Here is a 72,089-nt window from a genome sequence, read left to right as displayed (position 1 = left end):
CTCAGAAAATTTAAAAAAATGCTTATTGTGTTCAGCAGCACTTCACCAGTACTACCACTGTTTCCTAAGTCCTGGGGCATAATTTATACAATTTAATTTATGTCAGGCCTTGGACAAATCTGTTCATTTTGGGCTACACTCATTCCTTCCTATTAAATATTTTATTTATAATCTTTTATAATCACTAACTTGCTTTTTTCTAGCTCCCTGAACCTTTACAGTTTTCCCATCCCAGGATCAGTATTTTATTACTGTCTATTTAAAAATACTTTTAATTCTAGTTTGTCTTCTGTTCAGTTTTTAGTTTGTTTTGTACTTAACTACTTACAGTTTAAGTCAATCAACTATTTCTTCACTATGTTGTGGTTTGTAGTCTAGCAGTCCAGTGGGCTTTATTTTACAATGATTTCCAATGATTATACTCACTTTTAATATGAAGCAACAATGTATGCTCAGAGGTATAATTGTTTTTTCCATTGCAAGTTAGATTGTACAGATCAACTACCTATAATTTCAAAAATCTAGGCATACTTAAGAAGCAAAAAGCTGGGTATGGCCATCACCCTCACCGGGGGGGGGGTGTCTCTAAGGCTGGAACCATGGCCTATAACAGTTTGTTGCAGTACTTTTGGGGTGAATCATCACACCCACACAGGCCCATTTTTGGCTTTATGTGAAAAACTCATAGGTCTCATATTCAATCTCAGAGAGCAATCTTATGCCAGGTCTGTTCAAAACATGATTGTTATTTTATCAGATATGTGTTGAGTTTAGACCTGGTGTTTTTCAGAAGAAAACTGGATAGATGAAAACCAGAAATAATATTGTGTGAATTGTAAATATGCATTTCTGTCATAATTGTTGCTACATCTTTTAATTGCTACTCTACACTTTTCTAATATATTATTTTCTGTTCTATTTTGCTATGTAGAGCTTACTGACTATCTGTTCTCTCTTTTTTTCTTTTTTTTTCTTCTTTGTGAATTATTTCATCCAGGGCAGTACCTGCAAATGTTCAGTTATGATTAGTCTACCACCCCAATAAACAAATGTAAAATAAAACAAATGTTGACTTTGGCTCTGTTCTTGTGACCTTGGTACCCCTGGGTTTTCACTGATTCGGTGCCTGATGCTGAACCAGCTGAAGGGTGGAGTTTCAATTACTTACCATTCGATCGTTGAACTGAAGAAGATCAATGTTGGATTTACAAACTCTGAGTTTGTGATGGGTACAGGAGAAACTATTGGTACCTCCTTATCTATCTAAGCATGCGAGGATATACTTTTAAGGGTTCTGTAACTTTCTTGTTTCCTTCCTACTTACACCCCAGAGATGGCTAATCCTGGGGGACTGAGATATGATGAGAGGTTGGTGACTTTCGTTAAATATTTCCTTTCCATAATGGAGGCAACAGCGTTTGCTCAGGTGGTTTCCTCTGCTATCTTCAGATTCAGGCACACATTGGACATGGTCTTCCAACTTGATTTTACAACTACTGATCCGATGGTGAGATTGATCACTTAGTCTGATCAGTCAATCACTTAATTCATGGCTGACCAAACCAAGATGATACTCCTGGACTTGGATTTTGTGTAATGCAGGAAACTTTATTTGATCTCTTTGGTATTCTTAACCTTGCCTTGCTATGCCAGCTTTAAATTTACATTGCCACAAGCCCAGTTGAACTGATAAGAACTTATACCTCAGAACTGAACCGTCAAAGTGCTAAAGGTGGATAACTGACAGAAATACCAAAAATAACAAAAGCTCCAAAGTGAAGTAATCCACCGCAAAGGGCTGCCAACTCTGGAAAGGAAACCAGATCATGAACACCAAGTAGTAAAATGCAGAGAATTTATTTAAGCTTAAAATACAAATAATAGCTTTTTGTCCGATAAAGAAACAGGACTTCTTCAGAATCACCTCCAGTACGAACTATTACATTTTATATAGTCTAAAACAAGATGTAATTAAGTAACTGACCGATAAAATTCCCCAACCAATTACTATAACTAATTGAAATTAGATATTAGTTAATTAATTAGATTAAATGAAAACCACATCTAATTATGCCACCTTAAAACATCAGTAAAACCTATTGTGTACTTTTGTGTGTGTTTTTATAAGTGTTTTGGTGACAGACATAAGGTTAAAACATAAGATAAAAGATTTGATATATGTTTTCAAGTGTATAAATATATTAATATATGAATGAGGCAATACCATTCATGTTAAACTACATACTTTGCTGAAGTATTCTATACATCTTTTTTATAACTTCCACGCTTTTTGTTTTAACACAGGAGTTAAAGAAAAGATGTCACCTTCTGAGATGATGACTTTTACGTAAATGGCCAGGCACTTTTGTGTTTGCATTACTCTGTTATTACCAGACTTAAATGACAAACAGCAGGGAAGGAATCAGCTTGCCAACAAGCTGTGTGAAGATGTTGCATCTATTCAACAGCTGGGAATGTTCTAGAAGAATTTGGTCATAAAGCTATTCATTCTTCAAACCCTACACCTAATACTATACACAAATAGTAAAGCATAATGAGGAATGTGAAGAGCTCCAAAATTCCATAATAAGATGTCCATCTTTGGATTCCCATTTGGATCCAATCATTGTACTTCTCCTGATCCCACGTCACTGGTGATCAACAAGATTCAAAATAACAGACTCAAGAAGAGGCCTGATATTCTGAGAATGTACAGTCACGTTTCTCAACAAACATATCTAAATCTGTCAGAAAGTATCCAGGTTTATACCATTTTTATGTCAACTGACAGTGAGGGTATGGGTGATATATGAAGAATAGGGTAAAGCAAAAGGTCACAAAAGCCTGCAATATAGCTGGATTGCAAAGGGTGAAGTATAAGAGAACACTGGATGAAAACATGACCTTGGGTGGTATGCAGGTGTATAAGAGATGAAGGACTAGTGTATGGCCAACAGGTACTGCACAGATGGTGTATTACATCAATAAAATCTAAATGTAAATGCAAAAAGAAGGTGAAATGTGAATGTTGCAAGTATGATAGAAAGAGGTAGATTGCATGCGTATATGGAGTAAAGGTATAGAGATTAGAGGACTGCAGAGTAAACTGGAGAAAGCCTACAACAAGAAGGTAGGCAAGACACTGGAATTTTACCTTTCTGGGATAGATAGTAACAAGGAAAGGTAGTTGAGAGAGAACTTTAAAGGACGAATGTCTATGGCTGGATGGTTAAGGGAGAACACCCATGAAATGGAAGGGGTATGGCCAGAAGTGAATGTAGAATCGGAAATTGGGAAATGGTACAGAAATATAAAAAAGGCACTGGAGCTTAAGTTCTGGCAGGAGCGAGAGGTTGTTGGACTCAGGAAAGCAATGACATGAGCAGAATGGAAAAAGATATGTGAGGCAAAGAGGAGGAGACACTGACATTATAATAAACTTTCTGTCATAGACAGAGAGACAGACAGACAGATAGTATGACATAGGTGAATTGTGACTGTAATGTATGATGACATTTCCGAGTCTTATTTCAGCATCATTTTTCTTTTCTTTTATGATAAAGGCGGAGTATGTATTCCAGATGTGGTACTCAATGTAAAATTAAGAAAAATGTTTACAAAAAAATTACATCACTAAGCTCTTCTTACAAATGATAAAAGTGAAAACCAAATCAAGACTAGTCCATAAAAATGCCCGGCTGGAAGTACTTTGTCATCTCATCTGCTATCGCCACTACACAATATTTTGAAAGAAAAACAATGACACATTTCCTCACTAATAAGTATGATGTACAGGACACATGAGCATCTGGTGGTAACTTGGTCTTCGCTGGTCACCTCCTGTATCCTTAATATTGACCTTGAGTGAACTCCTTTATGTTTGAAATACTTTATGTTAGATGTAAACTACTTTCAAATGGATTTGCACAGTTATGATGAGTACCATACAAAGTGATTTCTCATTGAAATCATTCTGAATCCTCAAGACTCGTGAGTGACTAGTCAATGTACCTTCTTGAAAAAGGCTCAATAAATTCATTCAAACCTCTGTTTTCCCTCAGTCCTTGACTATGAGATTGTAAAGTACTTTGACATTGAGATAGACATAGAAAGAAGATACTCTTTGGATAATATTAATGTGGTCTGCTCAAGGGATGCCAGACCTTGCATGTGGCCTCATTGCCAAAAGGTTTGGACAGCACTACTACAGTGTAGACAAGTGGCAGTTTCTGTCTGTGTGTGATGTGGAGGTAATTAGTGATGACTAGCTGATGCTGAAGAACCAGATCTCATCAGATGTCAAATTCTCAGGAATGTCCTCCTTTCCAAGCACATTATTCCATCTTCGGATCCCACTATTGAGGTACATATCCTAGTATGCTACTGTTTGGACTGAACCTAGAGCTTGACATTTTGTGGTTTATTCAAACTTCTTCAGCCTGCTTACTTACTGGGGTATCACCATATTATGCTAATTCTGCAGTGAATGAATTTGGCTACCCTTCAGGCAATCCATCTTCTAAAAAAACTTCCTCTTATTTATATTTTACTGTGAACCCCAAAGCAGAGAGCATGCTCTGTCTTTCTGTGAACATATATCCCCACCTGGCAAGTAAAACCTTTACTACAGGTTGCAGTAGTCCTTGAAAAGACTGTAGTTTGCTTTTATAGCTCATTTCTCTTGATATAGGTCTTGCTTTTCCTGTAAGATAAAATGCAACTGACTGCATGTGGTCACTGCCTACAATTACTTTGTTCTACTTACACATATTCTGTTGTTGACAGTCACTGTTAGTACACAAGAAAATGTTTGTTGACAGTCACTGTTAGTACACAAAAAAAATGCTTTTACTCACCTACTTTTTTCTGCAATGTTTCCAAGTATATCGGCCACTGTGCGCATGTACACAGTGATTGGCTGTTGCCAGACTACTGATTTTGTCCCTCCCCTAATTCCACACCCAGCACCACTAACTTAAACCATGTGGTCTCCTTCTCCATTAAGGCCTGCTTTCTAGACCCCTTAAAGCCATATGCCTTGATAACATACTCCTCACTCTCCAACAATCTGCTTACTATCCTCTCATGCTGTACTAGCATCTAAAGCAGCAACTTCTATACTCCAGAGCAAGCAAACACTAGCCATTCGCATCTCACCCTTCCCTCCAGTTATAGCAGCAAGCCACAGCAAACTACCTCCTGCCGTTTAAACCATCCTCTTTTATTATTAAACAAAACAACTCTAACTTTCACAACCATCTTTATCTCCCTCTACCCTTGCTTATCTCGCTCATACAAAATGAAAACCTATGCACTACTCTTTTGTCTTTGCCTTTCACAATCTTACCCTTAAGAGCACATCAGACACACACATCACACACTACCATTTCATAGCAATGCAGGCACTCCTCTATGCTTTTCAGATCCTACTACATTTACTATTATCTCTCACACTTTTACTCCGCATCACTAACAGCCCTCCTCCACCCTCACCTCCCACTAATAACACACTGTGCCCAGCTGTATCCATCATTTCTCCTCCACACAAAACAAAACAATCTTCAATCTTCATTATGAAAATAAAACCAAATATTCTCATACTTCACCATTCACTTCTCCCTCTAGTTACACACTGCTCCTTGTAACTACACTGGCTCTAACCCCAAACCACCTACATCCATCCCTCATGCTAAAAATACCTGCAGATATGCAACATAGCCCCCATTTAGAGGAGCCATACTAAATGCATAGAGTTCAAAAAATAATCTAGAACATCTCAGTGCTTTTCTCCCAAACAATGACCCTGCATTTGTACCTATCACTGAATCATGAATTAAAATGACACACCAAACCTCAGCCATCAGTTCCTAGGCTATAGCTACATATTCAGTGTTGCCCACAAACAGTGAACATGAACAGTGTTGTTCAGTTACTCAAGAACTAACAAAATCAAACCTTCACGCATCTCTTAAGCATAATGTACCTTCATCCACAGATACTGATCCAAACTGGTTAGTTCTAAAAATATCCATATCCAAACTCCAATCATTTACCATAGCCCTAGCCTGTGCTCACCACTAAATACCATGCAAAAGCTCAAACGTCTTCTAGACAATCTCCTTTTCAAAATTAAATCAGCATGTAATATAATTATTTTAGGTGACTTTAACATAAACGTCCTTGGTCACATGAAAACAGAAGCATTAGATTGCCTTAAAAAACTCAGTCTCATAAAACTTAACAAAAGGACTAACAAGACTTAACTTTTTTTCAGGGAACCACTCCTTAATACATCATATAACCACCAATGCCCCTAATTTCTTCTCATTAAATGTACTTCCATCTTTTCCTAGTGACCACTGCATTTTAACCTTTCCTACCCACATCTCCTTTTTCCTTAAATCAGAAAATAATATATAGTCTTTTTTTACAAAAACCTAATACTACCTGGTCCATTATTACCACCACTGCATATCCTGTCACCACTGTCACTCTAACCTACCTACTCTTACACTACTAAATCAAACCCTTACCTAGAATCACCAGAATCTTCAACGCCACCCATAACCAATGGCCCACCAAAGAACTCAGTGACCTTTTCAAACTAAGTGACAAAGAATAGTAAACCTGGGGAAAAGAACCCATCCTCAAAAACAGATAGAAATTCACCCAACTCTGCAACATAGCCAAGAAACCAAGAAGAAGCTGCAATGCCATGTATTTTCAATCCTATAAGAAAATATCTTGAAATAGGGTTGAGCAGTTTTGAAAACTAGTGAACAAAATCACTGGTCGGATCCCTGCTAAACCAGCAACATAACCCAAACACATCATGGGCCTGCTGTAGAAGCATAACATGAGCAGACTTTCTCAAGGCTTTCTTCCCTCTACCCCATTCATCCACCCCCCACAGAATCCCAACTCTCATTCTTATAACATCAGCTTTTACTTTAAAGCTATGTCACCAAGTAAATACAATTCTTTAACTTCTACAACCATCTGCCTTCATGACAGCACAGTTGGCTCAGATGGCATCCATCCCTGGTTTCTCCATTTTTTTTAAAGAACATCTCATCCAACCCCTGAAAATTCTCTAATAATTGCTTATCAACACAATGTCATACCTACTACTTGGAAATATGGAATGACAAAACACATTCCCAAATTTCCCAAGTCAGCCTCCGCAAATGACTTTCACCTCATACATATTCTCCCAGTTCTAGGCAAACTATCTGCAAAATTAATTTACATTCAACTCTGTGAATATATGCACTCTCAAAACACCATCTCCCCAAAGCAACATGGCTTCTGGACAAATAGGACTATACAGACAGCTATATTTACACTATCAGGTAACATTCTAATAAACCTGGATAACACTACTCCAGCTTCAACAAAGCATATGACCTGGTTGGCCACTCCTTCCTATTTGACACCCTCACCTTTGCTGAAATAAGTAACAAAGCCCTCCCATTGGTTCAAAAGCTTTGTAACAGACACAAAAGCTATTAGACCAGTTTTATAAACTTTAACATCACCACAGGAATAGGGGGACACCAGTTTCAGAACAGATGAGAAAGCAGCAAACAAAGTCAGCAAATATATCAAATAATTCAGTTAGGCAAAAAAAGTAAGAATGCAGAACTCTGAAAATTTAAAGTGCCAAGAAATATACTTAACAGATTATCTGAGAAGCAGGGCGGCCATGGTGGTGCAGTGGTTAGCATTGTCACCTCACAGCAAGAGGTTCTCCGGTTCGATCCTCGGCTGGGGTGTCTTCTGTGTGGAGTCTGCATGTCCTCCCTGTGGCCGCGTGGGTTTTCTCCAGGTGCTTCGATTTCCTCCCACATCCCAAAGACATGCTGTAGGTGGATTGGACACTCCAAATTGGCCCTAGGTGTGAATGTGTTTGTGTATGTGCCTTCCGTTGAAGGTTGGGCACCGGGCTGGCAACTTGACACTGTAAAACTCCATTGCCAATCATGAGTGGACAGGTGATCTGCTGTGGTGACCCCTAACCGGGAAAAGCCGAAAGAAGAAGAAGATTGTCTGAGAAGCACTCCAGTCAGAACACAAGGAGATTCTAACAGTGTATGCAGGAATTTACAAATAGGGACTATTTTTAAATCAGCAAGCCTTGAAACAATCAGATAACACAAAAACTGTTAGACCAGTTTTATAAACTTTAACACCACTACAGGAATGGTGGGGGGGGGGCAGTTTCAGAACAGATGAGAAAACAGCAAACAATGTCAGCAAATATATAAAATAATTCAGTCAGGCAAAAAATTAAAACAATGCAGAACTCTGAAAAGTTAAAGTGCCAAGGAATATACTTATCAGATTGTTTGAGAAGCACTCCAGTCAGAACACAAGGAGATTCTAACAGTGTAAACTCCATCAGAAAACAACTATAAACAACTTTATCCAACTTGCAGATTGCTTTACCCCACCCCCCAAAAGAAAACTTTAAACACCAAAAAAACCCAAAGCTATCTAATTTGGCATGAAACTCAAACCATGTACAACCCCCCACCCCCTTGACTGGCAGATAGCCTTCAATAATCCAATAATCTAATCCTTCTAGAAACAATGTTACACTTCAAGTACCTTAGTATCTTGTTCAGCAAGTAACTTAACTTTTGACACCACGTTGAACTAACCATATCTAAAATCAAATCTCAGCTATTTTTGGAAAAAAATCCCCATTTCTCTCCCATGAAGGCAGAACTGGCAAAAAAATGTTTCTCTCACTATATGAATACTGTTTTCCACACATAGCCTTAGCCCTCAAGACCAATCTGACCTTACTGCAAACCACAGCTAATATGTGCAGATTCGTCACACTTTCCCCCAGGTCAGAACACCATTGTAAATTGCTCACAAAAGCTCAGTAGCTTCCAGTATCGCATAAATAAACCTTCTACTTGACTCTCTGCTTTTCAGGCTAATTAATCTTGAGTTCTTCCCTTTTTTTGCCAGTAATCCGTTTCTCTACAGCTCCAACTACCACGCTAGATTTCTAATAGCTACTATAAGCATACCTCTCAAATGTACGTCGTTTGTAACTGATATCCATGGTAAATAGAGCTGAATCATATTAATTCATTGAAATAACCTTTCATAAGTAAAAATAGCATACTTTAACCATTATATGAGCTTCCTCGTTGAAGTTGTTAGCAAGTGGTCTATATTTTTCCTATTTGTTCCACATTATGAGAGATAGTGTTCCTCATTTTGGAGATAGAAGGTTGAGAGCTATGACTATAAGAACCATACTGGTTGCAAAAATCAAACTATAATGTACTGACTACAGATTCTCCATCCTAGTCCCACAATTTTAGGAATCCCTTCCTGCCTATCTTAAAGACAATTCTTCCTCCAAAGCCTTTAGACATGATCTTAATCAATTCATATGCAAAGATGCCACTTTTTAATTTGTAATGCTGGTACAATCACTTGACTCATTTACCTACCAGTACTTTACTTCTCCCACCATCCCCCCCCCACACACACATACACAGGCACCAGAAGCCCCAGTTGCTCAAGTTACTTGCATATACTTTACATACCTTTGTTTATAACTATCCTTTCTATCTCCACCCCTCCGGTCCTACTACACTATTCTGGCTTCTCCCTTCTTTTTCATTTCTTTCCACCCTCATTTTCATTCCCTCTATTCTAAAATCACATGATACGTGGCTGCACCTTGTGATTATGTGTTTTAACTTTAATGGGTTACTTGTACTTCTACTATGTTGTATTTCTACTACTAGTATTTCATTGTATTTTATGTGATTTGTTTACATTTTTATATTTTTTTAAACCTGGGCTGAGCCTGAAAATAGTCCACTGTGGCCGGTACTGTACCCTTGTTAAAAAATAAAATAACATTAAATTAAACAAAATAAAATAAAACTCCTATGCAGTTTGGGTTCCCTGATTGCAGAACCTGTTGAGCTGGTAATGGATGACCAGATTCCTCCATTCTGCCTCCCAAAAGGTACCAACAGTTCTAGTTGTGGGGTTTAAATTCTCTGGGGTTTGAGCACCTGCACATTCAGGTCCATGTCTTTAAAATTTACTACCTGGTTGGCTGAGAGGGTCTCAAATGTTGGGTGTCTTCAAGTACTGTTTGAAGACTTACTTAGATGGCTTAGCAAACCTGCTCTGTCTGGTTTTATTGTCGGTGGTAAATCAACATTCTGTTTTGTTTATTTGTTTAGTTATGTTCTTTTATATCATTTTATGTTTAGTATTATTTTCTACTACGATGTCTGAATTATTGTATCAATGTTTGCTGTTTTATTTTCCTTTGTACAATGCTTGAGTTCAAGCACTTGCATAAAAAAGTTCTAGTTGCAGGCACTTTGCACAGACACCCAATCTTCAGAGGAGTTACCCATTTAGGCTTATGTTTACACCCCTGATCTCATGTCAGTATTCAGTGCAGTGCATTTGCTCTTATTTCTATCACCCAAGCCAAGAATTTCATTGACAGACAATGAAACACAACTAAATAACATCAGTAAAACCCACAAAACAAAGGCTGCACTGTTACAAAACATATTTTGCCATTTACCTTTCTTGTATTCTCTGACTTGAGTACAGCCTGTACTGATGTTACCTGTAAGAAATCTCTACAACAGCAATCTAATGATTTAGCTGCAGGGGTCACTATAGGAATGAAGCTTGCTCCTGAGCCCACATACATGCTACCATAAAGTGGCCAATTCATGGTACCAGCCTTTTCAGCATTGACATCATCACCTTTTCCCAATTTTGTACATGGGGTCAGGTGTGTCATAAAACCCAAATTATCTCAAAACATCAGTAATCTGGGTTGCAGAGTAATGTACTGTTGCTAGGCCTTCTGGGAGATTTAATGTACATCAGTACTCCAAACATTCAACATTTGCAAAAGAAGAATCTTTTAAAAATGGAGATGTGAATGCAACCTGATAACGCTGTGACAACTGGGGAGATATGGGTGAAGGCTGCCAGCCTAGTCAAAGAGAATTTAATATATAATTCTATCAACTGTATAAATAAATGTAAAATGCAGGCTTGTGTTTTTAAATGTAAGAAAACACTGTGAAATGTGGAACTGCAAAATATGTGACAACATTGCACTCTACTGGCCTAGTGAAGCATGTTGTATCCTTTCATGTTAGAATTTGGCCCGAGGGCAGCTGGATGAAGATTTCATGCCCATTGTTTTAAGGCTAAAGTTTATGACCATAATTTAGAAGTGGAAGGTGCTTTTATTGCTTTAGTTTCTGTTAGCATATACATGTGAAATGTCTTATATCTTGTAAGTTTCTGAGGAGGTGTTAGATTGCTAAATAATGCAGTTTGTGGCCTGAGAACTCAGACCAGGTGGTAAGATAATGCAATATGAATACTGGGAAAACCTAAGTGTCAAAAATGATGTAATTTTGGGAGGGCCTTAGAGACATGTTTGTTAGTAATGTTTGAATATTATTTCTCACAAGAGACCTGAAGCATTTTGATCTTGGACATCTAACTTATCAGCACTCTGCTTATGCTCACATGTAAGTTTTTAGACTGTGATATCTTGTAGGAATAGTTAAAGTTAGTAAAGATTAATTAGGTATTTTTCTTTGAAACCAGACCTGTCCTACTGTATTATTTTAAGTTTCTGTGTGATCTGTGAACTCTTAGATATCTCTGTGGTGTAGTAGTTTTGTCTTGTGTTTTAATTATTTATTATTAAATATTTTTAAAACCTTCTACCTGTGGCTGCTTTGTGTAGAGATGAAGTATGCTTTAGAGTACATTATATATTTATAGAGTTTACTGTCTAAGCCCTTCCTATAAGCCTTAGAATGTATAGTCACATTGCCATTGGATATTAATATTGCACAGTAATAACTGGACACCCTTTTAAGAGCCTTTTAGTAGCTGATATTATTAACTGGGTGGTGGCAGTAATTACTACCATAAAGTCTGGGTAAAGGGCACAGCTGGAGAATCTGTGTCAGCCTTTCCCAGGAGTATCTGTGAAGTTGTATAAATACTTATCACAAAGTATGTGTGTGTTGTGTTAGCTACTTAGGCAGGGACACGAAGCACTGGTTGGACAGAGAGGGTATTGGAGGTTCTAGCTTGCCCAGTTAGGCTGAGACCTGGACCCTATAGCTCTGCCAGTGGACAGTCTTACTGGGGACCTGGTGAGCAAGGGAGCAGCCAGCCCCAGACTGACTGTGATCTCTGTGTGCACATAAGGGAAATTGTACTTTACTGTGTGTATTAGTTATCCTTTCCTCTTCTAGGAGATGACCTCCCTGGTGTTAGTGGTGAGGATTGAGGCTCCTTGATTGCTGGGCCAGGCCACGGTCATCACAAGTGGTGTCAGTGGTGGGATCTACTTCATATACTAATTGGCTTGTAGTGGTGTGGGTAGAGCGAATTCCTGTAGCTTATGTACAGTGATCTCTAAAAGTGTTTTGTGCTCTAAAACAGCCATGCAGTGTATACCAAGAGTTCAGGTCGCAATTGTTTATTTCTTTTGTTAGCTTAGTGTTAGTCAGGGTGAGCAGACAGCATGTCAGCAGAAGAGTGTGGAAAGCTGACAAGGAGCCAGCTGGCAGAGATGTGCAAGGCTAGGGGGCTGGTGCATGGAAACCTGACTAAGGCAGACCTGATTGCAGCCTTGGTTACAGCTGCATCAGAAAACAGCAGCCTGGAGGATAATCAGACTGACAGTGGAGATACAATATTCTCAGAGAATGGACAGCTCAAACTTTATGCAGTGGACTTAAAAATCCAGCTGGAGCTAAAGAGACTTGAGTTGGAGGCCAGGCATATGGAACTAGAAGCAGCCAAGAAAATGAGGAGTCTACAAGCTGAGGAAAATCAATGGCAGAGGAAGCATGAGAGGGAAATGCTGACTTTTCCAGAGTCATGGAGGTAATGGGGAAGGGAGTAACCGGTCCCCAGAAGCACAAAAGGTCAGTAAATTTCTTCCACAGTTTAAAGAGGGGGATAATTTTGATAGCTTCATTCATATGTTTGAGCGGGTATGTAAACAGTATGAAGTTGATCAAGGGCTCTGGGTACAGTTCCTGACCCCCTTACTCCATGGTAAAGCTGTAACTTCTTTAGTAAAAATGCATGACACTGACTGATGTTCCCTTGGACAGGGTAACTGCAAAGGAAGAGGTGTGTAGTAGTACCCAGGCTGACAGTGAGGCACTGCTGTCAGAGGATGCCAGACTTCCAGTGGAAGGGGAGCTGGGAAGGGTTACAAGGAGAGACTTGAGACAGGCTCAGCTCTCAGACCCTACATTGCAAGGCCTGAGGCAGGTAGCTAGGGAGGCACCTGATTCTCAAGGGAAGGGGGAATCTGTATACTGGAACAAAGGGTTACTGTACAGAGAGTGGACCCCTGAGGGAGGGCTAGAAGGTGAGAGAGTACAGCAGTTGGTAGTGCCTAGAGCTTACCATCTGGTGCTTCTAGCCATAGCCCATAATGTTCCCTTTGCAGGTCATATGGGCATAAATGTAGAAAGAGGTGTATTATGCAAAACCTTTATTGGCCTGGAATTTCCAGAGATGTAACAGGGTACTGCAGGACCTGTGAGCAGTGCCAAAAGGTAGGCAAGGCAGGAGACAAGGTGAGAGCTCCTTTGATGCATTTGCCTGTAATTGAGGAGCCATTTCAGAGGGTAGCTATGGATATTGTGGGTCCTCTGAGTACCCCAAGTTCCACAGGAAAAAAGTATATCCTAGTGATTGTAGATTATGCTACACAATACCCTGAGGCAGTGGTTTTGTCCTCCATTGAGGCCGAGAAGGTGGCAAATGCTTTGCTAGAGATTTTCAGCAGAAAAAGGTGTGGTATGACAGGAATGCTCAAGCTAGAGAGTATGCTGTAGGGCAGCAGGTGATGGTTCTCATTCCTGTCAGACACAACAAGCTGCAAGCTGCAAGCAGCTTGGGAGGGACTCTACAAGGGGGTAAGAAAGGTAAGTGCTGTTAACTACATGGTGGAAGTGCTAGGCAGATTGCAGGGGCACAAATTGTACCATGTTAACATGATGAAACCTTACCATGATAGGGAGGTCCTTGTGCTGAGCATTTGCAGTGGATTGCAGGAGGAGTCTGAGGGAGATCCTAGGACTGATCTCCTCAGTGAGGCTCAGGCTGACACCTTGGTGGAAGGGGTAGCAATGTCCCAGAAGCTATCTCCTACCCAGGTTCAAGAAATCCGAGCAGTGCTGCAGGGGTTTGGGCGCATGTTCACCGGAAAACCAGGGAGCACCTACCAGCACCAGGTGGATACAGGACCCCAAAGGCCTATCAGGCAGGCCCCTTATAGGGTGCCTGAGAGAGTCAAACAGACTCTGAAGGAGGAGGCACAGGAGATGTTGGAAATAGGGGTGATTCAAGAGTCCAACTGTCTCTGGGCCTCGCCAGTGGTGTTGGTGACAAAGAAGGACGGCAGCACCAGGTTCTGTGTGGATTACAGGAAATCAAATAGTCACACAGAGTCAGATGCGTACCCCATGCCTAAGACAGCTGAGGCCATAGAGCAGCTGGGTGGAGCTATGTATCTTACAACCATTGATCTTACCAAGGGTTACTGGCAGGTGCCCTTGACTCCCAGTGCCAGAGAGAAGTCAGCCTTTGTGACTCCTTTCGGCTTGTATGAGTTCAAAAAGATGCCCTTTGGGATGAAGAATGCCCCAGCAACTTTCCAGAGACTGTTAGATCATATCTTAGCAGGAGCTGGAGGGTTTGCCCTTGCTTTCTTGGATGATATTGCTATCTACAGCCATTCCTGGCAAGAGCACCTTCAGCATGTTATGGAAGTGCTGGGCAGACTATAGAGGGCAGGGTTGACCATTAAGCCGAGCAAATGTCAGGTGGGAATGGCAGAGGTCTCCTACCTAGGACATAGAGTGGGGAGTGGTAAGATAAGGCCAGAACCTGCCAAAGTGGAAGCTATTCAGGCATGGTCTGCTCCTGTTACAAAAAAGCAGGTGAGGGCATTCTTAGGGACAGCAGGGTACTACAGAAAGTTTGTTCCCAATTATAGTACCATAGCTGCTCCCCTCACAGACCTGACAAGGAAGAACAGGCCAGATAAGATAGTGTGGACCCCAGCATGTGGACAGGCATTTCAGAAGCTTAAGGAAGGTTTGGAGGACCCCCTGTGTTAGCCAGTCCAGACAATAGCAAATACTTTGTTGTGCAGGTGGATGCTTCAAACAATGGGGTGGGAGCTGTACTTAGCCAGATTTCTTCAGAGGGAGAAGAGCACCGAGTGGCTTATCTCAGTCGTAGCCTCCAACCTAGAGAGGAATACTATACAGTGGAAGAAATCTCACTGTGATGACAGATCACAACCCTCTAACATGGTTAAACAGAGCCAGTCAGAAAAATGCCAAGTTGGTAAGATGGAGTCTGGGGTTGCAAGCATATCATATATCAGTGCAGCACTGCAGTGGGAGTAGCAATACCAATGCAGATGGGCTCTCAAGGCAGGGAATGGGGTGAGGTGCACTCAGATAGACATGACACTCTCAAGCGACGTTTCTCAAGGGGCACTTGAAAAACTTGCTTGAGTTCCCCAAGGGGGGGGGGGAGATGTGACAACTGGGGAGATATGGGCAAAGGCTGCCAACCTAATCAAAGAGAATTTAATATATAATACTTTCAACTGTATAAATAAATGTAAAATACAGGCTTGTGTTTTTAAATGTAAGAAAACACTGTGAAATGTGGAACTGCAAAATATGTGACAGCATTGCACTCTACTGGCCTAGTGAAGCATGTTGCATCATTTCATGTTAGAATTTGGCCTGAGGGCAGCTGGATGAAGATTTCATGCCCATTGTTTTAAGGCTAACGTTTATGACCAGAATTTAGATGTGAAAGGTGCTTTTATTGCTTTAGTTTCTGTTAGCATATACATGTGAAATGTCTTGTATCGTTGTAAGTTTCTGAGGAGGTGTTAGATTGCTAAATAAGGCAGTTTGTGGCCTGAGAACTCAGACCAGGTGTTAGGATGATGCAATATGAATACTGGGAAAACCTAAGTGTCAAAAATGATGTAATTTTGGGAGGGCCTTAGAGACATGTTTGTTAGTAATGTTTAAATACTATTTCTCACAAGAGACCCGAAGCATTTTGATCTTGGACATCTAACTTATCAGCACTCTGCTTATGCTCACATGTAAGTTTTTAGCACTGTGATATCTTGTAGGAATAGTTAAAGCTAGTAAAGATTAATTAGGTATTTTTCTTTGAAACCAGACCTGTCCTACTGTATTATTTTAAGTTTCTGTGTGATCTGTGAACTCTTAGATATCTCTGTGGTGTAGTAGTTTTGTCTTGTGTTTTAATTATTTATTATTAAATATTTTTAAAACCTTCTACCTGTGACTGCTTTGTGTAGAGATGAAGTATGCTTTAGAGTACATTATATATTTAGAGTTTACTGTCTAATCCCTTCCAATAAGCCTTAGACTGTATAGTCACATTACCATTGGATATTAATATTGCACAGTAATAATTGGACACCCTTTTAAGGGCCTTTTAGTAGCTGATATTATTAACTGGGTGGTGGCAGTAATTACTACCGTATAGTCTGGGTAAAGGGGCACAGCTGGAGAATCTGTGTCAGCCTTTCCCAGAAGTGTCTGTGAAGTTGTATAAATACTTATCTCAAAGCGTATGTGTGTTGTGTCAGCTACTTGGGCAGGGACATGAAGCGCTGGTTGGACAGAGAGGGTACTGGAGGTTCTAGCTTGCCCAGTTAGGTTGAGACCTGGACCCTGTAGCTGTGCCAGTGGGGAGTCTTATTGTGGACCTGGTGAGCAAGGGAGCAGCCAGCCCCAGACTGATTGTGATCTCTGTGTGCACTTAAGGGAAATTGTACTTTGCTGTGTGTATTAGTTATCCTTTCCTCCTCTAGGAGATGACCTCCCTGGTGTTAGTGGTGAAGACTGAGGCTCCTTGATTGCTGGGCCAGGGCATGGTCATCACAAATACATTCAAAATCTCCTGGACAGTCTTCAATAAATAAATCCTACCATGTACCTGTACTTAATGTTAGGACTTAAATAAGTAAACCACAAGGTACAGTATACAAACATGTCTGAATATGAAGTCAGTGCAGTGAAACTGGGCCTTAAAACAGTACAATTTCATCTGCATCCTATATAAGTATAAAAATGCCGTTTCCTTCATTCTAAGTCAAAGCAATTGATATTAAACACAGATGAAAAATAAATCAAATCGAAGTATCATAAGTATGACAAAGCTACTACCTGTTGGAGCTGTAAACAATACAAGCTAATAGAATCAGATAGCTTTTACTTTTAAGTGACATTCAAAAGTCCTTTGCAAGAAAACTGATACAAGGATCAGAAAAAAAAATCTCCCACAACTCAATTCTCTGAACTTTTTTTGGTTGTTCCTAAACCACTTGAGCAACATTTCCAGTCTATATCTGAGAATATTTTGCAAGGAATTCATAAAACAATTTAGTCAAACTATGGAGGTATTTCCTGTAGGCTAATATTTGAATAAGTTATTCATCCACCCACACCAAAGCTGTCAGAAATCATCACATAATGCAAATTTTATCAATTTCTCTTTCATGTTCTTTGTCATGCTGTGAAATTCTACAGCTTTTCAGTTTTTGTTCGCATACACACATGTACATTATCTGTCTGTCTCTTGAGAGACAAGGAAGGAGGAAGGTGAGATGCACTGCATTTACTTCATCACATTTGAGACATTAAGTCTGTCTGGAATGCTGTTTGCATTTAACATCTTGCCAACCCTTCATCTGTTATACATCGGAAAGGGCCCCCATTCTCCCTTTGTCCCATAACTTCCTGAATGCCAATATCTCTCCACCACTCATTCTACTAGTCCATTCCATGGATCTACAACCCTCTCTGAGGAAAAAAAGAACATTTGAATGTCCATAGTAGTTAGTCCTTACAATCTACTGCATCTGCCTCCTTCTTCCCCCCCTGGATATTCTGTTGAGAATGAGACCATCACATCTTCCTGACATTATGTTGTGCACCAATATCTAACCACGGAGAAAAGAGAAAGGCCCACCCAGTGAATCACTGACAGCACACAAACAGAAACTGTACCAGTAGGTATTACATATACAGGACAGTGATTATCATGTGAAAAATCAACCCAAATGAAACTTTTTCATATACGTCTACGTATTTGGCTGTTACAGAACTATGTGTAACTATGCCACATTTAATTAAATGTACTTTCAACCAACATACCATTCAACTGTTTTACTATACTTCTTTGAATTCAGAATAAATGTCCATTCACCCAGCTATCACAATACCCTTAATGTACATAAGCTATGAAGTGCTATACCTTGTTAGAGTTATAAGCCACAGAAACCTACTACTACAACCAAACTCTGTAACATCACCAATTTGGTGACACCACATGAACAAATACTTGGTTTGGCCCAAGAAACCTATACATCCACATCCCCTTATACTGTACCAGTCTCTTGGACCAGTTCCACTGGATGCTGCTTTCTTACAAGACCTTAGCATCTGTATGAGTGGCTACTGACTGTTTAATCACATTTGTTTTATAAAATGTACTAAGTGCTTTATCTAATGTTTCACTTGCTGCACAATTACTGTTGCATGTTAGCATTCAATGTTTGCTCTTATTGACTAAATGATTATTAAACTATTTTATCTATTTCTTTTAGTATGTTATGTAACCCTGAGAGTATCCTTCCTTGGACATCAAAAATCAAATGAATAAATAACTGATCAGAATACATATGGATTCCATACTCTGTACTGGTAAATTAGGGGACTGAAATTTGGTTTACCAAAAAAATAGTGCACTGGCTTAGCAACCTCCAGACATCACTGACTATTAACCTAATCTACCCAAGATGCTGTTACCACTATAAGGGTTTACATATGAGGCTCTTCTACTAGGGGTGAAGTGTGACGTGGACAGTGTTACAACTCTTCAATCTTATCTGATTGGTTTGTAGTACACTGTGAGCTTAATAGTTTGATCCAAAAAAATGAAGAAACCTTTTCTAGGTTAGAAAAATCTCCCCTACCTTTCCCATCCTATATGAACAGAGATAGGAAAGTAACCATCTTCTCACAGTTGGAAATCGACTTCTTCTAATAGTTGCAGCTTATTGCAAATGCATAACTTCCCCTCAATCACTTTCCAACAAATGATGTCAGTTCATAACAAACTTTGCCAGGTCTGAGTACCACTGTAATACCATTTGAAAAGCCAACTGCCCTACAGTCAAACAAAGAGCTCATCTACTATTAGACATACTTCTTCACAGACTTCTGCACCTTGACACATGTACACCTTTTGTAGAACTGGTCATGGCCGCACCTGCCTACACTTTCAACCTGAAGAAGCCACAGCTTCTACCTCTTAGTTCCCAGACTTTGGCAATCTCTGCCTAACTACTTGAAAGATCTTAGTAACTACTTTAACTTCAAGCCACCATTGAAAACTTTTCTCAGCAGGCAAACCGAGCGTAAATGCTTCAGTTCTGATGACATCACCACTTTCTTGCACTTAGGCTGTAGTTCCACAAAGTATATCACCAGCTGCTCTTCTCTTCTAAAGAATTCAGGATCTTGTATGCATTATAAATATTTTTCCCTATGATGTTAGCATCTTCTGTTTACTGAATAACAGATTGCCTTTGTATTTTTCTCACTAGTGTTCATTGCTTCCGTGTTGTATCCTCTGCCTTTGTGATTGTATTATTTTTTGTTGACTTTTGTAAAATTTCTGTTCCACCAGACTGTGCTTGAAAATGGTCCAATAAGGTCAGTGACCTACCCTAGTAAACAAACAAATGATTAAAGAAACAAACAAACAAAAGCAAACCACCTTCGGGGGAAATGTGCATTTTTCCTGAAGGAAAGCCTAATCTTCTGAAACATCACATAAGGTTCACTGCACATAAGAGGCAGAAACACCAAGACCCTATGACTGGATAAGCTGTCTACAAGGAAAAGCATTTTCAAAGGAATGAACTTCAACACAGTTAAGTAGTAAGCTCATATGTCAGATGTGAAAGCCTATCATGCATGAAGTTCAAGTGCGATGGAAGGGTGAGATTCTACAAAGGAAGCTGGAATTGCCTGACCCGTCTGTCCTGTATTCACAATCCTGCATTACTCAAGGTCATGATGAGCAGTGATAGCTGGCCAATTCATCATGACCATGGAATAATGGAGGTGCAAATCATATAGTATGTCTTGGGTGTGTCAAGATCAACTCTAAGCTGACTAACCTGGATAGTATGGTGTAACATTCCACCCAAGGTCAGAAAGGTATCGAGATGGTAGCATAAGCCTGCCAAGTGGGGTATTTTTGGGCAGCCTCCATCACTTCTGATATCCTCGCCATCAAATCCAGTGTAATAAGGGGGTCTACATCATGTGCTAAGCTCTGACATACAGCTGGGTACACCCAGTCTTGAACTCAACTTAGATGAGGATTAAGTATTTTCTTGTACAACAAGGGAGATTCCATATCCTTTATGGCCCCCATAATGCAACAAGACACAGTTATGTTCATTCTTCCCTTTCTTGTTATGAGTTGTGGAATCAGTGGGAAAGTATACAGGAACATATTATGCCACAGAAGAGAGAACATTACTATCTCCCTTTTGCGCTCAGCATAAGAGGGGGGCACCACAATCACCTAAGTTGCAAAGACATCAGTTTCTCGAGTGCCACATAACTGTGATGTTTCAGGAGAAGACTAGAGATGTGTTCCCAAACATCTGACAATTCGTTTACCTCCCAGGGATGTGTTCTGCTAAGGGACAAATGTCCCAGTTCATGGCCCACTGATAGATGAGCACTGCATCCTTGCACATGGGCTATAAACTTGTGACCCCCCCCCCTACTTGTTTGATGCCATACAACAGACAAGCTGACTGATTACAGAAAAAGAGGCCCTAGAACTGGCTGTTCCTACAGAACCAAAAGTACTGTTATGGGCTCCATCTGCTTGATATAGATTCTAAACTTCAAGGAGAAACATATTCCTTACACTATGTAGGAGACTAAATGGGCTCCCACAGCCCACTGGCAAAAGTATCCAACATCAGGATCTGTGGAAGGATCTGATACAGAAAAAGAAAACTACTAGAAGATTAGTTATTGGGGAATGTCCACCAGACCAGGGCCCAGAGACCAGGGTTCAGCACCAACAGCAGGTCAATGAGCAGGTAATGACTTTGTAGCAACTGAGATCTCCAGTCCAGTGCGAACCATGAGACATCCAATGGTGCCATCGAGGTCAGAAGGTGTATAAGAGTTTAAAGCTGAACCATTTCCTACTTTCTCAAACAAAATGATAGGAACATGTGTCATCTCCAGTGACAGGAATGACTAATAGTAGAAGGTCATCATTTATATGGATATTAGGGAGGACTATTACCAATTTTTATGGTCATTCCCTGGCACTGCACCCAAGATAGAATTCAAGTGGGGTTCACCTCCAGGAATACCCATCAATGGGCAATCAGAAACTAGTTATCCAATTAAGGTAACACCTGGCAACCTTTTTTCCAGGGCTTCAGCCACAATGAAGAAAGGCAATGTATTGATGAACTCAAATCTAACAAAAATATTGTAATTTTACCGGCAGACAAAGGAGGAGCAGTTGTGGTCCACGACTGGACCAATTATCATCAGGAAGCACTTAAACAATTGCTTGACCATAGGTATTATATGCTTATGCACCTAGACCCCACAAACAAATTTGAGGAAATCGACAATTTTCTGGATAAGGCAATTGAGGAATGGATCATTTCTAAGGATATTGGTTACCATCTCAAAGTGGACCATCCCAAGGAGCAATATTTATATCTATTGCCAAAAATCCACAAGGACCCTAACAACCCTCCAGGTAGACCTATAGTTTCTGGGAGGGGTTCACTTACTGAACCCCTCTCTGAATTTCTTACTGAACATTTGAAGCCGTTGTTGTCACATATACGGTCCCATATTCAGAATACAAGTTTTTGGGTATTATATCAGATCTACAATTTGAGTCAGACTGGTTACTTTGTACCCTTGTTGTCACCTCCCTATATACCAACATTCCCCATTGGGCAGGTTTGATTGTGCTTGAATATTGGTTGAACAGAGTGGAACTATACAGACCAGGTGTTAATACTTTCCTGGTCTGTTTAGCTGAACACTTTCTTGACAAAAACGTGTTCTATGTTCAGCAGCAATGTGTGTTGCAGGTTTGGGGCACAGCTATGGGGGGTATCTTTTGCCCCCATTTATGCTGACTTGTTTATGGCTTAGTTAGAGGAGGAACTCATTTATAACAGGTGTCATAACATTTACCTTGATGAAATTGACATTTGGAGGTGTTATCTTGATGACTGTTGGCTAGTGTGGAGAGCTGATGTAGGATATTTGGTGGAATTTGTGGAATATTTGAACCAAAACAAGGGGGCATCGAATTTAAAGTTACATGGCATAAATATGAGATAACATTTTTGAATGTCTTAGTGAAACATACTCCTTCAGATACACTGGAGACTGAGGTATTCCACAAATTCCCTCAGCGCAACACCTTACTATGTGCTTTCAGCTTTCACCCCCAACATGTCATCAGGAACAACCCTAAGTCTCAATTTCTCAGGGTGAAGAGAATTTGCTCCAGAGCCTCCACTTATGATCTTTCCGCCAGATTTAAGGATAGGGGTTACAGGGTTGGTGACATCTGTAGGGCTAGCCAATTTGCTCATCTTCAGGAGAGATCTGATTTATTACAATATAAACAACATTATACTGACAACAGGGATCAAATTAGGTTGGTAACTGCCTATGACAAAAATACAAAATCTTTTATGAACATTATTTCCAGACATTGGAATATTTTGCAGGGTGAGGGTTCTCTTGTGGATTTTCTAGGAGAAAATTGTTCATTTTCCTTCCATAAGGGTCAATCCTTGGGATCATTATTCAGTCATTACAAAAGATGGCAAGGTCAGGACAAAGTCTTCCATCAAAGAACTGCCACTGGTGAAAAGTTGGTTGGATGCAGTCCATGTGGCCATTGCTCACATTGCTCAAGGGTATCTAAAACTACTAGTTTTACCAGAAAGAACACCCGACAGTATATGATCTGTCTTTTTTTGGTAATTGTAGTACCAATTGGGTAATCTATTTGGCCTGTTGTTCATGCCAAGCTTTTTATGTGGGGCAGACATCTAGGCCCCTCAGGATAAGAATTAGTGAGCATATGACTGATATTAGGAACCATAAACAATCTAGTGCACTATATAAGCATATTTGTCAACACAAGACTGGGATCTTTAGATTTACTATTATTGATTGTATTTTGAACAAATCAACAGATAAAGCAGGTTTACATGAAATATTGAATTTAAAAGAAAAAAAGTGGATTGTTAAGCTGGGGGGGGGGCTTTTTCCTCCTGGTCTTAATGAATATTTATAAACAATCTTTCAAATTGATGCATTAAGTGAATATTGGTTAATTGATGATGTTTTATATATATATACTATACTGCTGGAGGGAAACGGCATGCATTACTATTATTTGTTCACTGAGGAAGGCTGAAAAGCCGAAACCGGTCTGATTTTTTGTAATGTGTATTTGTATGTGTATTTTTAATACACCATTCTAAAATACAGGATTTGTGCTGGCTCTTTGTTTTGTTTGATGTATCATTTTTTGGGCCGATGCACTAGCCGTACTTGAGAGTTGCTTTTTTTGTTCAGTTCTTCAGCCACAATGACCAACACCTTGTTGAAGTGGTTTGGTGCTGAGAAAAGCTCCAAATGATATTTTTTCCACTGAAATAATGCCTGCTTGGAGGAATTTCCTGTGTGGACTCTTTCAGAGATACATCAGAAAGTACACGTCATGTCCAATAACTCCATTCACGTCTACTGAGAATAAAGGCTGACCTGCAGAGTGTCCAGAAAGAAATTAATATGCATGACATGCTGGTTTAAATCTCTTAGGTCTAAAATGGGATGCACATCTCAGTCCACATCTAGACAAGGAAAATAAAGCCTCCATAGCGCATCTGTGGGAAATCTTGTGGGCTTGTCCCAAAAGCTCCACTGAAATGGCTTGATTTGTCATGCAAGCTCATTGTGGGAAAGGACTAATGAACTCCAGAAAATAACTAAAAGTGACCATTTCTAAAATCCATTGTTATGACTCTCCAGACCAGGACAATCTTATAGAAATGTCCCAGTAGGAAGCCTCTGGCCAGAGTCATGACACAAATGAGGTTGTCAGAGGGGGTATCCTATTAACTCAAATAATGCTTGAGAGGTGTTCTGTGAGGAAGCCTCTTCTAGAAGGGACAGGTTTAATAGAGGAAGGGGTAGAGCTAAAGGCTCTTCCTGAAATGGAGGGCCTGCTTCCCCCTTGAGAGGTGATCAATGAGGTCTTGAGCTGGCTGGCAGATAGGTACTTGGAATAAGAAATGAAGATCCCCAATCTTATTCACAAGTTTCTCTTTCAGGGAGGATAGTATTAGCCACACTATCATATGCTGTCACATTATTTAGCCTGTTGCCCTAGATAAAGTATCAGTGCAGAAAAAATGCAGCTGAACATGTGTTAAACCAATGTGGAGCCATAGACAAGTCTTACAGGGGTCCTCCTTGAGCCCAGACTCAGAAAAGTCTTTCTTATGCAGCAGGATCCTCTCAATTTATACCTGGAAATGGGAAACATGACAGAAATCTTTCAGTTCTGCAAGCCCCAACACTGGAATGAATTGAAATCTCTTACCACACCTATCCAGATTAGGCTCTTTCTCATGCAGCAGGATAGAAAAATGCTGCTGGGTTAAGTATCTATGCTGGAGTGAAGAAATCACGAAGGATTCAGCCTTTAATTGCTTAGTGAGTCAGCCTGTCACACAGGCAACAGCTTGTAAAGAGCTTTTGCATTTCCCAGGCTGACTTAGAGTGGCAGTGCTTCTAGGTTGCTATGATAAAAACCCTACTGACAGGCATCAGTGGGGATATCGAAAAGTTCCTCATGCTTCTATTCCAGGAAATCTAGAAGGAAGTTCTGTGGGAGGAAATAGTGGCTACAGCCAGTCTAGTCTGTTCCTCTTAAGCCTGTGCAGTCATCATCCACAAGCAGCAGTACAGTGTGCAAGACTCATTATCCTCGGACTTCTTTAAAACAGTGGCATTGACAGCCTCTGAATTCCTAAAAGTTGAGGAAGTAAATTGATCCCAGCTCCCCAAAGATGTGAACATGTCTGGAGATGAGCATGTGTAGTGCCAGACGCTGGAGTATGACTGGAAATCAGCGCTTTACTGAGTACTAGCTATGGGCAGGTAAAAGTAAGGAAAAGCCTGTGCCAACCCAGTGCAGGATTCATACTAACCTTCCTAATACTGTGCTTTTGCATGTGTGACTCAAGTTCCACCAGACATCATACATCTTCATAATGTCTAAATCCTAAGATGACAGCCCTGGTAACAAAAGTCTAAGCAAGAGATATTCAGATAAACCCTTCTTAACTGGGCAAGCAAACCAATGCAGGACTAGGTCCAATTCCAGGAGAAGAGTCTACAGTCATGAATACCATCGATCTGCAATGTCCTAACCATACAGACTGACATGTGGGCTCAGGCTGGTAACAAATGGTGTACAGTCAATCATCTAAAGTCTGGGTGAAACAAGAACTTTGGGATGCAGTCCCAGGTTGGGAGCCAAGGGAGCAATTCTGCAGACCCATTGTCCCTGACTGAGGACTGGTTAGGTTTCCAGCCTTTACTTCTCAAGGGTGAGCTCACAGCCTGCATGTTTTTTTTTTTGTTTTTTTTTAATTTGACAGCACTGCTGGTGGCCTACATGTCCTATTTTGAAATACAGATGAAGGAGTCATGTGTATGTCTGAGGGTGGGCAGAAGAACCCATGGTGCAATGAAGGTGAGGGCTGGCATGCATACCATCTGAGTGGAATCCTCCAGTCCATCTTACCTGTCCTATCAGAGAGGTGGAGCATGAATGTACCTGATGGGACCCAAAAGATGGTGAACTATACCTGAGCAGGGCAAAACAGTAGGAAAGTGTAGTGGAAAGCCATAGTGGCTCTGATGTGCAAATCAGTCATACAATGTGGGTATAAGGGTGAAAGACTAATCAAGCCATCTAGTAGATTGTTACCTACAAACTTTCCCTCAGGATAGCTGGTGCTTGGCAGATGCAGTTTTATTTAATAAAGTGAATGATTAAAGGTCTTGGTGCAAAATGATCTCAACCTATTCTCAGAGTTAAATAGGTAAGACGCCTGACTCACTCTCCTGAAGTTGGGCATGGTATGACAGTGCCTAGTTTGTCACTTCTGGTAATCAGAATTGGTAATGTTGGATGAACTGAATGCCTGGTTAAGGTGTGTAATGCCAATGCTGATCATACCTCAGAAAAGATATTGGTTTGTATATTTAGCAGGACGGTGGCCAAGGAAGTCAGAATCCACTAAGAGGTGTGTAACAACCCACCTGTCAAATTAACTAGCCATGAAATGGACAATGCTGGAGCATCTGGCCCATGCCTGGCCATTGCTGATGCTGATTACCAAAGGGACTATGCCACTCCATGTAGCAGGGCAGCTGCTGTGGCATGAAGCCCAAGACAAGGGCCCATTGGAGCCTCTGCAGGTGCAGATCTTGGTGGTAGTAGACAATATTCATATGAGAGCTCTGAAAGCTAAAGTGGAGAAGGGTTCCATGTGAACAGCAATTGAAAATGGGTCAGTTGGTCCTTAAAGATAGGCAAGTGCTGTTCTGAAGGAATGGGCTACAGCCTCTACCACCCTCAGCCAAAAGAAAGGGAGATGAGTTCCGATCTCTAAATCCAGACCGGCAGAGATATTTGCCTTGTGGAGTCCAGTGCAGTGATGCAAACAATCCCAGAAAAGCTGTCAGGGGCCCATGGAAGAGTTTTCTTTTTTTTTGTAAAAGGCAAGGCACCCTAATAGAGGGGCCTGTCTCCTGGAAAGCATTTTGGTCACACTGAGCCTTGAATTTCTGGGGAAGAGGTTATAAGTTTCCATACCCATATCTAAAGCAGGCCACCAAGGTGAAAAGCCTCTGGCATGGTAGAGCAAAGAAGGTAAGTTAAGTCGGCAAGTCAGATCCATAACTTAGGGATAAGGAATGGCTCTAAGGGCCATATAAGTAGGGCTTGGATGTGAAGTAGGTTTGGGAACATGCTGAGCTGGACTAGGCATCACCCTTCATCAAGCCGCTCCTTATGGGGGGCCAGAGATATGGCAGCAGCAACTTTGGAAGCAAGCTCGGCCCTTCCTGTGGATCACCCTGGCTGTGCTGGACTCTTATCCATACCAGAGTCCCACATCATCCCACAGCTAGCAGCTGACTTAGAACTAGTGCAAACCAGGGGAATTAAACTGCTTAATTTGAAACATCTAGTTTACCAGGACCCAGCTAGTAAAATACCATCTACTGTGGACTCAGATCCCAGATAGACTTCCCAAGCTGCAGAATAAGCTACAAGCCTCCCAGCCTGCGAATAACGCGGAACGCTGTACCACCTTACCCTTAAACCAAACAAAACTACAAAAGGACAGATCCCAGATAGACTTCCCAAGCTGCAAAACAAGCTACAAGCCTCCCAGCCTGTGAATAACGCGGAACACTGTACCACCTTACCCTTAAACCAAACAAAACTACAAAAGGACAGATCCCAGATAGACTTCCCAAGCTGCTGAACAAGCTACAAGCCTCCCAGCCTGTGAATAACGCGGAACGCTGTACCACCTTACCCTTAAACCAAACAAAACTACAAAAGGACAGATCCCAGATAGACTTCCCAAGCTGCAAAACAACCTGCAGAACAAGCTACAAGCCTCCCAGCCTGTGAATAACGCAGAACGCTGTACCACCTTACCCTTAAACCAAACAAAACTACAAAAGGTTAATATTACCTTAAAACTATTTACCACAAAGCTACTACTTTACTGATACTGGGTCCTGCACTGGCGGTTAGCCCCTGAGCCCCTAACTAACAGTTAGAAATTAAGAAATTGACCTAAAATTGCTCTGCCCACAGTTGCTAGTATTATTAAAACCTAGAGACTACCATCCCCAACTTACCCACTCCCTGTACCCAAAACTAGCCTTTTTTCCAAAAGAAATATCTCTTGTAGAAAATTTTACATTTAAATAGTATCCCCTAACTTTAACTCACCTTTAAAATTAAGCCATTTACTTGTAGCTCTGAGCACTGGTGTCTGGTGTCTTGTGATTGATTTAACCCTGCCCCCACTCCACTCTGATGAACCGAGGTTACTAAACCACCTCATTCTGCCGCCATTTTTTCAAACCTCCAGTTTACCAGGACCCAGCCAGTAAAATACTATCTACTGTGGTTTGGAAGAACACTGAAATGCAATGTAGTGGAGCCGCATTCTGGCACTGTAAATGAATATAAATGCTTCTGCTACTGTTGTTGTTACAATATATGTGTTCAGTTCTATAATGTTTTACAAATGTTTTTAAAGCAACTCTCTAGTTAGTCGGTAGCATTTCATAGTAGCTGGAATCCTTTAAAGACTACTGCATCTGCTGAACTTATCTCTAGCAGTTTAATATTGTATTAGGATCCCAAAAAACTGTAATATTACATGTAGAGCCAGTCACTAGCTGTTTATCAAAGTATTGTATATCTAACAGTGTAATTACTGCCTTTTAGTCAGTCGCTAGCTCTATAGGTTCATAGGTTCATAGGTTTATACTAGGCTATCTGCCCTAAGGCATTTATAAGCCTAGCCCAAATTTTTGTGGCTTACGCCACCCCTTATATGAAAAAATACTGTGCCCATTAGTTTGTTGTGCCTCTGTCCAGCAGTGACACAGAGATGATTCCCGGGATAAACCTACGATCTCCCATCCACAGGTCAAGATTTCTCTTGAGCAGACCCAGCGAGGTGCTCTGCCTCACATGGACCGGGATTTTATTCCACAGCATAGGGAGTATCTGAGTGATAAATCTATCCCTCCAGCACGTCCTATTTATATCCGTGCTAAGGTTTAAGTCGCTTGCTCTAGTGGTTTTGGTGGATTTGGATTTTTTCCATTGTACTGAAACCCTAAAAGGGAACTACTGCATTATTTGTCAGTCGCTAACCTAATTTTAAAGTATCAGACCTCTAAGAGAGTATTACATCATTTGTAGTTAGTCACTAGCTGTTTGTTCATTGCACTGAAACTCTAAAGGGACTTACGGCAGTTTTCTGCCAGTTGCTAGCCATGTTTCTGCTGAATTTGACTTCTAAGAGTGTGTTGCTACATTTTAGCTAAGTTGCTAGCCGTTTATTACTAAAATTAAGTTATAAAACTGCCCTATTTCATCTATTGAACTAGCCATACTACAACCTTCTGTATCACTACATGGTGCTACATATATTTTAGATACTAGTAGAAGCAATGTCTTTCAACTGATATATGTATACTTTGTCTGCCTGCTATTAACTCTACCCAATCTCTCCATTAGGACTCAGATCCCAGATAGATTTCCCAAGCTGCAGAACAAACTACAAGCCACTCAGCCTGTGAATAACGCAGAACGCTGTACCACCTTACCCTTAAACGAAACAAAACTACAAAAAGTTAATATTACTATAAAACTATTGACCACAAAGCTACTACTTTACTGATACTGGGTCCTGCACTGCAGTTTGCCCCTGAGCCCCTAATTAACAGTTAGAAATGAAGAAATTGACCTAAAATTGTTGTGCCCACAGTCGCTAGTATTATTAAAACCTAGAGACTACCATCCTCAACTTACCCACTTCCTGTACCCAAAACTAGCCTTTTTTCCCAAATAAATATCTCTTGTAGAACATTTTACCTTTAAAAAGTATCCCCTAACTTTAACTCAACTTTAAAATGAAGCCATTTACCTGTAGCTCTGAGCACTGGTGTCTGGTGTCTTGTGATTGGTTTAGCCCCACTCCGCTCATCCTAGCTTCGCTCGGGCTCGCTCCGCACCCTACCCTGCCCCCATATCCCACCTGTCCCCACTGGTCCTAAATTTTTAACTAGTCTAATCCACACCTCATCCCCATAAAAAACAATCAGTGACAATCAGTAATCAAAGCAGCACTACTCAATCAGCAATCACTTGCCCCTCCCCCTGTTGTCATTTCCTAGGCTCGGTATCAAGTTAGGTAGCTATGTCACTTCCCACCTTGCTATTACCAACCCTGCTAACAGTGCTGCTCATCCCCTACCTCCTCTCAGCCTATGAAACCAAGAGTAAACTAGGCTACCAATACCCAAAATTTCAAACTTCCACTCTAACAAGCAGAAATAAAAATGCTCACCTCTCACTACCCTATATATCCAACTCCTCAACTTCACAGAAATACATGCTTACTAGACCCTGCTACATTTCACCCAAACCCACACACTATCAAAAACTTCTTCATAAAATATGGAAACTACTACTCAGGTTAAGAAACAACTTAACAATGGATGGTGGCACCCACCCAAACCCTGGCCCATCCAAACTTCTGAACCCAAGCCTCCCCACCAATACCCCTACCAACATTGCTCCATCAAACAGGCCACCAAACTCCTTGCTGGCCTGCCATCTAAACATCAGGAGCATAAACAATGAAATTCATCATGTCCACGTCCTCTTAGATCTTACTACACCAGATATACTATGCCTCAAAGAAACGTGGCTTAAACCTTCCACTAAGAACAATGAGGTATTGCCACCAGGGTACAATATGCATAGACTATACCATTCCTCAAGAAAGGGTGGTGGGGTAGCCATACCTTACAAATCTGACTTATCTGTCACTTTGGATATGCAACAACCCCCCCCCCCCAAATCAACAATGCTGAAATTCTCATCGCCAAACTAAAAATTAACAGCAACAAAAACATAAACATAGTCTGTGGCTAGATTCCCCCAGGTAAGAACACAGAAACCCTTGAACACCTCTTAAACTGGCTATCCCTTACCCATCCACAAGAAACCATCATACTAGGGGATTTCAACATTGATTGGAACATCTGTTCCACTGAAACCCCCACAACCCATGTAAACCTACATGGGTTTACCCAGACCATATCCCCTCCCACTAGGATAGGTAAACACAACCAAAAAGATAGTACCCTTGACTGGATACTCATTAACAACCCCCCACAGTACTATACATCTGGTACTTTACCTGATGACCACAGTGACCATTGCCTCACCTATATAATCAAGTTTAAGGTAAACTACTCCCAAAACCCCATTTACAGGACTATTAGAGGCCATAGAAACTTCAACCTTAATGAATTTAATAACGAACTTAAAGCTTGTAACTGGTCAGCCCTAAAAAATCTCCCCCTAGATGATGCAGTCTCATACTTTAATGCCAAATTCCTTACTGTCCTCACCTCCCATGCTCCCACTCGTACCATCAGAACCAAAGTTAATATTGCTCCATGGATCCCTGCAGACTACTTACAAAAGGCTGCAGATGCTATAGCATACTCAGTCTCTATACTGATTAACTGGACTCTGTCTGAAGCCACTGTACCCACCATCTGGAAAATCTCCCATGTTATACCTCTTCACAAGGGAGGCAGTTCTACTAAACTGTCAAACTGTAGGCCTATTGCTATATTGTCTCCACTAGCTAAAATCATGGAAAAGTGTAAACACATGCAACTTATGCAATATCTCACCCACAACAAACTTCTGTCCAATACACAACATGGTTTCAGGCCAAATCATAGTACCACCTCAGCCCTCCTTTCATTCTCAAATGTCATCAACCAAAACTGAAACAACAATAAACTATCCTCCACACTATTTCTCGATCTATCCAAGGCCTTTGACATGATAGACCATAAAATACTTTTGAGAACCTTAAAGTCCTTTGCTTTAAACAATCATGCACTCCAATGGTTTGAATCCTATCTAAATGTTAGGCAGCAGGCAGTGCTTTGGCAAACCAAGCTATAATCCAGCCTGCCCATCAAACTAGGAGTCCCCCAGGGCTCCATATTAGGACCTCTTCTTTTCTCTCTCTTTACCAATGACCTCCATACACCCATCCCAGATGCTACCTGTATACAATATGCAGATGACTCCACTCTAATTTGTTCTGCAACCTCGCCTGCTAAGCTACTTACCTTAACCCAGAACACCTTCAACACAGTTGAAAACTGGCTCTCAAACCAATGCCTGATTCTAAACCCCAACAAAACCAAACTGCTTATATTCTCCCCCACAAGCAGGTCCCCAACATCATTGTACATAACAGCAAACAATGGCACAATCATCTCCCCAGAAGCCCAAACCAAACTATTAGGTATTATAGTGGACAACAACCTCAGGTTTGACAAACACATAAATCAAACCATAAAAACAGCCCATAAAAAACTCAGGTCACTATATAGGATCAAATCATTCCTCACTCCACCAGCTAGAGCCACAATTGCCCGATCCCAACTACTATCCACCCTTTTCTATGCCTCACCTCTCTTCTCCAACCTGAACAAATCAGATCTTAATAAACTAGCAACCTGCTATAACCAGATTGCTAGATTTGCTGCCTACCAGACCCATCACTGCATCAATCTAAACCTCTTAGGATGAATGCAACTTCCCAACTTACTACAGTTCAATCAACTCATAGTAACACATAAAGATCTTTATTGCCCAGAAATAAGTCCAGCATTAAAAAATATAATAACCCCCTACAACAACAATCGCCCACTCCGATCCTCCACCAGACTACTGGTTCAAACGGTCAAAGCAAAGCGCTCTGCTGGTGACTCACTATTTGCCATCTCTGTTGGTAAAATATGGAACTGTCTACCAACAGACCTGACATTAGAGCCATCCTTAGCCATATTTAAAAACAAACTAAAAAGTCACCTGAAATCACACTGGTTATGCCCATGCTCTAGACCCGACTAGGATTTTTCTCTACATCACTACTTCATGTCCCATCTTAAAGTATACTAGTTTCATACCAAATAGGTCTAGTCCTTCTCCCCAATCTTAGTGAGTACGATCCTACAACAGGAAGGGAACCTAAATTATCTGCTTTAGCCAGAATGTCAAGATACAAAATATTTCTACCCAGTATTTGTAACTGATCAAGTCTGAATATGTATGTAATTTAACCTCTGCAAGCAATCTATCTAACTACTGTATGTATGTATCTAATGTATGTATGTTACTACTGTAACTACCATTGTTATTGATGCACAAATTAATGTATGTAGCTACTTTTTCTAAATTGTCTTTGTGTTTTTTACTGTTAACCTTGGAGCTTTCCTCCCCAGACCTCCACTGAAAATGGACATATATCCAGTCGGACTATCCCGATCAACAAATGTAAAATAAATAAATAAATAAATGCAAATAAAATTAATTAAAACAAAGCCAGAGAGTGATATTGACACAAAGTGATTTCTGCCTGCTCTGAATATCAAAGTGAAAAAAATTAAATGAAGTGCAGGTAAATGATGGGAGTAACTGTGGCACTCTTTAGGTAGCCAAAATGCCTCATCATGAATGGATGAACAAGATTATCACTGTAAAACAACCACAAAATAAAAGAAGTACTGAACAGCAAACCACAAACAACCCAGTAGATACAGCAAATCGATACAAACTTTATTCCAATACAAACTATACAGCCTTCAATGAGTAAAACAATGTAAAAAAGCAGTCCCTTAAATACTATTATACAAAAAAACAAACACCTGAAACAATTATTCAGTTAAATAATCAAATTAAAAATCTCCAATTGCATTCAATATTCAGGCCATGAGTAGACAAAGTTCCATATTTCAAAATAAAAATTAATTTTTATGCAAAAAAAATCTTACTTTTTGTCTCCATTGCCCTAGCCATCACTAAACACTTGTTCCAGAACAGTCCCCTGTAGCCCCCCCAAATCACTATTATGGCGTAATTTAAAATGTTCTGCAATTGGACTCTCCAGTCTTCTTTTTTGATGTCTCTACCATGTAGTTGGAGCCTTACCTTGAATGATCTCTTGCTTTCACCTATATAAAATAAGTTACAGGGGCATTTTAGCACATATATAACCCCTTCAGTATTACAACTGTTCTTTTTGTGTGATTCAATCACTAACCGATTATTTTTCTCAAATGACCTCACAATAAATTTACAACCTGAACTGTTACCACATGAAAAAGTCCCTACATAATTCAGTTCTCTACAGGTAGAAAATACTGTAAAAGAAAATCTGCTATGTACCAGCATATCTTTTATGTTTTCCCCCATTTATAAGAAATAAAAGGGTAAAATGGCCATTATACAGCACATTTCAAAACTCCTTCAACTTTAACAAAAAAAAAAAAAAAAAAACAATAAAATCTAACTATATTTACCAACTGTTCATTAAAAATAATATATGTGGTAACTATATAAACTTTTCTACAACTACCTTCCTTATATACTTCAGACACTGTCCCCAGGATTCATGAAGCTTGCACCAGGCGCAGGCGTAGCGTAGGCGGAATAACGCCAAATATGGCCGTCGAGCGAGTCAGGTATGATCCAATACCATGTGCACTACCGGCGTATGCCAGAACTGCGCAGCCCTCGGCATAGGTATGCTAATCACCCCATGCGCAGTGTCGCACCATGCAAATGAAGGCAGATAATGATTCATGAAGTGGTGCAGGTGTAGCCTAAGCCCACGGAAATGTAAACCAAAAAACACGGTTTACATTTTCCCAAATAGAACATCGGAGCTATGGAAGCAGACCAGACTCATGTATTACAAAGTTAACATATGCCAATGGCATAAGAAAAGATGCACAACACCTAAAAAACAGCATTTAATGTCATGTCCACAGTAACGCACAGTACAACCGCAGGGCATGTGTGTGCAAACTGGAACATAAAGAAATTATATAAAAATGTCATAAAATCGCAATGTAATACAAATCAGGTTTACACCATAATACACAATGGTAGGCATGGAACACCACAACCAAGGTGCAAGGGTTCCTAAGGGCCTGCGACAGTGTTCGGCGTGATAACTATGAATTAGTAGTCAATGCCATGCAAATGAGGCAGATAATACTGAATCACAAATGTCCCGCCGGATGAAGGTTGTACCATACGGCGCAGCACTATAACACCGAGGAGTGGCTCAGAGGAGATACATGACATCAGCAGAGAGGTGTGCCACCGTAGCAGTAAGCACATTGGAGCAATGCAAATCTGGCCTGGCTGTTGCTAAGCAAAGCTGCAGGACAGGGGTGGGGAGGAAGGTATAGAATTGTTTAGTTGAGAGCACACATGGTGCCCAAAAGCGCATGTGTACGGGGATGAAAACGTGCCCGAAACCTAGTAAGCGGATGCACGCGCCGCGAACAATAGCACAAACAGGAAGGTCAGGGGAAAAAAAAGAAGGAAATGCCGAAGTAGGGTAATTGGAGTACTAATGAGCAATTAACACCAATCAACTCACGGCGGCCAATCGACGGCAGCTGACAAGTCTGCTCGCAGAAACCTGCAAAACAGGATAGGGGAGGCATTGGAATGCAAAGAAAGGAGGGGAGGCATTGGATTGCAAAGACAGGAGATCTGTCATAGCAGAGCAAAGCAAACCGACAGTAGACTGGCAATAGCATACAATACGCAAGACACACCAGGTCTAGGAAAGTACAAATGAAAGCAGTCTGCTGGATGCATGCCAGAAAATGGTAGGTGGAATGTGCAGAAATGTAAAGGGAAGGTCAAGAGGTAATCCACGGCAGCCATATGTAATTCAACACCAAAGGCACCACAATAGTAGTTCCAGTAGTAAAACACATAAGATACCCTGTAGCTACGATCATACATACACACCCTATGACATCATCGGTGTTCACAGCACAATAGTATAAAGTGTGAAAGCACCCTACACACATCTGTGTATTCCCAAACACTGCACCATAGGTGTAAACACACAGGGAACTTTTAAAATGTACATGTTGGGAGCTGCCATAGCTGTGATTCATCAGCATGTGTTAGAGACTGATGGTGTTGTGGAGGATGATGCCGACAACCACCACAGGCCCCGGAGGAGGAGAAGAGTGTTCAGATCAAGGGTAACCTACCAGGGGCTACATGATCTGGAGATAGTAGAGCATTACAGGGTGGACAGGGACATCTTACAGCAAATAGTGGAGCTGTGCCGGCCACGCCTGAGAACCAGAAACAACAGAGGGGAACCCATCCCAGTGGACACGAAGGTATGTGTAAGCTTGTGAATACTAGCCACAGGTAACTTTCAAAGGCCAACTGGAGATATAATGGGGATCTCACAGGCACCAGCATCCAGGGTACTACACCAGTTTCTGGATGCCATGTTACCACATGCCAATGAGCATATATACTTCCCCCGAACTCAGGAGGAGTTAGCCAGCAATATGCGTCACTTCCACCATGTGGCACACTACCCGTAGGTACTGGGTGCAATAGACTGCACGCACATACAAATCAAGTCACAACCCGGTGAGCATGGTAGGCGCAACATAAACTGCAATGGATTCCACTTCATCAACTGCCAGGTCATGTGCAATGCCCAGGGCATTGTCATGGATGTGTGTGCTGGCAGCCCTGGAAGCTACCATGACTCCCTTATCTGGCATGCCTCACAGCTGTATCAGGTATTTGTCAGGGGGGACATCCCACATGGCCACCTTGTGGGGGATGCTGGCTATGCACTGGAGCCGTGGATGATGACTCCCATCAGAAATGCACACACACCCATGCAAGAACGCCATAATGAGGCACACGCACAAACCAGAATCATCATAGAGCGTGTGTTCGGGATGCTGAAATCACGGTTCCGGTGCTTAGACACATCTGGTAGAGCCTTGCAGTACTCTCCAGGCACGTGTGCCCACATCGTCATAGTATGTGCCATGCTACATAATATGATCCTGCGGAAACAGCTGCAGCAGGGACAAAATGGTGAAGGCCCTCATAGCCCACCGCAATTGCCAAGGCCATCACAGGCACAGAGGGATTCAGACCATGAACACACTGTGCCAGCCCCAGTAGGCAGACGGAGGCGTGCCCAATATGCCTATGCCTTGGCAAAGAGGGAATGTATAGCACATACTCTGACAGTGTAGGCCCCTACAGACTGACACACCACTCCACCTGCACACACAGTAAAATGGATGGCACACAAACATGACCACCTGTAAATTGTAATGTATAGGTGGCCCACTGTGTGAATCCTACATAGGCAGCTCTCAAACATTGTACACACAACAGCTATTGGAACATGGAATGTCAACACCTGAACAGTATATGCGCCTATCAGCATATGGTGGTGCTGTGTGTGTAGGTTCAGAGGTACATCGGTAGGTACACGGCCGATTGTCAGAGGCCATACACCAAACAGGGCAAACAGTGTCCGCTGTCGCCACAACATCGAGTAACCAACTGTCGCTTAGTGGAGCAGAGGCAATTGTGGGAGCACATGTGTGTAAGCACTGTTCTGCACACACTCAGCACGGAGTCCCTGCTGCGTTAATGAGGGGCTCCACATAATATAATCATGGATGTTGTGTCAAGGGATGGGGTGTACCCATGACAGGTATTCGTCACCCCAGCATGCTCCACCTACGGTACTTTGAAGGTGTAGCACAGTATCGTGTGTGGCTCACTGTGATATACATACCCAATGCTGGAGCACATCCAGTAAACATCACATGGACATACCATTAACTGGACTCATCAATATGTAAACTAACTGAGTTACCCATGTGAGTGCAGTATGGAGTAACAGCCGTAGTATACTCCACGTACAAAATTACATAACACGTGTACAAATCCCAGATGGCCATGTGTTAAATGCAGTGACTGTCATGCATGTTCCCGGTCCCACATCCTGCAAGGGATGTAACGTAATCCTGAAGGCACGAGTAATGCATGTCGGATGCAGGTAATCAGATCATATGTGTAGGACACATTAGCGGGAATATGCATTGCCCACTGCTGGTAAGCGACGTTTAAATACGACTATATGGATATGCGCGAAAAAGGGATAAGCTTCTCCGAATATCGTGCAGATCACGGTCAGTGGTGTCCAGAACAGGTGAAACCAGCATTATTCACCCCTGTACTAATAGCACCTGCTCTGAAGGGTAAAACGACCACTGCCAGGAGAACACGCAATCATGTATAGAATCACCTAACACTATCGCTAGCCAAGATGTACCTATGGTAGGGTTGCCACCTCTTCAAATGACCAGTGTGGGCATACGTCAGATGTCTGCAGGCCAACACAGACACCCGGCCAGTATGAAATTCAGAACGTCACGGTTTTGCCTAGATAAAAGCTCATTCTTGTAATGTTTACTTACTTATTCTGTTTCTAGAACATATAGGTGGTTCAGATACAGAATAACTGTTTTATGCAACTATTACATAAACTATAGGAAATAAGTATGTTCTAAAATCTCAGGACATTTGCCATGTTTACAAATATTTTGCAGGACACAACTGCCCAAAGAGGGACTGTCCCTCGCAGAGTGGGACAGCTGGTAACCCTAACCTACGGCAGGTGTGTAATGTGACAGGTACAGACACAAACGTGCGGAGTCCAGGAAACATTATACACCAACAAGTACACAATGAAAGGTGTAGCTTGCCTGTCACTTTCCCCCTCAGATATATATATATATATATATATATATATATATATATATATATATATATATATATATATGTACCCATATATATACATATATATAATACAGATAGAAAGGGCGATAGAGTGATATATGTTGATATATACAGATTCAGCGATATCTGCAAATATATATAGATAGGTCAATGACATTCATAACACCTTGGAGGTACAAATAAATAGGATACTGCCAACTATGGAATGTGTAACATACTGACATACATAACCACGAGGCTGAAAGACCAAAAGAACACAGTACCGGAACAGTACAACCGCGAGTAATAGTATGATGATATGAAGGGACATTTAGTTACCGCTGCCAGTGTTGCGGTCCACATAGGTACTGTGTTCAACTGTGTTTGTGAGTGCCGTAGTCTGTGTATGTGTGTGTTGAGGGTGCAATGTGCATCTCCGTGTGACTGTAATGTGTTTGTGTGTGTCTGCATCATGTGTCTGTTAGTGCCAACTCGGAGGTAGATCATTACAGTAGGTGTGGGTATAGCTAGCTGTAGGCATACGGTTACCACCTGTCCCACATTAGGAGGGACAGCCCCTCCCTGGGCAGGTGTGTCCTGACATAAAACATTACAAAGGGCAAATGTCCGGGATTGTAGGACATTTATATGTCCCATATATAATGTAATAGTTGCATTAAATAGTTATGCCTGTATGTAAGAAACGTAAATGTTACATGCAATATGATAAGTAGCCAAAGTCCCACAATAGGTATGTATTGAGGATAAAAGTATGTGCTAACCTGTGTACTGACCGTGGCTATGTGTTGGCCTGTAAACACCTCTGTGCATCCCGCAAGTGTCCAACAATGGCCATATGAAAAGGTGGCAACCCATGGCAAAGAGGTTCTGTTACCAACACAACCGCAATGACTGCAAATATCTGGGACAGAAATACACGGGAAAGCTGTCATTTAGACATATCCCTTTACATATCGCTGCAATTCCGGAGGTATGGAAGTATCAACCTCACCTGCATACTATATAGAAACCAATTAACAATGGCCCAATGTACAATCCCGTAACATATGTCTACTAACTGATAGCTCTTTAATTAGGGACGGAGCCCACACACATATATATGGAATATGTAGAAATGCAAGACCCACAAACCTGTATATGCTACGTACACCCACCGACATCCCCCACACTTGAAACTATAGCAATACAGACTGTAATAACAGCACAAACATCCAGTCAGTCAATTACATCTGCAGAACCGTCAACATACCTTGTGAGAGACACAATTAAAGGCGCCATGCAAAATTGCAGCCGTTATATAATGGAACAAACGGCGATGTTACAGGTTTTGTTTGCAATAGTCCATTATCAGACATTGGGATGACAGGTACACCCACATGTTGAACCACATACTCTAGCTGTCACACACAATCCATGGGGGACATGAATCCAAATTATAATTGTCTCTATGCATAGCAGTTGCAATTACACATAACAAAACACAATACAGGCCGTCTCCCCGAAGGTAGGGCAAATGGGCAACGCCCAAGTGGAGAATTCAATTATACCCCACTGTTGCTGTGTAATTGGCAAATGGAGTAGCTGCACAGCTGATATGCAAGTAATTAGTCACTCAAGAACACCAATTGGCGGGAGGAAACCACATGTTACAGGTATCGACGTATATAAGGATGACTTGCCAGACATTCAAACCATATGCTCATACAAAATACCTGTTTAAGCAGTGTGAGAGAGATAGAGACAAAAGTCTGTAACGATAACAAGGTATGTAGAACACTCGGTATGTAAGTTTATGTATAGCATGTTTTTTATTAATTATTTACTGTATGTATAGCCTGGTTTACATTAATTAAAAGTGACAGCAATGCATAAAGTGGGAAAAGGTATTTATGTAGTGATGTCTTGCTGAGCATACTAACGCATGTAGAAGCTGTGCGTCCAGCAGTGGGCCACAAGGTACACATCACAGACACCACAAGGGATGCTACATGAGGGCTTTAAACAGAACAATTCCATACAACCCGCCGTCAGTGGTAGGGTATCTCCAACAAGTACGTGCCATAGCAGGGGATAGTATATGTTGATATACTGTCACAGTAGGCATGTGTATGGGCATATAATGACAATGACATGTCTAAGGTGGTCCCGCTGTGCAAGTATGCTTTGCATTATGGGATACTATGTGAAATATGTGTAATGTATAGTATTGTAGGTAGATATGTCAGATATTCTACACAGCATAACAGGCATATCATGCATACCAAATGTATCGTCTATTGGCATGTACAATAACAGGATACATATGGCTTGTAGGCACAGGACATTGCAATAGCATGATAGCTAATCTAAATGGAAGGGCTACCAAGTAACCATGCACAAAGGACATGTAATGGCTTCACAGGTTCATAGCGGGGTACTATGCAGTCTGGCAAGTCTATGTGTAAGCACAACTACAGTGTTCACACCAGTGGCACCTCTCTAGGGTAGTGTCCTGTGAACAGCAGAGGCATGTGTTACCTGCACCTCTGCACAGTACAGCCACTGCAGTGATCCCTGGCATTCATGTGTCTCCCAACCACCAAGGGAGGTATCACATGAACAGTGCTACTGAGTGTTCCTGCGTGATGTACATAGGACTCATGTTCCAAAGCATGGTGAGTGTCCGGTTTGGGAATGTAACCCTCAAGCACATCCCACTCATTGTTGTGTGTGTGCACATATCCATGAGCATGTTGCTCACAGTGGCTTTTGCTTATGCCGTGTATGTGAAGTATATCCATTAATATTGTTGTGGACATGGGCCCTGTCTGTTCAGCAGAGGTCACCCCTGAGTATGTAGTATGCAAATGTGTACAGATGTGGTGTCCATAGTTCAGCCGCATACTTTAACTGTCGGAGCTCAATAAACGTCATGGCGTGTTAATGGTGTGGTATGTAAAGCTGTAGCTGTTGTGTAAGGTACACCCTAAATGGGGTGGTGTACCCTTGAATGTGTGTAGAAGTCTTGAGTTCAGAGGTACAATGGGTGCCTATGTACCAGCTACACACCCAGTACAGATAAGTGTGGCCATGTAGAAGGATATCCACGCCATAGTGGCAATACGGTAACCACAGGAGTGGGTGCGACATACGTGTGTACTACAAACATGTACAATGTGACATGTATGTAGGGGACTACCACCTATGTGATAGTCAGTGGGTGAATGGTGTAATGCAAAGGTGATGTTCTCATGCACCTTGTGTCATGCAGCTTGAGGCCATGATATTCATATCAGGTCACAGTGACACCCGTATGGATGGAGTCAGTATCAGCTGGTGGATCAATCATGGCACTTTGTATGCAGGGGTTTGTAAAGCTAGGCAGGGAAAGTCCCTCTGTGCTAGCCTGTACCTCAGGGAAGCATATACTGAACATGAGGGGCCCAATGACTGAGGACTGTGGTATGCCAAATGTAACTGAAATGCAGTAGGTACTATGGTATGCTACCCTCATTGTGTGTGTCCTGTCCATGGGCCATGTTACATAACATCCTGAGACATAGGGTACGATGTGCAGGTGGATGTGTATGTTGTCAATACCAGAATGGAGAACGGTGCTGAAAAGCAATGAGAGGACAATGTAGGATGTGTGGACTCCCGTACCATCATCAACTACCCTGGTAACTGTATGAAAGTAGTCCACCAGGTGTAGGGGCCATGCTCTGCCCCTAACAAGTCCAACCCAGATGGCATCAAAAGACCGGAGACCAACAATGTCTCTGTGAATTACGTCCTTGATGATGTGCCCCATAGCCATGCAGAACAGTCCAGTCAGGTGTGTAGGACTATAGTCCCACTCGTGCATTGTGGTGCCACCTGTGTGGAGTGTGATAAATGTTGCTGTGTGCCATTCAGGGGCCACAATGTCTGATACAAGGCTATTACTGAATATGGTGGCCTAGTTGGGAGACATGTCGTTCAGAGGTTTGTGGACATCACAGCCTGGGACTTTGGAAGGTGACATGGGGCAAGTGTCCCAGGACATATAGAGTGCAGGTTAGTACTGTGTAGGCGTGACTGCAGGGACACCTCAATGTTCATGCATGGATTGTGGCCCTGTAGTGAGTGAGAGGGTGTAATGTTAGCATTGAATCCATCCGCCAGCATATTGCCAACATCACCTGGGTCTGTAATGTTCCTGAGTGACTGTTGTATGTGAGAGCAGATGTGAGTGTTGACATCGACTACTGACATACCACCATAATGCCTTGTGGTACACCCGGGAATGTGTCACAGTAATGTTTACGTAGCTAGTCTTGGAGAATATGATGAGGGATCCCGTGGCCCTACCGAGGCTGACCAGTGAGCTACCCCACCCATGGGATTGTACACCACTGTGCAACAGCCTCCACCTGTTGTTGTACATTATGCCCATGGAACTTGACCACCAGAGTGGCGTCTGTTATCTGGTGTGTACCATCATGGCTCTGTGTGGAATAGCATGATCCATGCAGTTGTGTACGTGCGAATGAAGTGCACTGGGGTATGTTTCAGCATTTGTATGAGCATTGTCCATCTGCACGGGTGTCATGACGTTAACAACCGCTGTCATAAGACGTCTGTAGTAGGTGTTGTAGTACTCATGTACTGTGTATGCCGTGAAGGTGTGGTGCCGGGATGTGGCTAACAAGGTTGATTAGCATATGTTCGGAATCCACCAATGAGGGGATAACCCCAGGTGTGGAACACCAGTCACATGTTGGTAGTGTTCATGTCAAGGTTAATGTTGGTCTTGGAGGTGGTGTGTATGGGTTGATCCAGCCGAGTGGAAGTTATGACTCATGGATGTGTCGGTACATGAGTGGCTATCCCAGTTAAGTGTGGGGTAGTGTCAGTCACACATCAGTAGTAGCTGTCTGAGCCCTACTGTCCAGTACACCAACAAACGAGGTCGGGTAACCGTGGGGTATGTTGTTGAATCTGTAGCTTGTTACAATGTGTATAGTGGTTCTGGACATGGTTAGTTGCACGTGGAGCACCTCTGATGCATTGTGCTAAGTAACTAGCCAGGATGTGTGTACAACTTAGTGGGATATGGGAACACCTCAGCTGTGAGTGTGCTGGTCCAGGTATGTGCCTGAAAGGTATGGTCTGTCTATAACCTGTCATTGCAGGTGTGCTCTGCAGAGCCTAGAGGCAGGTCCCAGTCACTGCAGAGATATTGGAGTGGTGCATTATAAGGTGTGCCTTGCCTGTGTGTGTCACAGAGGAAGATGCAAGCATTGTGTCACATGACCCCATGTCTTGCTTGCCAGTTCCCGTTCTTCCGGTGACTGTTATTGGAAACTGTGCAAGACAGGCAGTATAGAAGCAGCAAGAGCCTTACATGTGATCTGTACTCCCAGGGCTGACAGGTGCAGGTCATCTGTGCCAAAGCATTGTGTTTGACCAGGTCAGTCAAAGCGGACAGATACCAGATGCCTGTGGAATGACAGCAGAAGCATAGGCAACTGTTGAAGTGACACAGTCAGTCATTGTATAGTGGTATCGGGTCCAGATGAATGCATAATGCTCCCCAGGGCTAGGCCCACACCTTCAGGGCTACAAGACTGGTGAGCTATTGCATGTCCCTGCACACGTAGTCTGTGAAGTGGCATCTCAGGGCAGTCACACTAACATAGAGAATGACAGTCACATCGTACCTGGTGAGGTGTGGCATGGGTGCATAGGTTATGTTGCAGAACCAGTTACCCAACAGCAAGATGTAAGCGACTATCACCTTGTGTAGCCTGCTGTGTGGAACTGCAGTGTGACCGCCTACAGAGTCACCTATGACTGGTGTGTTGTGTATGTTATAACACCCTATTGGCTGTATGTGATGGGCACACATGAATCTATGGGCTATAAGTTGGTGATGTTGTGTTCCATGATAGGGGCTGCCTCTGGTGCCTACACAGAGTATGGAGAGGTACTGCACAAGTTGTCCTCGTATGTGTGGCCTGTGGTGGAAATCATGTGAGACTATGTGATGAGTGGGGTGTGTTGCGAATGTTACACATCCCCACATAACTGTCAGGTGCAGTCAGGGTTGGTGACAGCATTACCCCCAGCAAGGCTGCATAAGTGCATCCCCCACAGGCTGTAGTGTCGTATGTTGGGAGGTGAGCATTGAATGTGTACATGAGACAATTGCTCTATTGCCACATGTACAACATATCCATCATATAGACAGGCAATAGCACTGGTACGTGACAGTTGGACATGCCTGTATATACAAACATGTCTCACAGGATATGTGCGTTACGTGTGTACAACAGCTGTTGTACCATAAGCAAGCTGGAAATTTTAGGACAGCCAGTGTACCTGTGGGAAATGGTGGGGAATGGGTGCTATATTAATCAGTATCTCATGACATGCTCACAAGTTTTGAACAAGTGCCTAGCATGAACATACAATACAGCTAGGGTGTTGGATAATATCAACCCACAAGTGGTGACAACAGTCATAATGGGTGGTACTGCACTATAACCCTGCTGAGTATGGTGTGCATGTCCATGAACCATTATCACTGTAGATGTTAGCAGTACAGATGTACAAGACAGTACGGATGTTTGATTACAAATACCTTTGTATGTCACAGGAGTGTTCTACCAGTGGCCTGTTGACAGACTCACAACTACAAAAGGTGCCAGAGTGACATGTGCATATCACGCCAGTGCCAGCTACAGTAGAACAGGGTTAATGTGTTGTACTCCACCCTCATTGTAGCCCATACCACACAGACAAATGTTAGGCATCTGTGTATGTAAGGATGTGAATGGCCATGACCTATGAGGAATAGCTGTGTCAGTGTTGTGAACAACATACAGAATGGGCTGTGTGGGTGAGGTGTGTGACATATGTGCACATTCTGATGGATGATATCAGCATTGCCACAGCTAGGTGAACATCCCTGTACCCATTAACTACCACCTAGGCTGTGGTCAACATTATGGACACTGTGTAAGGGATGGTGCTGTGCAGTACACCTCCCTGCCTTGGTGACGTCTCCAGGCCCCTTGGGTAGTCATATGAGGTATGCATGTCATGACAGGGTGCCATCCATGAGCACGGAGATCATTGGACAGGCATATACAGCACTGGGGTGACCAATATTGGATCACATATCACCTTTAAGGGGTAATGGCCATGCGTGGATGGGCGATACCAGCCTTCACAGTCCTCACCTCTACTATGCAGCATGCTGTCTACCTTGCATAAAGACATTTGCTACACCATGATGATGGACATGCTACATGTCCATATCCTGATCTGTAAGACATACGTCATGGACAGCCACCATCCTAATACTAGGATCACCACATGCTTGACAGATCCCTGTGCCATGCATGTGACATACTCCTGCCAAACCATGCAACCCTGTCCATCAAAGCTGCACATGTCATCCCAGTCATACATGGGGTGATGGCCGCATGGTAGATGTAGTATCAACTGTCCGGATCAGTAATGTGGCACTGATGCACCTTGCAGTGGCATAATGGCTGTCTGTTACAGCTAGGAAACCTTGCCCGTACATGCTATGGTTGATAACCATCCCTGTGAATGACGTCCGACTAGCCATTGTCCCATGTCTATCACATGTGCAACACAGGCGATCCGTGGCAGGATGTTGAAAAGCTGTACAGTGCTGTGTAGATGTATATGGCACAACACATGCATGTACAGGTGTCCATGCGTATGTATGCATTGTCACTGCTCAAGTCCATTAAGGCTGTGTCTGTGTTGATATGTGACATATACACAGCATCAAGGTCAACAGCATTACCGTGGACACATCCAGGCATGTGCAGATAGGTAAGAACACCAGTACAGGCAAATAGACATGCCCACATCAAGACAGCATTCACATGGAGTATGAACACTGTAATGAGGTGACACACATATATGGTGATGATATCCAATGCATAACGGGTGTTACATGTGTGTGACACAAACACGTCAGTCATGTCAGTGTCATGATGATTTGCAAAGATAACCGTGCAGATGTACTAGATGTCATAGAAATTTATGTGCAGCAGTATCTCTGTACATCTCTGAAACTGTGACCTGTCACCATCATTATGTCTTACAGATAATGCCTCGTACACGCCTTCCAGCGTACAGCCACCAGGAGGATGATGTCCTCATCCCGTACCTCCATGAGAACTATGAGATGTTGTTCAGCCATGTGCCACAGCATGCCCAGCAGCGGGACGACCTGTGGCAGGATCTACGCAGGAGGGTGAACGATGTGGGTGGCCATAACCGCACCTACCAGCAGGTGCGCAGACACTGCATGGACTTGATACGACATGCAAAACAGCGTGCCACTGCAAACGCCAGGGAACAAGGTGGAACAGGTGGTGGGCCACCAACCCAGCCCCCACTCACACACACCAAGGAGCTACTGGCCAGTCTGGGGATACCCTCAGAACAGCATCAACACCCACTAGCTGCCATTGTGGAGGTGGGTGTCTCCCAACCAATGAGCCTCGAGTTGCCTGGTAAGTCAGTACTGCACATATGGCTATTATATCCCATTTAGTTGCATGTGTCACTGTACATTATATAAAGTAACAACATATGCAAGGTATGTGGACACACATGCTGCATAATATATGCTATTATACAGGCGAATGTGTTAACATGCACAGTGTACCCTGTGGCTGTCATACAGTCATGGATAATATTCATACTGCTGTGTCACCCCTATACAGGTACCTCTGGCGTGCCACACCGACATGAGTCCATTGCAGGTGAGGCTGTCATCAGTATCAGGCATGTTAAAGCATAGATCTATTTGCCATGTGGCCAGTTAACACTTGCACACTTGATGTTCATTCCAATCACGATATACAGGTTCCATCACCCATCATTCACACAGGCCACCCATGTGCAATATATACAAACGGAATGATACACCAACTTGAAACCATAGTAGTTGTCATTGCTACATGTGTGGTCAGCTCTGCATACAACGGTGGAGGTGTTCTACAATGGAGGCATATGTAGTATGCATTGGAACAACATGTATGGTACGCAAACAGTACCACACAGTGAGCTGTGATATGGGCAGCCCACATGTGTCACCATTGTGTTATATGCCCCTCCATTGAGTGCACACATTGTGATGTGCCATCTGACATGCCCCAGACATGTAGTGTTCTGGCTGCAATATTGTCACACTATCCCATGACCCATACCCCACATACCAAACATACAACCCATTGTCTGCATAGCCCTGTGGATGGTGACATATCTGACATCTATGGGTGTATGTCATATGGGACAACACAGACATGTGAGATAGATGGCCATCACACACATTTGGCCAACACATGTGCACACATGACCATGGGGGATGGCCAGAGACACATAGCCACACAGTAGATGTGATGTGTAAACACCCTGTTGCACGTTGTCCACACATGGTCCAATTATAGCCTTAGTTGACTGATTATACAATTGATGTGGTACACTGGACATCCTAAAAGCCTGTGCACAGCTAGTGGAGGTGTCACTGAAGTCTACCATATAAGATCTGTTGAACATCACGACTGTGTCATAGCATGACAGTAGTCACCTGTACAGCTTCCACAGACATTGACAACTCATCAGGCCACAGATACTGTACATTTCCCTTGCTGCTGTAGGACATCACCATTAGCTGTGCACCTAGTGTGTGGTACATCAATGTCATGTGGGAAATGGTGAATTGACATGTCCGCTATGTGTGGACATGGTTGCCAGGCAGCTAAGACCCTGTAGTTGTTGTGCAGGGGTGTCATCTGTAGGTCCTCCAGTGACCTGTCACTTGACACAGCATGGTTTGGTGTGTATACACCTCAGCATCGTGGGTCACAATCCACAGTTATGTCATGGGTATGCATGCAGTTATGGCTATGCAATGTGTACATATTATGCATTGTACAGCAATATAGATGCCTCATGATGCCATGCAATGGCACAGTGTCTGTACTTCACACTGTATAGCAATGTAGACGGCTCACACTACCCTTCCATGCTCATGTACATTTGCTAAACATGCATTCTATCTGTAGGGCATACAGACAACACCGCAATGTGATGCCCATTACAATGCTGTACATGTGTCAGGACACCATTGTGTCAGACAAGTATGCATGTTAATGCACACGTCAGCAGATTACATGTCAAGGTCACGTCAGCCATGTGTACTGTTATCCTGTTCTGGTCCACATGGTGTATCATGGGGATGCATGCATACTACCATGATTGTGTGAACTGCATGGCTACTGATATGACACCTGCTTGCTGTAGTGTGCACCCCAGGGAGGAGGTATGCTTACTAACACTATTAATGTCTGAGCTGCATGCCCTCTGCTGTATCACAGGCATGCTGCATGCCATCTGTCAAATCACATGCATGGTGTGTCTGTGTGTGTTTGTGTGTGTGTGTGTGTGTGTGTGTGTGTGTGTGTGTGTGTGTGTGTGTGTGTGTGTGTGTGTGTGTGTGTGTGTGTCTGTGTGTGTCTGTGTGTGTCTGTGTGTGTGTGTGTGTGTGTGTGTGTGTGTGTGTGTGTGTGTGTGTGTGTGTCTATTGTAATTTAGAGTCTTTCTTTGCATTCACAGGTGATGTAGGTGCGTTACCCACCTGCAGTCCATCTGATGTTAGTGTCCCCACAGATACTAGCAGTGATGAACATATGCATGAGGTACAGGCAGGGTTGTCAGGGGCTGAATCTGTGCCAATGGTTGCCATCCTAGCTATGTCCCCCTCTTCCCCGCACACAATTCTGCTGCCAACACATACCGCATCACCAGTGGCCATAGAGGAAGGACAGTCAGCATCTGTTAGTGTGGAACAGGAATGTGTGGTGACTACAGAAGGTGTGTCTACACACCATGGTGTCAGTGTAATGACTGCAGATGTGCCACACAGGCATGTGGCTGGTGCTGCTCGTAGGAGGACCTCTGGCAGACATGCACCTGCAGGACAGAGCGCAGCAGTTGGTATCACCAGATGCATGTTCCAGACTGTAATGGCGCCACAGGCACTTGCTGAACGGCAGAACAGAGAAGGGCAGAGGCTGCAGAGGGCTGCTATGCGTACCCTAAATTACAACATCCAGGCACTGGCAAATGCTCAACAGCAGATTGCTGATGTTCTGGACAGGCGATTGGGTGACATGGTCGGAATCCTTGACCGTGGCATGGCAATCTGCGAGCATGAGCTGTCTGTGCTGGAACATCTGGTAGGAGTGAGGTGTAGGCCACGTGGACGTAGGCCAGCTACACCACCTAGTGCAGGTCAACATGAGCATGCCACCTCATATGCCCGCTCCCATAGTGCTGGTAGCAGTAGCAGTGCAGCTGGTGCTGCGCTGTCCACACCAGGACACAGAAGGCCACGTGGACATGGCCCTGGACGTTCCCAGTGGGGACACGTGGCCGTGGCCGGACACAGTGAGCTGTACACCCTGGTCTGTACAATCTGGAGCTATCAATAATACCCTGTGTAGGCCTCACAAAAGGCAGAACTGTGTGCACACATACATGCACACAGCAAAGACATCTGTAGGGCACCACAACACCCACATGCATACTGAACAGACATGTCCAATCATATCACTGGCCCTTACCCACACACATGATGTCATCCATTGGTACAGCCTATGCCCCTGGCAAACATTATCACCCTGTGCATATGATGTAGCCTGTGCCGCATCCCTGTCATCCACACCATTGGTGCAGGGACATGCTCAAATGATCTGAAGCACAGGGTGAATAGAATACTGAGAAGTGTATATTACATTAGTTGTATAAGAATAGTGAGAGAAGTGTATATTACATTAGGTGTGTGTGAATAGTGAGAGACGTGTATATTACATTAGTTGTGTACTGTTGACACGCACCAGACATACCATGTAGTACAGGTTTAGCATGCATTGTTATATGTTCACAGTATGTGTCTCGGTAACAACAATAACAGAATGTTGGTAATGATGCCCTGGTTCCCTCCTTATGGTCTACTTGCATGTGCCTACAGGTAGCACTGTTTGCAGTCTCCCATGTGTAACTGTGGAGTACTCACAGGCACATATGGCAATATCAGCATGCTATACATAGCCTCAGCCTGACTGTTGGAAAGTCTAACATGACACAGATGTCCACACATATACTGATCCAGAAGCATGTGGGCAGTTTAATAGGCTACAGTGGCTAGAGACGTGACATCCATACCAGGTCACATCACAGGTATGTTGACATGGTGCAGGGGTTGTACACAGTGGTCTGGCCAATGATAATGTTAGAGGCCACTTGATAGCATGAGGCCTCACTAAGTAGCAGTAATACCCTGTCACATTACAGGAACATGCTCACACTCACGAGGTCAACAACACTATAACGCACACCCCATAGCAAAACATGTGTGTTTCTTGGTGTACAGCGACAGTCATCTGTCACAGCTGTGTAAGACCCAGGGCCCCTGGTATGTCTAGAGCTGACCTGGTTATGTACAGTGGTATCATTGCAATGCATAACACATGATGGAACCCTGTCGGTACATGTGTAGTCTGCACAGTTGCTGTAGACCTATGTACAGCCCACTGGTCATGAGTCACATGGTGTTGTGTTAATGTATGGCTGTGTATTGCTGGTCCAATGACATGGTGATGTCGGAGGGCTACATTGTAGATTGTGGTGTGTACCTCTGTGATATGCACCTGAGACATCTGTGATAGCTCCTGAGTGTGTACTGGTCAATACATGTGAGTGGCTTTCATGTATGTGGGGACAGTAATACCATACTGTGCCCTTCCGTGTTTAGAATCCGTGTGCATGCAAGACGGCCCTTTGCAACTGCTAAGTGTGTGAGCATGCCCAGTACGCTGTTGTGTAGATGGACACACAGTACATTCCAAACTGCGCCCTTCCGTGTTTAGAATCCGTATGCATGCAAGACGGCCCTTTGCAACTGCTAAGTGTGTGAGCATGCCCAGTATGCCATTGTGTAGATGGACACACAGTACATTCCAAACAGACGTGTGATACTAAGCGTGTGGGCATGGCCATTGACATCCTGTATAGCGATGGTGGTCATCCAGGCAACAGATGTCCATTTTCAATGTCATGATGGATGCCTACATTGCACACACTGGTTTCTGTCTTGAAGGGCGTACTGTCTGTGGCGCATCCTGTATCTATGTAGTGTTGTTGTAGTGCTCCGTAGATATTTGGTTGCCCCGATCACACCACTGCCGTGTGTTTGTCTACGTCTACCTTGGGACAGTAATATGCTTTCAGACTGCTCACTCTCTATACATTCCCTATCGGCATCCTTGCCTTTGTGGATGATGTCACCCACCTAGAAGTATGCCTCTGGGAGTGCTGTGCTCAGTAATCTCAGTAGCACATTCTGTAAATGCATAATGCTGTAGTGTGATAAGGAAGTTAGGTGTATGTTCGACTCCCAGCTCTGTCAAGTGTGTGTGTGTGTGTGTGTGTGTGTGTGTGTGTGTGTGTGTGTGTGTGTGTGTGTGTGTGTGTTTCCAGCTGCCTGGGGACACAGTAATGCTTTTAGATGCCTCACACCACATACATTCCCTATCGGAGTCTTTGCCTTTGCGGATGATGTCACCAACCTAGAAGTATGCCTCTGGGAGTGCTGTGTTCATTAATCTTGGTAGCGCGTTCTGTAAATGCGTAATGCTGTAGTGTGATAAGGTAGTTAGGTGTATGTTCGACTCACAGCCCTGTCAAGTGTGTGTGTGTGTGTGTGTGTGTGTGTGTGTGTGTGTGTGTGTGTGTGTGTGTGTGTGTGTGTGTTTCCAGCTGCCTGGGGACACAGTAATGCTTTTAGATGCCTCACACCACATACATTCCCTATCGGCGTCTTTGCCTTTGCGGATGATGTCACCCACCTAGAAGTATGCCTCTGGGAGTGCTGTGTTCAGTAATCTTGGTAGCGCGTTCTGTAAATGCGTAATGCTGTAGTGTGATAAGGTAGTTAGGTGTATGTTCAACTCCCAGCCCTGCCAAGTGTGTGTGTGTGTGTGTGTGTGTGTGTGTGTGTGTGTGTGTGTCTCTGTGTGTGTGTGTGTGTGTGTGTGTGTGTGTGTGTGTGTGTGTGTGTGTTTCCAGCTGCCTGGGGACACAGTAATGCTTTTAGATGCCTCACACCTCACAAATTCCCTATCGGCGTCTTTGCCTTTGCGGATGATGTCACCCACCTAGAAGTATGCCTCTGGGAGTGCTGTGTTCAGTAATCTCGGTAGCACGTCCTGTAAATGCGTAAACTGTAGTGTGATAAGGCAGTTAGGTGTATGTTCACCTCCCAGCCCTGCCAAGTGCGTGTGTGTGTGTGTGTGTGTGTGTGTTTGCACGCATGCTCCCATCTGCCTGGGGACTCAGTCTTGCTTTTAGATGCTGCACACCACAGCAGTTTGCTACCAATGTCTTTGTCTTTGCAGATGATGACATGCACCTAGATGTCTGCCTCTGGGACTGCTGTGCTTAGTAATGTCGATAGCACGTTCTGTAAACGTGTCATGCTGTAGTGTGTTAGGGTAGTTAGGTGTATGTTCGACTCCCAGCCCTGCCAAGTGTGTGTGTGTGTGTGTGTGTGTGTGTGTGTGTGTGTGTGTGTGTGTGTGTGTGTGTGTGTGTGTGTGCGTGTGTGTGTGTGTTTGCGTGCATGCTCCTGTCCCCTGGGGACTCAGTCTTGCTTTTAGATGCCGCACACCACAGCAGTTTGCTACCGAAGTCTTTGTCTTTGTGGATGATGACACGCACCTAGATGTCTGCCTCTGGGACTGCTGTGCTTAGTAATGTTGGTAGCACATTCTGAAAATGCATCATGCTGTAGTGTGTTAGGGTAGTTAGGTGTATGTTTCACTCCCAGCCCTGCCAAGTGTGTGTGTGTGTTGGTGTGTGTGTGTGTTTGCGCGCATGCTCCCATCTGCCAGGGGACTCAGTCTTGCTTTTAGATGCTGCACACCACAGCAGTTTCCTACCGACGTCTTTGCCTTTGTGGATGATGACACGCACCTAGATGTCTGCCTCTGGGACTGCTGTGCTTAGTAATGTTGGTAGCACATTCTGTACATGCGTCATGCTGTAGTTTGTTAGGGTAGTTAGGTGTATGTTTGACTCCCAGCCCTGCCAAGTGTGTGTGTGTGTGTGTGTGTGTGTGTGTGTGTGTGTGTGTGTGTGTGTGTGTGTGTGTGTTTCCAGCTGCATGACAACAGCACATTGCTTTGACAGTATTCACTCTCCATAACATCCGTGCAGCGTCTTTGCCTTTGATGCTGCTGTCTACAGGCTAGATGTGTGCCTGTGTGAATCATGTGATCCACTGATCATGGTAGCGCATTTTGTAACTGCGTAATGCTGTCGTGTGGTACAGTGTTTACGTTTATGTTCTGCTCCCAACCCTGCCACGTGTGTGTGTGTGTGTGTGTGTGTGTGTGTGTGTGTGTGTGTATATGTATATATATATATATATATATATATATATATATATATATATATATATATATATATATATGGGTCTACTACTAATTACTGACACGACGATTCCCCGACAGAAAACTCACCGACGCCAGATGACCGACAACACACAAACCCGACAACGCAAAACACCGAACACCATTACACCGACACACGGAACGTAAACAACACGCGACACTACATAGCATACACACTAGCCCTGACCCAAACCCTAACCCTAAGGTCCGACACTATCGCACTTCACCTACCTGCACCCTAACCCTAACTCACTTAACCCACCCTAGCCCAAGCTCCGACACTAACGCACACATCACCTACCTGCACCCTAACCCTAACTCATTTAACCCACCCCTAGCCCAAGCTCCGACACTAACGCACACATCACCTACCTGCACCCTAACCCTAACTCACTTAACCCACCCCTAGCCCATGCTCCGACACTAACGCACACATCACCTACCTGCACCCTAACCCTAACTCACTTAACCCGTCCCTAAACTACAGTCCCTCACTAGCACACACTTACCTTACCGAACCATACCTCCGACACGAACACACACTCACCTTTCCCACAGCCTAACCCGACATCCCACAATCTCGAAAGCACTTACCTGACCGCTCCTAACTCCGTCACCATCGCACACTTACCGCGTCGCGATCGCACATTCCCTTGTCGGTCTTTCCGCTGTCGGCAAATCACCCTGTCGGTACACTTACCTGTCGGTCATCTGGCGTGGGTGAGTTTTCTGTCGGGTAATCGTCGTTTCGGGCATTAGTAGTAGACCCATATATATATATATATATATATATATATATATATATATATAGATATAGATATAGATATAGATATAGATATATGTATGTATATAGCTCTCTCTCTCTCTATATATATATATATATATATATATATATATATATATATATATTGTATATAGATATGTATGTTGGGATTATCACTCTTGACTGTGCTGCATTGTCTGTACGTGAGCACCTTGGATGTATGTACATCTGCTATGGCTCTGTGATAGTGCACATACTGTGTGCTGTAGTGATCGTGGGTTATACATGTGTAGTGACCGGTTATTGTGTTGCTGGGTATTACACGGGCATTGGAAACAGTGTTAGTGCAGCACCTTTGACTGGTCGTATGCAGATCTCGGCAACAGTCAGCAGTGGTTATTACACTGGAGTGTGAGTATGGCTCATATCCATCTGTAGTAACTGTCAATTCTATGCACCCCAGGTTAACATTACAGATGCACGTTTATCCACAAGTTGTGGTACAGATCCCAGGACTGTATGTGTAGACATTGACAGGTGCAGGACTGGGTTGTGTTGGATGCATGGAGGGGTGTCCATGGCCAGTAATGGGGATCTCTACTGCCTGGCAGGTACGGTCTGTGACTGTCCCACAAACTCCTATATATGGCTGACACATGCTGTACCTGTGTATATGCAGACACACACACTTACCACAAACAGCTACGGCTATCACATACACACCCATTGCACCACCATTGGGCCATGCAATAACCATTGTCCATCACACACACACACACACACACTTATGTGTACATTGGATGGCTCTATGACAGCTCTGGACATGTTAACACCACACCCTGTGCATATGATGTCACCTGTGCCACCACCTGTGATGTGTAACACTGATGCAGGATCTGACTAACCTGGTGTTGCTGCACACAGTGGCTTTATTCCACTGTATTGATGTTAGCATGCTGTTAACACACAGTGTGTTACTTCCAGGTGTACTTCAGCAGGCATGATGCATTGCAGCTATGACCATCACTGTAGCATAGTTTACAGCACTGTTACCTCTGATGATGTAATCTCCATCCATGTGCCATTTCACTGATGTGTGTAGCATTGGCAGCATGTGTGTCTGTGTGTGCAGTACGTGTGTGATGTGTGTAGTACACATGTATACCTGCTTACAAATGCATACACGACATTAGACTGGCTTCACCATTCGTACACTAGCTTACTCATTCTTCCACACGCGCACATGGGCTAACATGCGTGCACACATGCTTACTCGGGCTTACTGGCGCGCAAGGGCGCAGACACACTTTGGGCAGGTTTGCAGGTCACATCGGTGTTATCCATGGCGTACGCCGTCAGTCTCCTGACGTTCCCTAGAATAGCTCATGACACGCCTCTTCCACTGAGTACTGACAGCACACATGTGACACTGCTCTGGTGAGGTTACAGTGTTTTGTACATACACACTCCTGTTGTCACCTATCTTCTACTCTAATAGTCCCCTTAACCTACACTGCACTGTAGAGGCTCATATGGCCCATATGGCATGACATGTGTGATTCACTATTCTCAGCCTCACTTGCCTCACATTGCCTACAAATGCTTCGTTACATCTCTGACAGAGCGCTTCCAGACATAGGTACCAGTATGCAGTTGTCTCCAGCTTGCCATTCATCTGCACTAACATCTAACTAAACCTACATTTTGTATGTATATTATCCATAAGTCTTGTTTTGAAGCATTTTCTGGTGGCACTGCGCTACACTTCCACACCAGGGATCGGGGAGGACAACTACTGTTTCATTGATATCCAATGGACAAAGCCGCCACTGGCCTTGGACTTGGACATTGGCATGCTTCTTTGACTGTATTCATACTGTATTTGCAGCTGTCATTGCTCCATTTAGCAACGTGCAAAACGTTAGTCGCATAACATCCGGGTACATTTCTGCACATAACTCTGCTCTTGCACGGACAGCTTACTGTTTCATGTATCGTGTAATTATGTAGGGTTACCACCTGTCCAACTTTGTGAGGGACAGTCCCTCTTTGGGCAGTTGTGTCCTGCAAAAAAATGTGAGAAAATAGCAAATGTCCTGAGATTTTAGGACAAAATTATTTTCTATATTGTATGTAATAGTTACATAAAACAGTTATTCTGTATCTGAAACACCTAAATGTTATAAGAAACAGAATAAGGAACAAAAATGCTACAAGAATAAACTTTTATTCAGGCAAACAACTGAAGTTCTGTCCTTTGTACTGGCCATGGGTATGTTTTGCCCTGCAAAATCTGATGTTTGTAGCACAAATGTCCCACTTTGGCCATTTGGAAAGGTGGCAACCCTATAATTACATCATTTGCATAGCTTACACATACAAATGGGGTATGTTGCAAATCCCAACATTGTCCGGGCAATGTTCATGTTACGGGCGGTCTTGCACGCCCCTGCGGGTGTTTGCTGAATAGCCTGGCAGTCATCTTTCCTTGCTGTACTCTCACTCAATCCACACACGCTGAAGGCGTCATGTATCATGGCCTAGGCTTTGCTGTGTGCTATGTCTATTTGTGGTGTATGCATGGCTGTGGGTATGTCCCACTGTCATCATTGGTAAAGGTGACACCCTATAAGTACTTCCTGTAGACTTCTGTGTCATTTGACATGTCAGCACATACCTGCGGATAAACTTCCTACTGCAGAGCTTTTCATACCTTCTGCATTATCTTGCAGTCGATAATGCTGTTTCCTCAGACATGTATCTGTTTCTGATCATACCTATCAACCTCCTAGTGCAAAACATCTGTACAAAGCCTAACATGATGGGGGGACAGATAAGGGCAGATTCTACATATTGCTCTTACAAACGTAGATAATTGAGTGTATTATAGGTTTTGCATTAGTATGACCTTTCTGAGGGATTTGGGGTCATAAACACATATGTTTATCATTATTTAATGATGTCAGTTATCAGGTATTTGGCAGACAGGTACAGATTGTGAGAGGAACATACCACACATATGAGGCATACATCTGCACATTCGTACAGTTACGCCAATACACACAATACATGGTGCCATCACAAGCCAGTTACCATTACATTCCTATTGCAGGACACACCCACCGGGTTATATTCCCTACACAGGCCAACAGGTGCTTATCCACACTACTTATTCCATCATGTACCTTATGTGTACGCCGGTATTTGTGCTTTCCGTCAGTGGCAGAGCTCAAGTACGAGTATGGGGGACTGGACACTGTATCGGTGACACTGCATGACACCCTGAGGGACACATGTCGTTTGAGTCTATTAACCTTTCACATCGACTTTCACAGGCCATACATTGTAATTCACATTTGTGGACAAACATGCTTATGACTTGTACATGTTTTGTCATTTGTCCTGACGTCTTTCTTCTCAGCTGTCCACCTAGTATCACTAGTTCTGTACATTTCATTAGGACGGGTTACCTTCATACCTCTCAGCTGTACACATTATGGGTATATGCCCTGGCATTTGACCTATGATTCTGTTACATTTGTCATGATAATGTGCCTTTCTGACAGATTGCTGGCAAGCCATGACAGACTGTGCGGTTAGGTAATCATGACTGACATTTCTATTTCATGATTACTAATTCTCATAACATTCGTATTCCCGACTACGCAATTATTCTATCAACGGTCTGACTTTGTCTGAGGTATATTTAATATAGTCCCTATTTGTCTGTCGTGTACTATGCCTTAGTCCAGCTATCTTATTCTGACATTCTGGCAGGTATGGTTACCATCTTGGTCGTATGCGTGTCCATCCATGATAATCGCCTACATGACACTGATATAGGTCCCTATGTCTTCCCCCAGTGGTTTACACAATATCCAGTGGATGGGTTGCATCTTTTTGGTGAATATAGGCATGTGCTATACCCACATAGGTATATTGATCACTCCCATGGGGCGTACCTAATAGATCTGTGCCAACCAACACCTTGGCCCAATTCTGCATACCCATGATTCCCATACTTGACATACCTCCACAGTACCCATTAGACATATTTAATGTGAGCGATAATAAAGTGTGAGGACACTTCCGAGCACTCCCCACTCTGCGGATATCAGCTCGTACGTCATACATTCAATCGACCCATGTGTTATTACCCTTGCACCTGCTACTGTTGCATGTACAGCTATATTGCAGATGCAGCTGTGACGTCTTTAGCATCAGTGACGGTTCGCACTTCGTATGGATCAATTTTTGGGGTCCTGCAAAGGACACCTATATTCATGTTTAACGTGTAGAACTTGCAGGCCCTGTCACACTGGTACTTTCCGGGAAATGGTTTGGAAACCATCAGTGTATTCTCCTTTTATGCATGTCTGTCTGTCTATCCATATTAGCTATACTGTGACCTATTTATGTACATGTGTTATATGTACAGGGACATATGTTTGTTGTGTATATATCTATCCATGTATCGTGTGTGTATAGATATATATATCTGTACATATATACATATGTCCGTACATTCCTCATCTCGTAATTTGCTTTGGATTATGTCTGTGGATATATGTGTATATATATCTCCATATCATACCTTTCAACTGTACAGATTTCCGCTGCATGTACAGCTGTTTGCCTCTTACCTTTGTTCCATTTTTCATAACCTTGTGTCTATCTGGCAAATTAGTGGCATATCATTAAAGACTGACGTTGGCAAATAATGACAAACATTTTAGGTTATGACCTCATACCCTTCAGAGAATCCATGCTTGTGACACACCTATTATTCTATCCACGTTCTATGTTTGTTAGGCAATATCTGGGGATTATCCCTATTTGTGGTCCGTTTTTCATAACCTTGTGTCTATCTGGCAAGTTAGTGGCATATCATTAAAGACTGATGTTGGTAAATAATGACAAACATTTCAGGTTACGACTTCATACCCTTCAGAGAATCCATGCTAGTGACACACCTGTTATTCTATCCACTTTCTATGTTTGTTAGGCAATATCTGGGGATTGTCCCTATTTGTACCAGTAGTTGTCATGGCTTTGTCCGGTTTCGTACTTTACGGGGTTAACAGGTATGAGCCATGTACATAGAACGTGGGGAAAACACCATTCATTTTCTATTCTATGAGCGGATTACACACGCGCAGGCACACTTGCATATCCTTATTGTGGGTTACATATGTTTCATAGATAATTGTGCTTCCGTGAACTTTCATAATTCTAACCATAACAGTTTCATATCTGTATTCCAGTTTACGGACTACTGCAAAACACACGTTCACCTTTACATATTTGAATGTGTGTACAGCACGAATGCTTTCATTGCACTTTCAAGTTATATGTGCAGTGGTCGTAGGTGAACCAGGACTGCATTCACGTTGGCCGGATACCGGAACCGCTATTCTATTGGTGTTCTCCCTAATTGATATGCATATCCATAGTACTTAGCTACATCAACATATGCCTCACTGCTTCACCTACGACACAGGCATCCATTCTCCTGCTGGGAAAAAGGCGGTACTACATATTACACATTCCCTATTGCCTACTGCTGTGGACTCCGGCTGCATTGTTAATCACTCTGAGGATATGCAGAACACCAAGGTATATAGTCCAGCCACATACAGGTCTTTGATTGTCAGGGTGTTCATGTAGTGATCTGGGTTTAGGCTTGTCGACCTGGTGCATGGAACTTTCCTGGCCGAGGTCAAATGTCAGACGAAGCATATGGACAGGGATTATGTCCCTATTTTGAAGTTTTACCTGTGTTTCTAGACACAGGTGTTTGGGCACCTGTCAGCAGCTTATTCTGTTAGCTTTACATATTATGGGTGGGGTTGTTACAGTCCATACTCCACGGTGAGGGGTGTTCCCATTCACATTTGACTATTACCTGTATACAGTCATACGGGGATTATTATTTTTGGACATGCAGTGATTACAGGTACGCAGTTGTACATTACACAAGTGTGAAGGGCTGTTCCTGTAAATATCTACTGGATTGGACATCATGTCGTCATACCCATTCTACTATTTATACAAGTTGGTCATCCCATGAGAGATATCCCAAAAATTGGACAAGTCCAAAACAAGTTAGATAACGAAGATTTTTGTGGCTTCATGAAAACGTGCAGGGGGTTTTACCTGCAGGGGATACATGGTTTGCAATGCTGACACTGCCTAGGGTGACAATACCTACTACATATGTGTAGGGGTCACTGTGTGTAGCTGTTTCTGCAACAAACCAGTGGACCAAGTATGGCTGGATTTGGTGGACGTTCTGGTATGGTGGCAGGTTGTGTGTTGTGGAGGGTATGCTGGGTAGGCTATTATGCATCCAGGTGTGTTGCGTTTGTTATGGCCAGTTCCATTAGGACCCATCTGTGGGTATGTGACGGTGCCGTATCTATACATTTGTCTCGCATATTTCCGTATTCATATGTTTGTGAGATTGTGTTCTACACTATGGCCTGTCTGCTTGTCTTGCAGCTGTTTCTACATGAGGTTGTGTTTCTTTCAACTTCACCCGCTGCCCCCTCATACACCTCCGGTTCACCTTTTCTGCATACGACACAAGTATCGCCTTTGAGGAATTTACCATTAAACACACACCCCTCACACGCGAATTACTCACACCCCATAGAGCACTACTTTGGTTGTTGGCCCATGACACGGCCAGAGTTACACAATGACTACCCTACATATGTTGGGTACTTTTATGGTTGTGTGGACTACCCTGCCATGTTTGCTTTCCACATGCTATACCTCACGCACATTGGTACACGCCCTTACTTCACTTTCATTACTTGGTTGGTGTATCCGGGTACTACCCGTTCGACTGTGTCACATACACGTTCGGATTATACAGCTGCCTTCCGGATTTTGCCAGCCTGTTCTACTCATTGGTAGGATGGTGCCTTTTCCTATGTCGAAGCTATTCCTTATACATGTCTGACTGTTGTGGACATTGCCTCCCCACAGTCGACGGTTGTGTTTCCACCTTTTCAACTGGCCACAGTGTGACATTGGGTTACCACCTGTTCCACTTTGCGAGGGACAGTCCCTCTTTGGGCAGTTGTGTCTTGACATGTAATTGTAAACATGGCAAATGTCCTGAGATTTTAGGACAAACATATTTCTTATATTTTATGTGATAGTTGCATTAAACAGTTAATTCTGTATCTGAAATACCTGACTGTTATGAAAAACAGAATAAGCATCTAAAATGCTACAGGAATACGCTTTTCTGTAGGCAAAACAGTTATGTTCTGTCCTTTGTACTGGCCATGGGTATGTGTCGGCCTGTACAATCTGATGTCTGTACCAAACATGTCCCACTTTGGCCATTTGTAAAGGTGGCAACCCTACTGTGACAGTTGCGGTGAACACAGCATATTTTACAGGCCGACACATACCCACGGTCAGTTCGGCAATTCTTGCCTATATCTAAGCTTATTCTTGTAGCATTTTGGTATCTTATTCTGTTTGTTCTGACATTTATGTAATATACGTCCAGTGAAATATGTTTAATGCAACTATTGCATGACGTGTACGGAGGAATTATGTCCTATATTTTCTGGACAGTTTCCAGTTTTACATGTTTGTGTCAGGACACATCTGCCCACAGAGGGACTGTCGCTCACAAAGTGGGACAGGTGGTAATCTTGGTCGATGGTACGGATCATACTGTTCCTTTCGGCCTACATGTGTCCATGTTGTTATGGCTCGTTTATATGCTCCTTCTGTTTCGTTTACATGCGTATGCTATTTCATATCACATTTGGTATGTGAAATACGGACATACCTTTTGTATGTGACTATTACATGGGCTTGTGGGATATGATTCAGACATACGGTCACTATCTATATCTACATTTCTCCTCATGTATTTTGTTATGGACACATCTACACAGCTATGTTCCCTCCTTCACATTATGGGTCAGCTGGTGACCCTCTCCATTGGACTGGATGTACCTACTGGCAGCGCGCTAACATCTAATACGTTTCACTTCCTCATGGTATAGCTATCAACACTACGTTGGACTACAGGCACACAGTTTTCATGTCATTTGTTCATGGGTAGGGACCAGTTATTCCCTACCGTGCATTTGTGTTTGATTCTTCCTTTTCTGTTTGCAGGGACTCTGCTTTGCATATGTTTCAGTCTCCACGGACACTGATAGGTACGATTACTATTGCTGGCGGAATGTAATATTCAGCAGTTTAGGTTGCTCCTCGACAGCCGACATTGACACTCCTCCCTGTGCAACTTCGATACGCCCCTTGCACTCGTGCACGTTTCCTATGCACATGGCTGTGGCGGCTGTGCACCTTCATTAATATGCATATGGCGCGACTACTCCATATCTACACCGCACGGCTGGCGCAAGCCTTATGCCGGACTTGCACCGAGCTTCATGAATCCGGGGGTGTTTTTCTATCAGCAGGGCCAATATCAACATTTCCACCCCTATAATTCACCTGATCTACCAGTTTTGTTGAACAGCTCTCCAATAACCCCATATCATAACCCCTATTGGAAAACATATATACAATTCTTTGTAACTCATCCTGAAAATCTAGTTCATTGTTGCATAACCTCTGTAAACACAGGAATTCACCATGTGGTAAAGTTGATATTAAGTGAGGAGGATAGCATCTATTGTCCTGGAGATACTGACCTCCATCATCAAATTTTCTATGTACCCTAGTTCTAGTTGTAACATTAGCATTGCCCTCTAATTGAACATCCAGAAAGACTATCTGTAGTCCATCAAAACTTAGATGGAATTTATTATTTGTAAATTTTGTACAAACTTTAAAACCAATCAATACCCCCTTGGCAAATAAACACTAAATCATCAATATATCTATAATACCAAATCACATATTTCCTAAACAAATTCATGGTTATACAGATATTCTGATTCGAATAAGCCCATTAACAAGTTGGCACATAAGGGGGCAAAAGGTGCCCCCATTGCAGTCCCCTGTAATTGATGATATAACTCTTTATTAAATTCAAAATATTTATTTACCAGACAGACAAGGACCAATTCTATAATACAATTTGATAAGAGACTCTCTCCTTAATAATACTGCAGAGCTTCTATACCAAAAATATCTTTAATGTTAGTATACAAACTGTACATAAACTGTAACCCAAAACATCTCACTTGTCTGATATCTTATTTAAAACAATCAATAGTATTCCTAATATGAGAGGGTATCAACAACAAGGGGAAATAACTGCTTGTGAAGTAACACACCTATATTGTGTAAAAAAGATTTACATGCAGAAACAATGGGCCATCCAAGGGGGTTCAAACCGTCTATGAATTTAAGGTAGGCAATAGAACAAGGCCATAGTACAACCCTCACTACTAAACTTATTTTCTATGTCATCTTTGGACAATTATGCCAGTCTATAAACTTTATTTAATAACTCTTGAAACTTCCCCAGAGCTATCTTATATGCATCCAAATTTACAATTTCATATCCATTTCTACCAGTGAGATGTTCATGACACATTTTTAAATACTGGATGTAGTGCATAACCACAATCTTATTACATTTATCTGATGGTTTAAATATTAATACATTTTTTACATAAATCTTGCAAGGCTTTCCATTCAACTTTATTTAAACTGTACTGTATTTCATTCTTTCTTTTCATAAAATCCTGATATGCTAATTCCATTGCATATTTAACCATTGCAGTGAAATGCTGAACACATTCATGACTAAAAGGAGGCATACATTTGCTTTTGTATATGGATGAACAAGATTCTTACTGTCCCTACTTATTATCATACGAAACCATAACCAAGGGAATGGGCTTTGCAGAACCAGTGAAAAAAGAAGATCCTCTTGAGCTTGACTCTATTCTGGCACTCTGAAGAGAATGAGAAGTGTAGAATAAGTGGGAGGCCTTGGCCGCTTGTGAAATACCATGACTCTTATTGATTTTTCATTTACTAGGTGAGGCAGGGGTGGGATGCTCTTTCTGGCTCCATGCACCTGGGGGCAACCCACTCCAGGAAAGTGTCAGGTGGGAAGACTGACTGGGGGTAGTACACCTGTCAAAGATTAATATATATATGTGTCTTAAGGTGAGCTCAGGGAGGACACATATATAGTACACCTGTCAAAGAGTAATATATATGTGTCCTAAGGTGAGCTCAGGGAGGACAGAAACCTCCCATGCAGCAAAAGGTTAAAAGCTTGCTTGGTCTTGGTTTTCAGTATGAATACAGGCCATGAAACTGGGGCCTCATGATCCTTCTGGCTTTTTGGGTTTTAAGCAGGAGCTGTCAGAAAAGTTAATGGAGGGATATCTGGCTTGTAGTGGCCAAGCATTTATAGTGACATCACTTTTACTTCTTCATTGTCAGCACTCCCTATCAATGTGAAGCAAAACTGACCAAGTGTTGGATTGTTCATCCACTAATAGGGAATGTGAGCTAGTTTAGATCTTTGTGAAACAAGTAAGTTTTACCCACCTGATAGTTGCAATAGTAATCCTGCCCCTTATGAGAAAAACTGCGGGTTCAGACATTTGATGCATGGAGTTGGCTAAGGAGCCAGTGGTGTAAAGCTAGTGAGATTATGACTGAATGTCTCAGAGTCAGAATCTTGCCTAAATATAATGACACCACTTTGTTTCCACCTGCCACCACCTATCGATTCATCAGGCTGACTGTTTCATATTGGAGGAGGGGCCCTGTAGCATGATTCTTGCAGTCACTGTGTACGGGGTAGGCTTCTCAATCCAGGGAGTTATTCAGAGTCAGGGTGCAGAGCACTCTATGGTCCCCTACACTCAAAAATAGACCAACAAGCCTAGGCTGTAGAGAAAGGGTCCTGTCAAGCACCATCATCTGTGCTTCTCAGTCATCACTGCCCCACATGTGGGAGATACAGTCTCTCTACCACTATACTGTATAAGGTTCACCCCCATATGTAGCCTTCCAGGGTGTAGGGCAGCCTTCAACCGGCACCTGAGGTTCCCCTCTTGATGCTCTTAACTGAATGTCCTGGGGAAGTATTTACTTTGAAAAAACTCAAGTGTTCAAAGCAGGTCAGTTTCTTAAATACTTCATCCAGAAATAATAGAATAGGACTCCGGTTCTGTTTTGTTGGTTTATAGAACTGGGGCAGGCCATGATTAAGAGGGAATGCCAGGGACATTCATATTTTGCTGTTAGAGGGGGAATTCTTGGACTGCTAGAAGATGAACAAAAGTGAAAATATTTGCTAAGAACCTTTTCATTAATCAAGAATGAAAGTTGGCGGTTCAAACGTCAGATACTGTCATAGTTATGACCATGAACAAGGATAACTAGTGATCCAGCAACATTATTCCCAAGACACAACTGGGACCTTCTGGGAAACCAAAGGCTTTACATTCCGGGGGGGGGGGGGGTAAAGATGCAGCATAATGGATAGAAGGGCACAATCAGGAGTGGAGCTTGTGTATTAATTTGACTCAGCATGGGAATCCTCACCCACCCCAGACATGGCAAGGATTAAAAGACTGTTACTTCCTTCTTTATTCTATGGGTGGTGGTGCATGGCTGGTCTTAGTTGGTACAGCAATTTGTCTGGTTAATGCCAATAATGAACTTGATTTTGCCATGATAACTAGTTATGCTGCCCCATGCAGTCTGCAACTTCTTAGAGGGACAAGTGCCTTTCAGGCACATGAGTTTAAGCAACCAACAACAGGTCAGTGATGCTCTTAGATGTCTAGGTCTGCACGCTTGCTACAGTGAATGGATTGACATGTGTCAACTCTTGGATGACAAGTCCAGGTAATCCATTGAACCCCATTCACGATAGGCACAGGTGACTACAATTATTCCACATGAAAGAGGAATTTAGGTCATAAACGTCTACTGATTAACTCCCTACTATTTATACACAAAGCCCCCTGCTACTACTGATTGGATAGTTTATTGAGGTTTTTGTATTTGCCCCACTGGAGTAGGTTACAGCCCTGGCAACATGCAGAGAATAGGAACTAAAAGTCATAACAAGGTTTCTTTAGGTGATCCAATGGAAGGATCATTAATTAATGCAGCAGTCATGGGATGGTGCCATCACCAGGGATAACTCTTCTCTTTCTCTCATGCTCTGCACTTCCTCAGTAGAGGATGGCGTGACTGAGCACATGATTTCCTGGATGAGCCAGGCATCTCCACATTGGCTCTGGCTCTCCTGGCCAGCATCACCTCTGGCCTGTGCTCCCCCTCTGCCTCTCAAGATGGTAGTTGGGAAGGAGGAAGAAGGGCTGCTGGGAGTGGAGTAGGCAAGTGTGGGACTCTGTGGTGGTAAAGGTTATCTTCATGATAGGGGATGCATCTCCACTCCTCCCTGAGCGGGGTCAGCCAACTGTACTGATGTCTATTCTCCTCGATCTCAACCACTGGTACCTGTGAGGACTCCATGCTTCCAGTGGAATGTTAGTTTAAAGATTTGGACAGTTGTCAAGTCCACTCCCCTCTGAGCAAAGAGGGTGATCCTGCTGGCCCCCACAGGAGGAGAGACCCTGCTGTAGTGTAGGGTTAGTAATACCAGGCTGGGATTCCACCATGATGCCTGTGAAAATGTTCCTGCTTCTCTTGGTGTGCCTTATCTGTCAGCAGTGGTACCAATGCCCCTGCCCCATTGCCAAGTGGTGAAAAAAGGGGAAGAGTGAGATAGAACACCCTTGCAACAATGAGTGGTGGATCTATCAGCTCTTGCATCAATGAACAACATAGCTAGCTGACAGAACTAATGTGCTTTGCAAGGGACATTGATCAGCAATACTTTGAATGCACTTTGTGGTCCTGGGTTACTCCCAGAGCTACAACTCTGAGAGTCATTGTCCTTTCAATTGCCCACAGGGATGTCTCCCCAGTGTGTGGCTGGGGTGTTGTGGGAGCACTGTTCAAGCCCCATGCCCCTCAGGGCAAGAAGTGGACAGAGGAGCCTCTGCTTTCTAGGGTCCTAAGCTGGGAAATCCATCTATGCCAAGCAGGGTTCACTCTTGGGCCCAGTGCATCCCTGGATGGAAGAGGATGGTGTACATCTGGCCCACTCCAACAGGCTGTCACTCATTCATTAATCAGATGTCCTCCTGATGTGCATGTCTGGACATTCCCCAGCTCTATTGCTATGCCCTGGGTGCTGTAGGATGTTCTTCCTTCTACCAAAGTCTAGTCAAGCTGGTCCCACAGTGCACATGTACACTATTCCTAGAGGAAGCACCTGAGCACATGGGATGGGTTCCTGACTGCCTTAAGACCAGCTCAGAATATGATCTTAGATCTAGATCAGAAGTGAAGACCTGCATATTACTAATGTGCAGGAAATTACAGTAACCAGTAGTCCCTCCATAATGGTGAGTGATAAGGGAAAAGACCAGCTCCAAAACCCTGCCCAGGCAAAGGATGTGGAAACTGTGGAATACAGAGGTCTTTCTCCCCAGTGCCACCCTAGAGCCCATGTCCTTTTGATCAAGGCTCAGCCTCAGATGAAGTGAGACCAGCAGCAGCCCCTCTTGTGCCAAGATCAGATCTTCTCTGAGTCAATTTGGATGTGAATGCAGCCCAAATCGGACAGTAAATTCCATCTATGGCCAAACATCAACATGAGACCAATAGTTGACAAGTACCATGTAAAAGCTGAACAGAACTTTGAAGAAAAAGTTCAAGAGGTTGTGAAACCATTTGGAGGTAAGTGAGTGGAATCCATAAAGTCTGCCCAGAGAATCCAACTCAGCAGTCAGCTGCATGTGGCTGCATTTCTCAAATGTGATGCACCAAGACCTGCTCTGAGTCAACTGGGAAGGCCATTAGGAAGATGGCTCCCTTAAGCCTATTGCAGCAGCTCTCCTCATGCGTCAGTGTCATGGGAGATGACTAATGCTGAGCCCTCCTCTGCCCAAACACTGTAGCTGAACGTACATGCTGGTGGCCCCCAACTTGTGGCAGAGTGTTGACTGAGCCAGACTATCCTATGTGCAGACCAACAGTGTCTCATTGTTGATGCCCGGGGTCTGCAGCAATGTTGGTGGCCTACCCATCTAATTTTGAAACATGGACCAAGAAGTGTAACAAGTGCACAAGTTTGAGGGTGAGCCGGCACACGCCAGCTGAGATGGGCTCACCCAGGCCTGTGTAGGGGGCTCACCCATCCCCTCAAGAAGCAGAAGCAGGAGTGTACCTGGTAGGACCCTTAAGATGGTGAACGATGCCTGGTCAGGACAAAGTCAGAGGAAAGTCTAGTGGAGGTCTGTAGCAGTCCTGACATGCGAACTGGTCATCCAACCTAGCTAAAGGGGGTGAAAGACTAATTGAACCATCTAGTAGCTGGCTTCCTCCAAAGTTTCTGTAGAATAACTAGTGCACAGTTAGATTCAGATTTATCTGGTAAAGTGAACAATTAGAGGTTGTGGGGCTGAAACTATCTCAACTTATTCTCAGACTTTAAATGTGTGAGAAGCTCGACTCACTGGCTTGGAGCCAGGCATGGAATCTGACTGCCTAGTGGGTCACTTTTGGTAAGCAAAATGCTGGTTATGACAACCAATGCCAATGCTCTTTAGACCCCAGAAAAGGTGTTGGTTGATGTAGATTGCAGGACAATGGCTATGAAAGTCAGAATCTGTTAAGGATTGTGTAACAACTCACCTGCCAAATCAACTAGCCTCGAAAACTGATGGTGTTCAATTTTCAGTGAAAATAAGAACCAAGATCTAAACTCTGCCAACTGCAACAATAGAAATGGTAGACTCTGACGGAACACATACTTATGAGGCTAGTATATTACATCACAGTGTGCATCCGTACAGTATAATGATGCCCCTAAATGTGGACTTTTGCTAAGAAAAATATCAAATTCTTGTTAAGGAGACAGAAAACTGCAGGAAGGTTGATTGGTATCATGGGTTATTCCTCAGTCTGGCACCCTCCATGGTTTGACATTGTGAACCAAAAACTAAATTACCTGTCAGAGTTGTGGAACAGCAAAAATAGTCTTATGTAAGTGAACAGCTATTACATATATAAATGATAGATTGTTGTTATTACCAAACAACTTTGCTATCTGCAACAAAGAGTGATACTATAGTTCACTGACTGACAGAATAAATTATCCAAGCTAAGCAAAAAGTTATAATGTATCTAGAAGATACTGCTTTGCTAAACTGTGTCAAATACCTTTGCCTAACTGTAACAAACAGCTGTAGCATCTCTTTCCTTCTTCTGGCTTTTCCAGTTAGGGGTCGCCACAGCGGATCACCTGTCTGCTCATGATTGGCAGTAGAGTTTTACAGTGTCGAGTTTCCCGCCTGGCACCCAACCTTCCACAGAAGGCACACACACACACACACACACACACACACACACACACACACACACACACACACACACACACACACACACACACACACACATACACACACACACACACACACACACACACACACACACACACACACATGCCTAGGGCCAATTTAGAGTGCCCAATCCACCTACATCATGTCTTTGGGATGTGGGAGGAAACTTGAGCACCCGGAGAAAACTCACGTGACCAAAAGAAGTACATGCAGACTCCACACAGAAGGCACCCCAGCCGAGGATTGAACCAGAGAACCTTTTGCTGTGAAGTGGCAAAGCTAACCGCTGCACCACCACAGCTGCCATCTCCTTCTTAACATACAAAAACTGCTTGAATGACATTTAAGAAGCCACTCCTGCAATCATGGCTCCTTGAAATACTACACCTTCTACCGTGCCAGCTACACTCCTAATGGCTTGTCAATGAGGCAGCTGCTCCCTATGATGTACCTTTCAAATGGCTTTGGCTAGAATGAAAAAAAACAACCATAAAACCATCAAGAACAGTCCTCAGTTCAAACTTAAGTACTAAAAATCCAAAAACATACTGCAGGCAACCAAATTATAGAGCAATTTTGTCTTCTGAGTACTATTATTTCTTCATTATATATGGATTAAATTAATCATTCCTATCTATCCCCTCCCATCAAGCATTGCACTAACTGCTAGAGGCAAATAATTTATATTTAAACAAATTAAACTAAAAACTCCCCATATTTATCTTATAATAAGCTAAGAGCTATAGCATGTCTTTGGTCTTTATGCTATGAAGTCCTGCAGCCATCTTCTTTTATAAAATTATCTTCCTATCTGACACACCTATCAGGTCCATAAGCACCAAAATCACAGCCATGTATACTTCTCAAGTGTACCTCATTACGAGGAAAGTACCTCATTTGGGATCTTAAAAAGTTCATGTTCCTTGAAGTTCCACATTGAAAGGATCTGCAACGCATTCAGTGTTAGGAACTTTTTAAGTGAAATTCATGGTAAATAGAAATTAAATATATTAATTCATTAAAGGATCTTCTTTATAAGTAAAACCAGCATATTTAAACCCTCCTATGACCTTTCTAGCTGAAGTTGTTAGTAAGCCATTAGTATGTGTTCCACATTTTGCTCATTTGTTCCATATTATAAGGGCTAATGTTCCTCATTTTGGAGATGGAAGGTTGAGACCTATGCAGCCATGTTTCCTAATATGTGCTAACCTAGGCCTAAAATGCAAACCCTCCAACCCCTTCACAATCCTACTGGCCTCTTGTCTGAACCTACCAAACACCATCAGCACTAACATTAAAATGAAAAAAAGGAAAAAAAAACTGAAAAAAAAGCTCCCTGAGAACTAAACATGAAAGCCTAAACACCCTGACTAATAGAAGCAAAAAAGTCTTAACTTATCCCCAGCACCCTCACTCAGTGTCTATGAAAACACCACTGAGTTCTAAAACCTGAAACTGGAAAGTCTCTCCCAGAAAACACTATCCCAGACTTAAAAAAAAAAGCCAACATCAAAGCACACACAAAAAAAAACATCATTTGCCTCTAGTAACTTTTTTCCTTATACAGTAATAGCTTTTTCACATAGCAACCTCATCTAAAAATGAGTCTTTATACCAATAACCTACTTA

This window comes from Protopterus annectens, chromosome 6.part0 (assembly GCF_019279795.1).
Source record: "Protopterus annectens isolate FY-2018-M chromosome 6.part0, PAN1.0, whole genome shotgun sequence".
NCBI lineage: Eukaryota > Metazoa > Chordata > Ceratodontiformes > Protopteridae > Protopterus > Protopterus annectens.
This window is presented reverse-complemented; position numbering follows the sequence as displayed.